At 42.9% G+C, this 59,421-nt stretch overlaps 4 protein-coding genes and 1 non-coding gene across 5 annotated transcripts; 3 read left to right on the top strand and 2 right to left on the bottom strand.

Moving 5' to 3' along the window:
- Nucleotides 1-4,083: 4,083 nt before the first annotated feature.
- On the bottom strand, nucleotides 4,084-6,451 carry LOC117463888 (uncharacterized). Its single transcript, XM_034106384.2, has 3 exons — nucleotides 6,337-6,451; nucleotides 5,987-6,193; nucleotides 4,084-5,792 (listed from the first exon to the last, which is right to left on the bottom strand). The coding sequence occupies exon 3, from the start codon at nucleotides 5,782-5,784 to the stop codon at nucleotides 5,338-5,340; it is 447 nt and encodes a 148-aa protein (XP_033962275.1). The 5' UTR covers nucleotides 5,785-5,792; nucleotides 5,987-6,193; nucleotides 6,337-6,451; the 3' UTR covers nucleotides 4,084-5,337.
- A 20,380-nt stretch (nucleotides 6,452-26,831) lies between these two features.
- trnar-ucu (transfer RNA arginine (anticodon UCU)) lies at nucleotides 26,832-26,919 on the top strand. Its single transcript is given in 2 exon segments — nucleotides 26,832-26,868; nucleotides 26,884-26,919. It is a non-coding gene; the product is annotated as a tRNA-Arg (tRNA).
- A 626-nt stretch (nucleotides 26,920-27,545) lies between these two features.
- Nucleotides 27,546-39,397, top strand: LOC117463702 (oxysterol-binding protein 1-like). Its single transcript, XM_034106087.2, has 17 exons — nucleotides 27,546-27,928; nucleotides 28,811-28,983; nucleotides 29,250-29,458; nucleotides 29,698-29,866; nucleotides 30,197-30,308; nucleotides 30,512-30,695; nucleotides 30,967-31,084; nucleotides 31,816-31,873; nucleotides 32,108-32,272; nucleotides 33,356-33,601; nucleotides 34,597-34,717; nucleotides 34,935-35,038; nucleotides 35,369-35,464; nucleotides 35,544-35,731; nucleotides 36,133-36,368; nucleotides 37,277-37,315; nucleotides 37,428-39,397. The coding sequence occupies exons 2-17, from the start codon at nucleotides 28,844-28,846 to the stop codon at nucleotides 37,568-37,570; spliced, it is 2,328 nt and encodes a 775-aa protein (XP_033961978.1). The 5' UTR covers nucleotides 27,546-27,928; nucleotides 28,811-28,843; the 3' UTR covers nucleotides 37,571-39,397.
- A 1,078-nt stretch (nucleotides 39,398-40,475) lies between these two features.
- Nucleotides 40,476-44,563, top strand: LOC117464103 (N-acyl-aromatic-L-amino acid amidohydrolase (carboxylate-forming) B-like). Its single transcript, XM_034106647.2, has 7 exons — nucleotides 40,476-40,549; nucleotides 40,743-41,005; nucleotides 41,085-41,280; nucleotides 41,385-41,478; nucleotides 41,554-41,661; nucleotides 41,739-41,851; nucleotides 44,276-44,563. The coding sequence occupies exons 2-7, from the start codon at nucleotides 40,743-40,745 to the stop codon at nucleotides 44,519-44,521; spliced, it is 1,020 nt and encodes a 339-aa protein (XP_033962538.1). The 5' UTR covers nucleotides 40,476-40,549; the 3' UTR covers nucleotides 44,522-44,563.
- A 25-nt stretch (nucleotides 44,564-44,588) lies between these two features.
- On the bottom strand, nucleotides 44,589-51,066 carry LOC117464102 (claudin domain-containing protein 1-like). Its single transcript, XM_034106646.2, has 4 exons — nucleotides 50,280-51,066; nucleotides 48,879-48,986; nucleotides 47,256-47,393; nucleotides 44,589-46,728 (listed from the first exon to the last, which is right to left on the bottom strand). Exons 1-4 carry the CDS (start codon nucleotides 50,563-50,565, stop codon nucleotides 46,508-46,510), a joined length of 753 nt encoding a protein of 250 aa, XP_033962537.1. The 5' UTR covers nucleotides 50,566-51,066; the 3' UTR covers nucleotides 44,589-46,507.
- Between the last annotated feature and the right edge of the window lie 8,355 nt (nucleotides 51,067-59,421).

The following is a 59,421-nucleotide window of genomic DNA, read 5'->3' as shown; positions in this document are numbered from 1 at the left end:
AAGCAACCTCTTAATCCAGATATTTTTGCCATGACTCACGCATGCATGCACATGCACGGTGTGGCATGACCACCCAAACAGAAAGATATGAACACAAGATATTCGCAAATGTATTTAGTTTCCTATCCATGTGAACATGATTTAAGTGGGGGAAGATTTGTTTTAAATGTTGAAGGTGGTGAATCTGGTGCACTTTGAGAGCAGCATCTATGGGTGCATCAATCAATCAATCAATCAATCAATCAATCAATCAATCAACCAATCAATCAATCAATCAATCAATCAATCAATCAATCAATCAATCAATGTTTATTTATATAGCCCAATATCACAAATGTTACATTTGTCTCAGTGGTCTTCACAGTGTGTACAGAATATCAGTATGACAATACGACACCCTCTGTCCTTAGACCCTCACATCGTACAAGGAAAAACTTCCAAAGAAAACCCAGTTTAAAGGGAAAAATGGGAGAAACCTCAGGGAGAGCAGCAGAGGAGGGATCCCTCTCCCAGGACGGACAGACGTGCAATAGATGCCTTGTGTAAATTGAAAAGATAATACATTTGCAACATAGGTAGTCCAAATGTTTGGAAATGCATGTGTGTATAATAGGAAGATGAATCCACAAGGATATCCATCCAGGACCGATGATCCAGGACCACAGCCACGACTCAAGATCCAGCGCTCGCGATCCAGGACACAGGACCGCAGGATCATCCATGACTCCGGATCCCAGCGTATATAGACACATCTCTCAACATCCATATGAAACAGAACTGTAAGCAGATTTTATTTTTCTTTATGGATATTTTACAAATCACTCCCCTTTTAAACTGTATTCTTGTTTATTAATAACAACTTTCTTTTACTGTCAAATAGTATTTTGCCATTTTTGAAGTGCCGGAGCGGTGTTCCGGTGCTCTCCTTCAGCACTCCACCCCTGTCAGACGAGACATATACCACGTGATGACACGTTAGGCTCGTGTTGTGTTGAATGACCCTGACCTTGGCCAGGAAAACAGGAAAAACAGGCACTCGCTTGTTTAATTATTTTGCAGTAGATTTCTTTAATTATTATTTTTTGCGTGTGTTTATAAATGACCTCGAGGGCCGTAGCAAATGGTCTCGCGGTCCGTATTCGGCCCGGAGGCCCCCCACTCCTGCTTTATAGGCTACTAAACTAAACATTTTTAAAATCTCCTTCTTTCTGTATTAAATGTGCCCCTCTCATTACATTATTAAGCCCCCCATCACTGGAAGTGAGGTTTAGTATTTAAATTAATGTAAAATACAAACAGGTGTCAGGTTACAGTCAAGGGCGAAATGGACCAATCCGTGGAGCCTTTACGTTACGTCCGCGAAGCCGTTACGTTAAGCCCCCGCTGATTGGTCCAAATTGACCAATCCACGGACTTCCTCACACACTCAGTGCATGCAGCTCTGCTGATTTCTCCTCCCTGGCTGCATGCTGATAACAGACAGTTGGGATCGCGGCGAAATTCTCTCTGCAGACCAGAGGCGGCGCTAGGGGGTGGCTATTTGGGCTGAAGCCCCGGATGTTTTCTGAAAAGCCCCGGATGTTTCACTTAAAAAAATGTCTCGGGAGTAATGTGCAGTACCGGAGTCCACCAGAGAGGCAGCCACTGCGGGACATTAGCCTGCGTACTGCGTAGCCTTCCCTGCCCTGAAGAAGAAGTGATCCTTCCTAGTGCCTGACGAGTTTTAAGCTAATAGCCTATAAAGTTATGGATATTAGAAAGTTATTTTCATCGAAGCAGGCGCCACAAGCTGCAGCAGCAGCAGTATCAGCAGCTGACAACAATGTCATCACCAGCATTGAAGAAATGGATGATGTTTCAGGTTTGTGAATCTAATGATGATATCTGCACTCTGGCTGAAGTGAAAAAGAGTGATGTACTGTAACATTAATCTTATAACTAGTAAACATGGAGTAACCAAGGCAAGGCAAGTTTATTTATATAGCACCTTTCAACACAAGGCAATTCAAGGTGCTTTACAAAAATGAAAGACATTCAGACAAAGGCATTTAAAAACAGTAAAAGATAATAAAAGAAACATTAAAAGAAAAAATACATGAATAAAAAGTTACAGTGCAGTTTAAGATATGAATAGTTCACACAGAAGTTCCACTTTACTGATGAACACAACAGCTCAGTTTAAATTAAAAGCAGCGACAAAAAGATAAACCACACTAAGTCAATCCCCTTATATGTTAGTATGTATACAGAACATGACTACAAATTATTCTAAGATGTAACGTTAACCCTTCATACCTCAGTCTACTTTTAAGACACTAAAATAACGTATTCCAATTTTTATTTTGTTTTCGCGCGTGGAATTATACCGGCTCTCGTTTCAGTACACATAACAACGGAACCATAGCAACGGAACTGACAGGCAACGGAACTGACAGGCAACACTCTGAATCCGATTGGCTGTGACTGCATCCACTCAGAGTGCCCAATTCAGAAACGTGACTCTTACACTCTTTACGTCACAAACAAAGATGGTGGATGAGAATAGATCTATAAAACGATAAGCAATGCGCAGTGGATCGGAAGAGGACGGTGTGTCGGCGTTGTTCGATAGCTGTTGTTCGGAACACACGCCAAACATGCTAAATCACATCAGAAGGCATCACCCAGATTTGCCAATCACCGGAGCCCGGCAAAAGACAACAGCAGTTCAACAGCTGATCCCCGCTGTTTTTAAGAAGCCAAGAGACATGAGAGCCGAGAGACCATAACGGAAGCTTTTGGCATATTTTTTCACCGACTTTGCGCTCTGGAAACACTTTCTTATTATTTATGATGTAATATTTTCAAGACATTCTTTTTAGTTTTACAGCTTGATGAAACCTTTTTGTTTGACATCAGCCATTATAGATACTATGACCATCTGAGTGTGTGTGGTACTGTTTGTGGTTTGTTTTTAACTGTTTAATACAGTTAATTATTCAAAATGTCAGAGTTCCTTATTTTTAAACTGAAACTTGCACTCCTGTTCAAAAGTAAATAACAACAAACCTGGAATTATGCATTTGGGACTTTTTTTGCTTTTTCTTGTTGTACCGAACCGTGACCCCCAAACCGAGGTACGAACCGAACCGTGACTTCTGTGAACCGTTGCACCCCTAGTCCCCGGTGTTCCAGGGAACTCACCAAGTGTCAAAAAACACAACCCTCTCTCTTTTCCTCCATACCCAAATCTCTAAAAAAAAAACAGGGCTGCAACGGATCTGATACAGACTGATCTTGAATTATTTTCTACGTCACAGAAGTGGTGCTCCGCTTATTGGTCAATTCTCCACCTATCAGGGGAATGTGGGGTTGGGCCACGGCCGGCCATTGCGCTGGAGACGCTGTAGTACATATGCCAGGCCTGTAAGCGGCGCTGTAGTCTGCCACAAAAGCAGCGAAGAAGACTTCCCGCGCATGGTTGCCCTTCTGTTTATTCTCCGCTCTGGCTCTTTTTCTCCCTCCCCGAGGCAAGCGTTTGCTCCCGCTGCTGTAATTCAATGCAATCCCTCCCTCGCTGTAATTCTCTCCGGTAGTCCACCAGCAGATGACAAACACCCTCCTCTCCGGCTCTTCCAAGGAACGAGGGGACCGTGCGGCAGAGTTTCAGTTTCAGCCGGTCAACATGTCCGTTAAAGTTTAAATCTTCCGGACAAAATTAGAAAAGTGCCGGTCAAAGGTCTTCTTTGTTATTTATTGAGCTTTAAAACAAATGAATAACGACTCTATATAATAATATAAGAATCAAACACGGAGGACGGAGATCTCTTTTTCTCCTCCTCTTCTCCCCGCTGCAGCCCAGCAGCTGATCTAATGCCCCTTTCACACCAGCGCCTTTTCAGCTCCGGCTTGGAGCTAGAGCCTGAAAAGCGCCGGGTTTTCCAGTTCACACCGGAGCTGCGCCGGCTCTTAGCTCCGGAATCCGCTTCATTTCCAGCTCCAAAAAATTGTCGGTCCAGAGGCAAGAGCTTTGGAGCTAAGAGGTGACGTCGCTTACGTCTCTCTTACGTCGAGGCGTGCAGGAAACTAAACCCACCTCCCATGGGTCGACTGTTATGCCTGCCTACAAGCAGTAGTGCCTATAAACACACTTTATAAAGTCAGGCAACACTAACCAGGCTTCGTGTGATTCTGTTTATTTGTGCCTTACTTTGACCATCCGTTCGCTGTTATCGATCATTGTGGAGAGAGGCAGACGTGTTGTTGTATTATTGCAGCTATCGGATGCAAGTAGTCAGTTTAGCTTCGGTTGCTATGCTAACATCACCCGTTTTATACCAGAGAAACTTTCATAACAGCGTTGTGATACCAAACAGTGTCAATTCAGACTGACACACATTCACTTAGGCTAAGGGGAACTGGGGATATGCATCAGCTGCTTGTGTGAGTCGAACAGTGAATACTTTAGAGCGGCCGCTGCAGTGCGAGCTAACCGGGAGCTAACGGGAGAATAAACTCCCGTGGAAGAGCAGCACTGCAGCGGTCGGTAAATGCTGCAGAAACACATTAATAAACAATGAACCACGGCACTCTGGAGAAAAGTATAAGGTTGGAGAAGTCGTTATTCAATTTATTTTGGCTTCGTGTGATTAAAAGCAACACGATCATCGACCCGACGCAGTTGTTGTTGTGAGCTGCCGTAATGGCTGTCGTTGGGGGGGCAAATCAGCGATGTAAACGGTGACATCATGACGCAGCAGGAGCAGCTCTGGGGCGCCAGTGGGCGGTGTGCACCTGTACATCCAACAGAATACTTATTATTATGAATTACTAAAGATTGAGATGTATTTGTACTTTTCTGTAATTTTACTTCCCTAAAGTTATGGGGGAAACCCAGAAAGTGTTGTTCTGCTTTATTCCATCCGACACACACACTTGCTTACTGTATGTCTCTATGTAATTGTTTGTTTTGGACCCAAGAAAGGAAAGGTGGTGTTCAAGTTAATAAGGATCCTTTAATAACCTTGACTACACTTATTAAGGTGAAGACAGTACAGTGTCTCAGTCATTTTTAAATGTTGTACTTAATGTAACAAACCTTTTAGTGCTCTCCACACCTGGTGCTACAATCTTTTGTGTTGCCCTGAATCGCCCCTGCTTCAGTGTGTTTTTGTGACGGGGTGGAAAGCTGGTCTTCTTCTTGTCGAAATCCCCCAGTGCCTGCCACAGAGTGATTATTTTGGCGCACTCGTCTCCACTTAAGGCCAGTAGGTGTTCTCGGAGACCAAACAAAAACTCCGCCAGCTCCTGGACGGCTCCATACCCCTCGATATTGTAGCTGACATAACCCAGATTGTGTTACAAGCAGGTGAATAAACATAAGAAAGGTAAATTGGTCCTTATATCGGCTGAGGTGGATTGTTGTGAGGACTGGGCGCTGGTGGATGGAGGTGACACTGTCGATGTAGGGACCACAGACAGTGAGGACAGGGTGCTGGTGGAAGACGAAGGAGGGACCACAGACAGTGAGGACAGGGTGCTGGTGGAAGACGAAGGAGGGACCACAGACAGGGAGGACAGGGTGCTGGTGGATGGAGACGGAGATACAGAGAACGATGATTTTGATGAGGTAGCAGGTAACCTTTGAAGGTGGAATGTGGGGACAGTAAAGTCCTGAAACTCCTCAGGTTCAGCATGACCTTCATGAACCTTTATCGCCACCTCGCTGCTCTCTGACTCTTGTATGGCCAGCTTGTAGTCCTGCAGAACTTGACCAGTTTGCTGGTAAAGGTACTCCACTCCCATCAGTTCCTCTTTAAAATCAAATAAAAATACAATTAGATAATACACCATCATATATATAATATCATTTTAAATATAAATGACTTAATCTAATTACTCTTGGTATTTAGATGATATGTTATATGCATATCAAACAGAAAACATAATGCAAGTGATACAATGATAGGCTATTAGTATACTACAAGCAAATAAAATATGTATCTACCAGTGTATTTTCGTGGCCCAACATAAGGGATGATCTTCTTGCCTAGAACCTCCTCTGCCAGAGTATTCACAGCATGGCGAAGAAGACGATTGTAGCAGTGTGGATGCTGCTGCTCATCCCTTGTTGCTGCCACAGCCCGGTCCTCATTCCAGCGTGCCAGTCCATTCAAAAGATAGGCTTGGAAAAAGGTGTCACTTGCCAGAGTACCTGTAAAGTAAATGTTGAAATGTATCATGTTTTTATTTCAGATCATTTCAACATTTGTATAGATAAAAACACAGCTGTTATTTATTCCAATCCAATGGTGATTAATCCAACCATAGGATGAGAAAAGGGAAACACATATTTACCTGGGATGAACCGGTTCAGGTGCAGGTGAAATGAGTCATGACTCCAGTGAAGTATGCGGTATGTTGGCAGGCGGTTCCCTCCCTTCACACTGGAGCCAGTTTGTGCGTAGAGCTGCACACATGGAGGATCCTAGATGCAGGCCACATGCTTCCACTGGGACTTGATGATTTCACTCATCCGGGTCGAGTTGATGAGTGGCACTCCCAGAGAGTCCCGACCAGCATCTCCATCAAAGGCCTGGATGAGCCTATGAATCTGAGCCTGGGTCTCCTTGGTGCCGCGGGTGATTCTCCGGCAATGCAGAGCTATAGCTCACTTCTGCTGACAGAGCGAAGCACATCAGCCTCGGATGGATGTCTCCCTCCAGCTTCTAGCTCTGCACGCTTTGCATCCTTCGCGGCCTTCAGGTCGTCCTGGTCCCACATGAAAATACAGTGGCTGAGGCGACTCATAAAAGTGGCAGACAACTGGTGGGAGTCTGTGCTGCAACCCACAGCAAATCTGCGCATGAAGTGCCAGATGAAAGCGTGGTTCCATCAAGAGAATAAGAAAATAGTCATATTTAAAAAAAAAAGAGAAATATTTCATTTATAATAAATATGTAATAAACAAGCTGTAAAAGATTACATATTGATTCAAAGAAAAACTGATGACTACATACAATACAAATTAAAGATGAATAAAAACAAGTACAAATGCAGATTATGCATTTAAATGTAATCAATCAATCGAAATGTATAAATAGCCTATATTTTGTATGAAAAACTCGACCTTCATACTAACTATTTAATCATTTCCTCTCAATTATAGTGTATTAAAGTCATAAAGTCAATTTAATAATAGATATTGCTAATTCAAGGTGAGACAATGGAAACAGGCCTGCCTACTCAAGTACAAGTATTTCATAATAAAAAAGTGTTAACTGCATTGTAACTTCCCTTCACTGTCCCCCCCGGACTTTCATTGCTTACAAGTGAGGTTTAGTATTGAAATTAATGGTGAAATAAAAACAGGTATCCGGTTACAGTCAAGTGCAAGATTTGTTTTGCTCTTGATTTATTTGTATATCATGCTGTTAAAGCTCGCTTAAAGACTAAATTCACTTTTAAAACACGTCGGTCACTGCCGAAAATAAAGACAATAAAAGAATCTCCGCTCGCTCCCGTCCGAGATTCTCTCTAGCTCGTAGTTATGTTAGTCCTTAATTTAAACTGGGTAATGTCATAAACAGGCATGTCATTTAGCCAGATATGTCAACATTAAATTGACGATACATGTACATAATAATCCGCTCAGGGTGCGAACTGGAGGGGAGCAGGGGGAGCTATAGCTCCCCTAGTGGTGACATGAGCTCCCCTGGGAACATGGTTTGTGAAATTTGGGGGGAGCTCTCTAAAATACTGATATGATGACCAAATAAATTCCATTTTGGGCATGTTTTTTTTTTTCAAAGGTGTAAAATAAGTGAAATAAAATTATATTTAGAGTTTATGATTCATGAAAAAGGTTTCGCCTGCTTGCACGCTGCCCGCAGCTCCACCCACTACCCACTCACTCACAAGCTCGTTTAGTTGGCACTGCATGTTTACCAGGCATTGTTGCTGCTGCTGAAAAAAACAACTTACTTTGGGCAATTTCTTTAAAAAGACGGCCAAACATCGTACGTTGTGAAGGATAAAAATAAGGCAAAAGTAACTGTGAATATAAGATATAGTAAATTCTGTAATGGAAACGCTAAAAACATTGAGCTGTCTGAGTGGAAAAATAACGTGTTAAAGTTTACTGTTGAGATGCCTTAGCAGTTTGGCCGGCTACATCCTGCTATCTTCAAGGACGAGAACACCATGGTACGGTATGTGGGGCCCTGATCTTCACCAGGCGCAACTGTCTTGTGAGAAAACCAGTTAAAACAGGTAATTAGAAAAAAAGGGAGTATGGCCCTGGCCTGACCTTAGCTAAAACTGGGTGTTGCTGGGCAGAAAAGGCAGACTGCAGCACAGAGAGCACCAAAGGTGGGGGCTTCACAGCAAATACTATAAAGAACAAGATATATTCAGAATTCGAGGCTCACTTCAACTGGGATCTTACACTGACGAGCCTGTCACGGTGGGAACTCAAGAAGGAGTCCAAAGCGCTTTGTGGTATAGTACGGATTGATATATCTTTGTTGAACTGTGTAATAAAGTGCTTATTTGAAGAAACAATCCATTGGAGTGCAAAGTCTAGTTTTTGTACAGCTAACAGAGAATAGTGTCGAAGGACACAATTCCTTTCCCCTCAGAACTAAGAAAGGTCATCGGCAGATCCGGACGGCGACCCCGCTCTGGCCATATCCAAACGATCTGCGCGGAGGACGGACCTGGTCCGGTAGACTCCAACAGCTTGGTGACCTCGAGACGTGATGGTCTAGAGCGGGAAGTCCGGACACCGATGACTTTCTGAGAGGACACCAAAAAACATTGAGTTACGGCTTTTACAAGAAACCATCTCACACAATCAAAAACCCGGGTCATTTAGAATCAAGGTAAGCATCTGCCTGTTACAACAAATAGATGTGTTTGAAATACCACTACATTTTAGGATTGTGTGAAAATGGCAGAAATAATTGTCTCAGCTAAAAAGTAAAGATAAAACGTAAATAAAATTGTGTGCACTAAATAGATCAACAAGGGTATAAACAAATCTGTGATGAGAAGCGGGTGAAACCCGTAATTTATGAGGATCCGCCGCGGTCCAAAGGGAAGGTGTCAAACTAGTCAAACTAGTAGCCATAGTACAGTGTAAAACTAGGGGAGACTCTAGTATCTAAAGGGAAGGTGTCAAACTAGTAAAACTAGTAGCCAATAGTACAGTGTAAAACTAGGGGAGACTCTAGTATCTAAGGAAAGGTGTAGAACTGGTCGCCGTATCAGTAGCTAATATATCTGTGTACAATGTTTGCTGTTTGTTGATTGTTCTGTCTGTTGGTTGTCATTGTTGATTCGTAAAGACCTTGTTTTATGTTGGTAAATGTTTTGGTATACCAATAGTTTGTTGTTAGTTGTTGAAAGAAGCCCCCTTTCTCTTGAAAAGGCTGAGAGCTCCAGCCGGAGCCGGGGTGTCAGTATTTGTCTGTGAAAGAATCTCCCCCCACTTTCGGATTCTGTAGAAGAGTACTCTTTGTTTCAATCAGAAAAAGAGCAAGCTATTCATCACAATTGTATTTTTAGGTTATGAATAAAACAAAAAGTAGTAGCCTAAGTGATAAGCAGAAGGGTTTTTGAACGCTTATCAGTCAGAAGGAATCTATTAATGTTTATATAACAGGGGAAGCTCATTTGTGGTCAGCTGCCCTCTGTTCTTCAATATTCTGTGTTGCTCCACGGACATTCAAATAAATAAGAATAAGGACATTAAGAGTAACGACAACATTTGTCCAGTATATTAATAAATACAAGTGAACACATATTAACCTAGTCAGATAAATAGATACGAAGTCATTCTTATTTCAAGGAAGCCCCCCCTCCTCCTGGAATGCCTGTTCCAGCCGGGGTGTCTGTGAGAGTACCCACACCCCCCTCCTTCTTTTTTCTCTCTCTCTTCTTAAATGCATGAAGAAAGAGCATTGAATTTAAAACAAGGAGTGAATAACATTGAAAATGAATAGATCAATGTGGGAGCTCAAGTAGTAGATATTGAAATAAATAAGAAACTATAATTTGCTGTTTTTAGCATAGTTTTTGTAGGATATAGTTACGTCACTTTGTGGTTTTATGAGGGGTTTTGAGAACTGATTGGTACCATTGCATTACATTGTCGTGGTATTTGTCATTAACTAAGGATTGCACTTGATTATATTTCAAGGAAAACAATTATATTACATACAGTAACGTTAAGGGAAAGTAAAAAGTGGTTCACGTTAAAACAGAGCATTGGTGGCATTTTCAGTTCATTGCTTACTTCCACACGCCTTTTCCCCTCCTTGTCTCTTTCATGACTTTAGTGAATGCATTAGAACGTTTGTTATCGTAACTTTCCGTGTTTCTAGAAGTCAAACTCACTGTGTGTTCACATTACGGAGTATATTTCCAGAACGGCCTTTCAAAATAAAAGCCACAGGCCGCTGTTCACCAGAGATGCCTTCACAATAAAACGGTAATTAGCTTAACAATATATTTAACTTTTATTACGTCCTTAAATATCGATTTTAATTGTAACACAACTTAGATAAAAAAAAAAATAATAAAAAAAAAAGGGCCGGTAATTAGCTTAACAATATATTTAACTTTTATTACGTCCTTAAATATTGATTTTAATTGTAACACAACCTAAAAAATAAAAAGGGGGGGGGGGGGGGAGGAATAGAAAAGGCGAGGGCGAATTTGGGGGTGAATTTGCACGAGAAGAAGCGCTAGGCTTCAAAATCCCAGATGTACGTCGCGAGGTTTGGAAAGAATGGGTGGAAGAAGGACAAAAGGAAGTTGAGAAAAAGTATCACGGAAAATGGGAAAAAGGGGTAGCAAAATTGTACCGAAAATTGACAGATAATGGCATACTGACAGCACACAGACAAAGAACTAAGGATAAAAAAGGAGAGTTGTTAGGAGGGAAGGATACAAAGGGAATGTTCAAGAAAGCCACAGAGGGGCTTGAGGAGGAACTTTGCCGCCATAAAAGTATAGACCCGGGAAGATGGTCTTTAAAAAAGAAAGCACACCAAGACAAACAAGAAAAACTAGAGCAGCTAATTAGGACCGCATATGCCATGGTTTCAGCCACTAGCCGCATGGAGGACAAGGTTAAAGCCACTCCAGCCACACAAACTCCCCTAGTAGTAGCGCCAGTAGCAGAACCCATAAAAGTAGCAGAACCCACCCAACCGGAAAAACACACGGCCGCTACCGCCCCAGCTCTTCTGTATCCTGAGCTTCCCAGAGAACAGCATGAAGTTCCACCCCCATACAGCCCCTGTAAACCGTTCACCAAGGCAGTACTGACCCCCATGAGGGCAGGACCGGCAGGATCCCCAGACAGGTACTACCAAATTGAGGGAAAGGTGCAATTGAATCAGACATCCCCACCTTTAACCAGATCAATGGTGCAGGGACCATCCCCAGACAGAAGATTCCAAGACACCAAACACCCTAGACAGGGGCACACCAAGGGGGAGGGGTACTCACCAAATGGTCCAAATGACGTAGGTTCTCTCCAGACACACGGGGCGTTGGCTCAGGCCAATTTAGACGCAGAACTAGCCCAAGGAACCAGAAACAGGGCCACTAGCAGAGTTGGGTGTAACGCGTTACTTTGTAACGCGTTACTGTAATAATATTACTTTGTCGGTAACGGAGTAGTGTAACGCGCTACTTTTATAATCCAGTAATCACACTACAGTTACTAACATTGCCCCGACACGCGTTACTTCGTTACTTTCTAAAATCAGTCATAATCAAACCTCAACAAACACCTGCAAAGAACACATGCTAGGTGAAGCTAACGCACATAGCTGTTGTTTATTTATATCACACACACGTAGTTCTTCTTCTCTGTTTTCCGGTTGTTGCTTGTTTTGAATGACGAATACACACTACCGCTGCCTGCTGGTAAGGAGAGTTATTGCCACTCACGCATGCGCAGTTCGTACGTGCTCGGCTGAAGTCTGGCTCCAGTGCAACACATGGCCAACACGCAGGAGAACACGCTGACGCAACAGCGTGAGCAGAGATAGACTGCGCAAAATATACAGATAGCAGGAGACAGAGGACAGCCACGGTCAGATAGCAGGAGACAGAGGACAGCCACGGTCAGATAGCAGGAGACAGAGGACAGCCATGGTCAGATAGGAAAACATTCAGGAGCTATCTGGATCAGTCTTATGCGTGAACTAAAGAGAACATTTGAAACTTTAGCAGTCTGCGTGATCTGCCTGTAGGGAGGGGCGGGCCGGCCCTGAGAGTAAAGTAACGAGTAAAGTAACGAGTAAAGTAACAAATTACTTTATGTAGATAGTAACGAAGTAGTGTAATATATTACTTTTTTTTTTAAAGTAATATGTAATATGTAATATATTACTTTTTTTTAGTAACGACCCCATCTCTGGCCACTAGCACCCAAAAAACCTCTCAGAGAGGACACTGGGTAGATGGAGCAACAGGCGGACCCAAAGAAATAGACGGGAGGAGAACTCCTGACTCACTGGGTGACCTCATGGGCTCCTGGACCGACGATAAGGGAACTGGGTCAGAGGCACGACCTACAAGGCATAATTCACCAAGCAGAGAAGACATGAGAAGCATAAGATTGGGCTTAAAAATGGGACAACAAATGGAACAATACGAAGCCTACGCCAGAAAACAGGAAGCAGAGAGCAGAAGGAGGGAGCAGGAAGAGGATGAGGACTTCAGGCAGAAAGAGGCTGACAAAATACGTAGAACAGAGGCCGCAGAAGGAAAGAGGGCAAGGGAGGCAGAAGAGCAGGATGAACTACAGTGGGCAGAAGTAACGAATACAGACGATGAAGGGCGACAGGAAGAACCAGCTCCTCCTAGACGCACAGGCAGGACTCCCAAACCAAGACACGGGACAGTAAGAGAGAGGAACGGCCCAGTCAGGCCAATGACAATAGCTCTGACAGGGATCATCGAATCTGGGTATGTTCCAGGAGCAGTAACCAGGGCAAGGGCAAGAGAAAGACAACCTGAATCTAGTAGCCAGATGTTGATGACTGACCTGACGGACACTAGCCCCCCACCTAGCTCACCGACCTCCCCAGAACCCCCCGCTAGACAAATGCCATTGATAACCACCTCTCAGGGGACCAGGGTGTACCAACCTTTCTCCCTATCAGACTTGGGGACCATGTCCGCCCAGATGCCACCCCTGTCCCAGGGAGGGGCACCATGGATAAGGTCATTCACCTCCCTGGGAGCTGGCCAAGCACTATGCCTTGGAGATTTCCGCCGCATCCCAGTGTGAGAAAAAGTTTTTAGAGAGTACTTGTCCATGGACAAGTGAGTTTGGCAATGTACTTGTCCGAATACATTTTTCACTTGTCCAGAATGGACAAAAATCTGGGCCACTGGAATCTTCTTCTTCGCCATCGTATTTTACATTTTCCCATGGTTTTTATGACACCGCCAACGTAAGTGAGCGGTAACATTTTACTGCATCACAAAAAGGGTTGCGTATCGTTTGTATTGTAACGATTCTGGTTCTGCTTTTCGATTCCGGTTATTTTCGGTTCCGGTTCTTTGAGAGGGTCAAAATAAGTCCCGTGACAAACTGGGAGAAAAATATATTTATGAAAACATTAAGTCAAATCTGTATTCCTATTTACAAATCACTTCATACTGTTGCATTTCTTACGGTTATTGAACACAATTATATAAAAATAATCTCTGCATTGTTTAGTTAGTTCTAAGTGGTGCAGTTTGAGAATGTACGATTGGCCCAGTGTCCTCTGATGCTACACTGCAACCTGCCTGTGAGACACAGTCCAACCACACATGTCCAACACATAGGACATATAATAATAATACATTATATTTATAGCCTATAGGCCTAGTGCTTTTCTACAACTCAAAGACGCTTGCACGCATTTATTTACACCTGCTGCAGCTGCCCAGCTGCTCACTGTCTGTAAAAGTAAAGAAATAGTATTTTCATTTCAATAATGTACTTTCTATACCCTGCTTCATAAACAATACTGACATCCCTGTGCTCCTCCGAGTCTGGGGGTCCGGGGATGTGAGGACATAGCTAGGACACAGACAGGGAGGCTGCTTCACTTCATAAAGGAAATGGCGGTCAATATTAACAACACAGGAGCTAAAACGCTTAATAACCTTCATTACGTGTTAGAGAAAGAAAGTTTGACAAAGATGAGGCTAAACGGGAAGCGGATCTGCTGTGTGTGTAGAGAGAGAGAGAGAGAGAGAGAGAGAGAGAGAGAGAGAGAGAGAGAGAGAGAGAGAGAGAGAGAGAGAGAGAGAGAGAGAGAGAGAGAGAGAGAGAGAGAGAGAGAGAGAGAGAGACGCAGCGATCAGCTGATACGGAGCATAGAGAGAGCTGCAGTCCGCGGGGCTCGGCCTCGCCTCCTGTCCTCACAACGCTTATTAATCCCGGTACCGGACAATTGTTATTTGTTCCTCCTCGGAACCGAGTTTTGCTTCCCAACCCGGCCACTGTGCTACACTTCCCGCCCGCTCCGCCCCCGTCTAACTGTACAGAAAGCGGCGAGATGCATTCCCTTAGGAATCGACAAGCAGAACCGAAACTAACATTTCTAAACGAACAATGGCGGACACGTACAATTTGCGAATGAGTTCTGCCTTTTGTAAACTGAATGTATCAATAATTTGTCAATAAATCAGGGCGAAAAACGCCACTTGTCCGCCGGACAAGTCAATTGAAATATCTACTTGTCCGATATTGTAAATAACACGTCCCGGACGGTGGGACGTGTACTTTTTCGCACACTGCATCCTAGGTGATCAGACAAACGCTTTTGATTTAGCTGAAGTGGAAAGAAGGGCTCAGACTGAAACAACACTGAATGAGGTACAGCTGACAACCGCTTTAATTACCCAGCTAGGCGATGCAGTCAGAACCAAGTGGCCAACCGAGCCAAAAACATCACTTTCGCCCTAAAAACAGGGGAAGACTGTTCTGCTTTCCTGAATAGAGTAGAAGGAGAGTACAGAGACATAACAGGGGCGCATCATGCCAGTGATCCGACGCACGCCAACCTGTTCAAGACAGCTGTGTGGGCTGCTTTACCAAAGTCTGTAAAAGACGCGATGGAAGACAACCCAGAGACCCCGTACCACACAATGCCTACCTGGAAAAGACATGTTTTGTTCCACCACAAGAAAACCACAGACAAAGTGCAGAGTTTGGCATCCAAGAAAGAGGAGCTAGAGCTCAAACTACTGCTATCTCAGCTAGCGGTATCCACCAAACAGGAGCAGGAAGGAAAAGAAATCAAAGGAAAAAAACAGATGGCCCAACTTCCGGTTCCTATTCCCACCCCCACTCCAGCCCCTCAGATAATGGCACCAGTACAACCATATGTGGTGGCCCCAGTCCAACAGTATGGACATCCCCAGCAGATGGGAGCCCCCCAGGTGGCTTACACCGTTCCTCATGGCCACTATACCCCGGCACCATACTATCCTGGTGGACCGGCAGTTCAGGGTGGCTGTCACTACTGTGGAAGACTAGGCCATTACATAGCAGCTTGCCGAACTCTGACAGCAGATAAAAACGCAGGGACCGTAAAGGCCTATGCACACCCAAAACCCCAACAAACAGGGGGATTCAGAGGAAGGGGAGGTCCTGTCCAAGGTGGACCACAAGCAAGGGGAGGCTACCAACCCGCACAGGTAGCACAGGGAATATATTATCCAGCAGGATCTCCACAAGCACCCCCACAGGCTTTTCCCCAAACCCAGCCCCCTCCACAACAGTGTCCAGTATTCGGAGACTATGAATACGACCAGGACCAGCACCAAACATAGGGGGTCCTAGGAACCCCTACTATGAGAGGCCTAGCGGAGCCGCTCATACCTGTCACAGTGTTAGACAAACAACTGCCTTTCTTGGTGGATTCAGGGGCCAGGTATTCTACCCTAAAAGACCCTAAGTACCAGTCACAGGCGTCACACAACACAGTGGCAGTAGTAGGGTTTTCAGGACAAATAGAACAACTTCCGCTTACCCATAAACTCCCATCTAGCATCGCTGGTCAGACATTCCAACACCCATAACTCCTCTCACCCCAGTGCCCAGCTAACCTGTTAGGAAGAGACATCCTCATAAAAGCAAATGCCTCCATCTTGTGCTCCCCTGACGGATTGAAAGTCACATTCCCCAATGGTGCATTCTATAACTGTTCTGCAACCATATCATCGCATTCCCAGATGTTGTTAGCACAATCCTGCAGTCCAGCGGCCTTCCAAGAAACAACCATATATTGGGGTCTGCTGACCCGCCCTCTGGAAGAGGCTAAGGCCAGAGATTCGTTATATGGGAAGTTCTCCCTTTGGAAACCTTGGATACAGGCCATACATCCCTACAGCCCCCCAAAAGACCCTCCCCATGTAACCTTCTTCTACTCACGCTCACCATTTGACGAAACGTTTGCTGAAGAATGGGATGACAAAAAGTATGACCAAACTGAGGGGGTACGCACAGGGAGAATTTTCATATCAGAAGTAGGGGTGGCAGCGGAAGTATTCCTCGAGCTTGATCAAGACTACTGGTACAGAATGGGACCAGAGTCGGTTACCCACACAACCCTATTGTTAGGCCCCGCCTCAGAAGCAAGATCATTGGGCCCCTTTGTAAAAAAGGCCCAAACAGCCACAGACTGGATACCTACAGACATCCCACAGGTAGAATACTCACCCTCACTCAAAGCACATGCTATCTCACACTCATCAGAGGAAGGCATTAACTATGAGGAAGTCCCCGTGGTCAGAGACCACCACATGGATAAACAGGACCACCCCGACACACAGAGCATGTTTGATAAACTACCAGGACATCTTTGGTCAAAAGATCCATACGACGTAGGACATTGCATCCTGGCCGAACCAGTACGATTCCAATACACAGCTGACCCGCCAGTTTACGCCCCCCAATACCCTATGGCCCAAGCGGCAAAGGAGGGTATTGATGAAACCATAGACGGACTAATAAGATCAGGGGTATTGGAAGACTCAACAGACTTACAGTGGAACACTCCCATACTCCCAGTAAAGAAGGCAGGGGGTAAGACATACCGAATGGCCCATGACTTAAGACGCATAAACTCTAGAATCACGACACCTCCCATTCCGGTACCAAACCCACATGTGGCAATAGCCCAGATTGGTCCAGGACACCGACATTTCACAGTCATAGATTTAGCTAATGCATTTTTCTGCATTCCCCTGGCAACAGACCTAAGACACATCTTCTCATTCGTTCACAAAGGGCACAGGTTTCAGTACACAAGACTACCACAAGGATTCAACCTGTCCCCAGGAATATTTAACAAAGTGTTAAGGGAACAGCTACAAGACTTAGACCTACCCAAAGACACCATCCTGGTACAGTATGTAGACGACCTACTCTTAGCCAGCCCTGACGCAGACTCCTGCCTAAAAGCCACACAAGCTGTTCTAACACGACTGGCCGAGAGAGGGTTCAAAGCATCCAAAGCAAAGATCCAATGTGCCAGAAAGGAGGTTACCTTTTTAGGGAGAGTGCTGTCTCAAGACGGCACCGCAATGTCCACCACCCACCAGGACTCAATACTGGCCCACCCAAAACCAATACTGGTCAAAGACATGCTCTCTTTTTTGGGCCTGTGTGGGTACTCCAGTATGTATTTAGCGGACTACAAACTACGCACAGCACCACTCAGAGCACTGATAAACGAGAAAGGGCATAGGAACATGACTGCCAAACTAGAATGGGACACAGACTCAGAACACGCTTTCATAACTCTCAAGCAAGATATGTCTACAGTATGCGCACTGGCCTCAGCAGACTATCAAAACCCCTTCTTCTTGGATGTTTCTGAAAAAGAAAACACCGTAAACGGCGTCCTTTTCCAGAAAAAGGGGGATCAGAGTCCAGGCAGAACAATTTTGCTGTATGCTAGCGTAGCACTAGATGCAGCAGAGGCAAAAGAACCCCCATGCATCAGACATGCAGCTGGAGTGGCTAGAGTGCTAAGGAAAATCCAACACATAGTGATGAGACACCCACTCACAGTGCTCACAAGCCATAGCATTGAAGCCCTAGTCAACTCAGCGGCCTTCACCATGACATCAGCAAGACAGACCAGGTTAGAAAAGTCTCTGACACAGCCACACATAACCTACACACATGAAGGCACCAACATGGCAGACTACTTAACAGGAGAAGGAGTCCCACACAGGTGTGAGGAAAAAGTAGTACAGGATGTAAAAATACGCCCAGACATGCAGGAAACGCCAGTAACAGGGGCAAGAGACATGTTCACTGACGGATGTTGTTACAGACACCCGCAGGACGGCCTAAAAGGGGCCTACGCTGTGGTAGGACGAAGTAATGAGACAGGACTTTTTGAAAACATTGACTGCTCCCCCATCAAAGGAAAAGTGTCAGCTCAACTAGCTGAACTAAAGGGCGTAATCGCCGCTTTGAACCAAGGAATAGATCAAGATATCAATGTGTACAAAGACTCAGCATACGTACACGGGGTAGTACACCACGACCTAAAAAGATGGCTCAGGGCAGGATTCGTAACTAGTACAGGAACACCAGTGAAACATTATCACGAAATCAAGGCGTTAGAGGAGGCTATCATGAAACCCAACAGAGTAGCTGTAATCAAATGCAAAGGACACTCCAAAACCACAGGGTACCTGACCGATGGAAACAATGCCGCCGATCTGGCCGCCAAGCAGGCAGCCGGATACGAAGCCACATTCTCACAAATGGTTGTACGGGCTCCCCAAGAAGGAATACTAGAAGCCAGAACAGATGAGGCGTTGGCTAAAGAACAATCTAAAGCTTCCCCGCAAGAACTAACGGCCTGGAGGAACAAAGGGGCAAGAAAGGGAGCAAATGACATTTGGTACTCCCCAGACGGGAGGCCAGTGATCCCACCAGGGTGGGTAAGAGCTATGATGAAGGAAGCACACTCAATGGCACACGTAGGTAAGAACCAAATGGTTAGGGCCCTGACCCATTGGTGGCACCCTTACCTACCAGATTTAATAGCCAATCATCTTGAAGAATGCAGTATTTGTGGACGCTACAATGTGAGGGCAACCATCAAACCACATGAGGGAAAGTTTCCTGCAGTAACAATGGCAGGAGAGGAGATAGTCATAGACTATACAGACATGATAAACAGACATAGGGGAAAGAGGTACATACTCATGGTTGTGGATGCCTACACAGGGTGGCCAGAAGCCATCCCCTGTGCAAAAGAAGACAGCCAGTCTGTAATCAACTTCCTGGTACAAACCTACATTCCAAGACACGGGTTCCCCAAAAAGATTCGCAGTGACAATGGCAGCCACTTCAAAAATCACGATTTAGCGGTGGTGGAAGCCTCTCTTGGGCTAACCCACAGATTTGGAGCAGTGTATCATCCACAATCACAGGGAAAGGTTGAGAGAATGAACTTAAATCTAAAACAGAAACTAGCAAAGGCGATGGAAGAAACAGGAATGACATGGTTGGAGGCACTACCTCTCGCCCTATTGGCTATCAGGAGTTCCATTTGCAGGACCACTGGGTTCACTCCATACGAGATGACTCATGGGCACCAGTTCCTAGGCCCAGGGGCGGGAGCCACGGTTTCAAAGGAACTGTATGACAGAGTGGGGCACCAGGCCTACTATAAACAACTAAAATGCCTCGTTGCAGAGTTCGCGGACGAATCCACAGCAGCCAGAGCCAAAGGACACACAGAGGAAGCTGAGGGCAGCAGAGATGCTGAATACGTCCGCCTGAAGACGATCAAACCCAAGTGGTGTGCTCCAAGGTTCTCTGAACCACTCAAGGTAACCCAGCGAACAGATCATGCAGTCAGAGTAGACGGAAAAGGAGACACGTGGTACCACTGGAGCAGGTGTGTGGAAGCACCAGCACCTACCAGGACCCTCGCTGACACCATCCAGGACCTAGGCCAACTGAACATCAGGCAAACAACCGAAGCCCCCCAACCCCCAAGTGTGGACATCGACTCAACTTCCGAGGAGGAGGAGACAACAGGAGAACCAACGGCAGCCCAGGAGATAACAGCCGGCGAGGAGGCACAACAAGGGACCGCTCCCCCAAAGTAGGCGGTACACCACACGCATCACATACACACACCACACAAGAGACACTCACCTACACTGATGCACCAAAGAACTTTTACAAGAAAAACAAAGATGAAGAAGAACTCAGGACCTAACCAACACCTCTATTGCTTGGCCTTAACACTTTGTTTTTTCATCATTGTTGGAATAATCATTATCATAGTGGGTGAAAGGGGGAGACAAATCATTGACCAAAGTAATAATCCAAATTCCCCACAAAATGAAACTACACAAGATACCTTTTCTCCTCCAAAAAACAGCCTAACTAGACACGTCCGCAATGTGGCCGGCACAGTAGATACGGCAAATTTCACCCAATGTAACCAGAAAGATGCATTAAGACACATCTCGCTGACACTTTGCCTACCCTCGGACTCAAGCACCACTACCCTTATCCCGTACACCAGTTTGTCAAACGAACGCAACCGAAAAGGAGGGTCGTGGGGAAACAAATACCAATGGTACATGACGCTAGACTTTTGGTTCGGAAAACGCGATCCCAATGAAAGATATAGCTATGGTCGAGCGTGGACCGACTTGGTGGGAGAGACAGGGGCGGATTGGAGTTCATCGTCAACAGGAACAGCGAAAAAAGTAAGGCAAAGAGTACATATAGCAAAATCCTCATCTGGCTTCATAGTACAGTTAGACTTAACGGGGGTACCCCAACCCAAGAAAGATGAAACCCCTTGCGCATCCTTTTATCTATGGCCCAAGGCATCGCCAAGCCCCCAATTCTCTATATACGTATGCATGTCCAGTCGCATTAAAAGACCACAATCTGACATAGTATCCGTCCAAAAGGGGGTGGTGATCCACTCCACTAAGGAATGGACAACTGATCAAGAGTTCCAAATAGCAACTGGAATCTCGGGACGCTCAGCAAACAGCAACAACTGGTTACTGATGGCACAACAAGCCGCGCTAGACACAGGCGATGACTGCCTCGTTTGTATGGGAGCCAGACCCCTGCTCCACATAATTCCTGCCCCGGTAGAACCAATGTGTGCCAATGAATTAATGGGGACAGACAACCCTCGACACAATTGCTCTAAATACGACGTTTACTTCCCTTTAACCAACGCGGAATTAAAAAAGCCCTTATTCTTTGCAAAAGTTCCGAGGTTGAATTACACCTGTTTCAACACCACAATCAGAAACACTGGGGGGTTCAACAAAACTCTCTGCGACCACATAGTGACACCTGCTACACCTGGACGTGGTGTAATCCGAGCAGACATATGGTTCCACTGCGGTGGCAACCAACTCCACGATCGCGTCCCATATAATGCCAGTGGTCTATGTGCACTGGTCACTTTGCTTCTACCAGTGAAAACCTACAAATTAAAAGTAGGGGACATAACAAACCTGGCAGAACAATACCCCTATCATACTACGAACAGAGTCAAACGCGAAGCCATGATTGACCCAGATCCAACGTACATAGACGCAATAGGGGTACCACGGGGCGTACCAAGTGACTACAAAATAGCCGATCAAGTAGCGGACGGCTTCACATCCGTCATCTGCCCCTGGTGTGTCATCAATAAAAACGCAGACCGCATCAATTACGTTCATTATAATGTCCAACGCCTAGGAAACCTCACACATGCCGGACTCAAGGCAGTTAGTGAGCAATTGAAAGCCACATCACTCATGGCCTATCAAAACAGAATGGCCCTAGACATGCTCCTAGCAGAAAGAGGCGGAGTATGTGCAATGTTCGGAGAGCAATGCTGCACCTTCATTCCCAACAACACCGCTGCAGATGGCACTCTACAAATAGCACTGGACGGTCTGAAAACTCTCAACTCCCGCATGAAAGATCAATCTGGTATCAACGGTAAATGGGACGAATGGATGTCAGTGTTCGGTAAATACAAAACCCTGGTCACCTCAGTATTGGTATCAATGGCCGTGTTTGCAGCAATTTTGACCTTGTGCGGGTGCTGCTGCATCCCATGTATCCGCTCAATGGTGGACAAAATAATTAGTACCGCCATAGCACCTTCTACTCCCCTGGGCCAACAACTCGCCTTGCTATCCTTAGAAAACAACCCAGACATTGAGGAAGGCGAAGAAGAAGCAGCAGCAATGGACACTTTCCCGACAGCACCACCAGTACCACCGTATGGCAGAATGTGGGAAAGAGAGACAGAAGCCTAAAACAGCTGACATAAATGTACATAAACAATAGCGTTGTTTTGTTGCCCCAATCATTAGAATGGGGCAAAAGGGGGATTGAAGGATATAAAATAAGGCAAAAGTAACTGTGAATATAAGATATAGTAAATTCTGTAATGGAAACGCTAAAAACATTGAGCTGTCTGAGTGGAAAAATAACGTGTTAAAGTTTACTGTTGAGATGCCTTAGCAGTTTGGCCGGCTACATCCTGCTATCTTCAAGGACGAGAACACCATGGTACGGTATGTGGGGCCCTGATCTTCACCAGGCGCAACTGTCTTGTGAGAAAACCAGTTAAAACAGGTAATTAGAAAAAAAGGGAGTATGGCCCTGGCCTGACCTTAGCTAAAACTGGGTGTTGCTGGGCAGAAAAGGCAGACTGCAGCACAGAGAGCACCAAAGGTGGGGGCTTCACAGCAAATACTATAAAGAACAAGATATATTCAGAATTCGAGGCTCACTTCAACTGGGATCTTACACTGACGAGCCTGTCACGGTGGGAACTCAAGAAGGAGTCCAAAGCGCTTTGTGGTATAGTACGGATTGATATATCTTTGTTGAACTGTGTAATAAAGTGCTTATTTGAAGAAACAATCCATTGGAGTGAAAAGTCTAGTTTTTGTACAGCTAACAGAGAATAGTGTCGAAGGACACAATTCCTTTCCCCTCAGAACTAAGAAAGGTCATCGGCAGATCCGGACGGCGACCCCGCTCTGGCCATATCCAAACGATCTGCGCGGAGGACGGACCTGGTCCGGTAGACTCCAACAGCTGTGCCTGCTGCTACAACAGAACCGAGAGAGGAGGGAGCTAAGGTCAGTGCTAGTGCTAACTTGACAGCTAACGTTAACTTGGGGGCTGAAGAGCTATGTGCATCGTTGTGTTGTGTGTGTGTGTGTGTGTGTGTGGCGTCGCGTCTCTCCAGGCAGTGAGAGGGTTGTGTTGTGCTATAGCTGTATTATTAATATTAATATTGTTCATGGTTGGTGCCGCTGGCTGCTCTTATCGCATGTGTTCGGCTCTGTGTAGGCTACAGCCATAATAGGCTATAGCCTATGTGAAACAATGTAGCCTGTTTTTGAGTCATTTTAAGTTGATTTCATTAAACAGTCAAACGTTACATTGGTGGTCCGTGGATTATTTATAATCAAGTTGATCGAAGTTTGCGTAGCCCATACATGCTCGGGAAATCTGTTGACATGAACACATACCCGTGGATAGACTGCAAAGCTGGGAAACTGGGCTGCAAAGTTTGTTCATCCATATCTGATGTATCAGTCTCAGTGGCGGCTGGTGGGAAATATTTTTGGTGGGGCTATTGATAGAGTGAGTAAAAAATTTTTTTTGGGAGAAATGACCCCTTAAATTAGGACTTCTGGTGATGTAATGGCGCGTTTCCAGTGCAGCGCGGAGCTTGCTTTAATGCTGCGTTCAGACCGGACGCGATGCGAATATTCGCTTCACTCTAAACGCATCGCTCTAGTCGCTCGAGTTTCACCGCAGCTGTCAGCTGTGTTTACTCGCATCATTCAAACAAGACGCGCTGGCTCGGGAGCTACAGCTACAACAACAACATGAACATATTTTACCGTGATTAAATTGTAATACACGTTTCTAAATGATGCCGACGTAACAACATACTGATACCGGTTAGTAAAAACCATGAATTAATGCTTTGACAAGTCTGCAGACAGACGGCAGGCGAAAAACCTTTGAGAATGCTTGTTCCCTGAATGGAGCTTGGCTAAGCTAACGCTATATATGCTCCGACCATCCACACTCACAACAACGGCCTACAGACATAAATAAACCAGCGACTGTATTCTCCATGACACAGACAGTCTGTGGTTTGTACTTGTTTAACTTTTGTCTAGTTTCTGAACAGATCGTATCTGTCCCCGGCTGTTTGAAGAGCAAGCATGTGAAACAAAAGATAGCATTTACCTGTTTGCATCCAGCTAGCCATGTGAGAAGCCTTGTTGATACGTTGTATTTTTCACGAGCTTGTTGTGATATATACAAATCGGGTTGTCCGGTCCAAGGTCTTTAAGTATCAATTTATCTCCCAAACTTCTCCTTTCAAAAGGATTGGAGAGTAGCTCTTGGGCGGACCGAGGCTCCGGCGACTCCACCTGCACACCATTCTCATCCAAATACTGCGTCACCTTGGTCACTCACGAGTCTAAAAAACAACTCCTCACGTCAACGCACGTAAGCAACATGGGCGCCGACGTGAGCGCCCACGTGACCAAAATATTTGACGGCGCTGATTGGCTGAAATTATGTTTCGGCGGCACAGTTTACTATTGAGACTTTTGCAACCTGCTGGTTGCTGCTGTTTCGCTCGGGGGCTCTGCCCCGTAATGATAAACTAATGCCATGGGCAAGGCCAGGCAGGAAACAGGTGACTTATCAGTAACTTTAGACATCGTAACACAATTTTAAACGAGATTGTATTGTAGATTACACAGTTTTGTGATACTAATTGTATGATATTTACCTTGTTCATTAAAAATTAAAATATAAAATATATTTTTTTTTTAAATATATTTTTTTGTATTTAATATTTATTTTGTATCTGGCAAGAGGTGGGGCGGCGCCCCTAGCGCCCCTATGGGCCGGCCGCCACTGATCAGTCTTCAAAACGCAAGGTGTGTGTGTGTGTGTGTGAAAAAAGCAGCGCTGTCTGCTTATTTGCAATGTAGGCTAGGCCTAATCAGAATAATTTCCAGTCCAGATTCAATGTTTGCATTAGTAGGCTATATATATTTTTCGTTTTGTTTATTTAATAAGTTAATTTCAGGACAACTTTGGGAATTTTGTTTGTTTGTTATGAGTTTTAAATAGATTTTGAAAGTGGAGATAGAGAGAGAGAAAAGCAGCGCTGTCTGCTTAGTTGCAATACTGTAGTTTATGCAATTTAGGCCTATACATTGTTTATGTAACGTATGTGCCAGTGTGTCCATGGTTTGGAGTCTGTGTGTGTCTGTTGAGCACAGCGCCGTCTGCTTTTTGCAGTACAGTAAGTAAAGTAGGACTACGCATACTGGTAGTTTCTGTGGACCTGTCTGCCCGTTTTGTGAGTGCACTGCGCGCGTGCGCACTTGTTTGGCATTGTTTGGGATGACCTAGGCCCATTCTCAAACCGCCCCCTACACCCTACCCCTCCGTTTGCGCGTTCACGCGGAGGGTCCGCCATATTGAGGGCTGTTCCAAAGCAACGAGTGTGGAAGGGGAGTGGGCTATCAATCCCTCAAATAGCGAGTCTGCAGCGGTGCTGACTTGAGACCGGTCTCTACCTGACCGGAGTCACGCTGTGTGTGTCCGTCAGGAAACACGCTGTGTACAAGTAGTTCCAGCAAACATCCACTGATAATCTGCGATGTTAACAACCTCATGATGACCTCATATGTTTTTAACTGAGGATCATACCTGTGTTTAGTCTAGAAAAAGGTAAATGTGTGCATTTTATTATAAAGTTGTGTATATGTACAGACTGTTGCAAAAACTAAGAAGCTTATAAACATCAGGTTTAAAACTAAAAGAGCTTTGAAACACAATGAAAGATGTTTGGAGTTTTATTTGAGTTATTCATTTAAACTTTTTGTCACAGAGAAGCTGATTTGAAACCGTTGTTACAAACAGTTACGGCACTTCCTGTTTCTGCCGGAGAGAGGGGAGGCCGTCCCAAAGCTTGCTGCTGTGTTTACTCCCTCCACCTGGCAGGAGGGAGCCTCGTTGAGCTGCGAGTGTGGCTTCAGACGGAGTTCACTCCGTCACGGAGGGGGAGGGTCGAGGGAGTGGTTTGGGATTGGGCGTTAATTTAAAAAATCCCCACTACACCACTGCATATATGGAACGGTTACGGAACATGTCCGGTTCGCTAGTCATTAGTAAAATGTCCCTGTGCAACATGTTGTTTAGTTAAAATATATCTATACATCTAATATGACCGTTTATAAGCATTGACAACATAGTTAAAGGATGATGTACTTACTTTCGTGATGTTGGGAAAAAGTGAATCCCTCGCTCGCGGCATTCGCGGAGTATAGCTCGCCTACGGAGACGCTGATTGGTCAATTCTTGGTTTCTGCGGGGCAATTCTTGGTAGAATCTTGGTAGCAGACGTGAACGTGATTGGCTGTCGCTACCAAGAATGAGCTCGACTCACAGGCGACGGGGAGCGGTTTGGATTTCTTTGGTTGGAATTTGACATTATACTGCAGAATCGGTTGTGCACGGTCTTTGAGCGCCGCCTAGTGGTCAACATTTCACACGGCGGAACCTGTTCTGCACGGTCTTCTAGCGTCTCCTAGTAGTCAACATTTCATACTGCAGGTTCATAAAGTTCATTTAATAATAGATATTGCTAATTCAAGGTGAGATGTGGTAAAATGTCATCGGTGTTAATATAAAAATACCAATATACAATATTATCACAAAGATAATTGAAATACTACAATGGATATCATGTGCAACAGGTGGCTCCGTGGCGCAATGGATAGCGCATTGGACTTCTAGGTTGCAATGTAGTAATTCAAAGGTTGTGGGTTCGAGTCCCACCGGAGTCGAATTTTTGTTTGAGCACTTTATTTGTCACATGGTATCGGACTCGCCCTCATTTAATAGCAATCACAAATTCACACTTTTCAGTGTAGTCTGTTACATTTTTGACATTTTTCAGGGTAAGGTAATGTTAGTTAGCCGGCAACCAACCTCCACGTTAACATCAATATACATATACTACTATCTGTTCTAAATAGTTTAGTAAACTTTAATTGTTATTTAATGTCTTTTAAAACTAAACTCTATGATACATCCGTGATAAACGTAGCTAAGCTAGCTGGTTAGTAGTTAATATTCAACTTGTTGTCAATTTCGCACGAAACAATCAAATTGGTTTCCGATTGTATATTTCAAAATTAAACACAATTAAAGGAGTAAAATAATAGTAATCTAAATAACTCATTTATTAATAAATATAGTGATAATCCACAATCAACAAAACACGAAACACCCATGTCATTACGGATTCATATAAATATACAGTACAACGTGTATTTAAATGGCCTTTGATAGAGATTAACACTTAACAGTATGACTTGTTTTTATGTGGCAAATACTGACACACTGTACTATTACTTTGAAGGCAAAAACCCCTTTTTCGTCCCGTCTACCGTCCAGATTGCAGCCAATCGGGACAACATTGTAGCCTAGCTGTTTCTAGACGAGACCAAATTGTGTTGCACCGGGTGTAACCAGCGAGCTAACGTTAGGCTAGTTAGATGTAGCTTGCTAGCTTTAGGTTCTTGTCGGTGTACGTAGCTGTAGAATGAACACAATACACCACATTGTTGAGGGACACTAACGAAACTCGTTGGTGTCACTTTATTTCATCAACACACTGCTGTTGTCGTCGACGTCTTCTGTTTAGTTGTCTTGATAATTTGCTTTCCCGTGACAGTCGGTTAGCTAGTTAGCATTTTCAGCTAGCTAGGTACAGTAGCGTATGGGTGTCAAAGTTAGCTGTGACTTCACTTGGTGTCTGGTTGCCTGATCTCACATTTCGGACACGTCAAGGTAAACACTTAGCAATCGGCGAGTTTAAAAACTAGCTCGTAAGCTAACGATTGTTTTGCCACGTATCATGTGTTTACCGTATATGACATATGTACTGGTCAGATGGTTAACTTCGAGCAAACATGTCGAATTTCTTTACTTTAGCTCCCTTTCTTGAGCTGTTATTACGGTGACTCCCACTAGCCTTTCTGGAGCTAACTAGCTGTAATGTCAAGCTCAACAATATGTCAAAGTTTTATGCAATGTATGCTGTTATCATCTTGTTTTCTTGTGTTATAATTGAACCACCTTCACATATACCTGAAAAGAAAATGTAAGCATCGTTTTTGAAGTCATGGTATCTGTGACAGTTGATAATATTAAGTTTATAGGCATTTTAGAAAACATAATCAAACTGAGTTGTTATAATCACATTCAGTTTTTCTTTTATGTACATAGCTTTGTTTGAAACTTGTTTTAGAAGTTAGTCTTTTGATCCCCACTGTTGAACTTTGACCTGTCACTCCACACTGAAAGATCAATATCAACCACCAGTATTAAATCATATCGTCTAGTACAACGCTATAAGTGGTTTAGTACTGAACTAAGGCTTTGACTAACCCACATTTCATTGATTTTTTCTGCTGATTACTCACCCATATAATGTTTTAGGCCTCCTAATCTATTGCAACTTCACAATGCCCAAGATCAACAGTAAATATGCTCACGAAGGAAGCTTTAGGCCGTGACTAGGTGGCAGTTCAGCCTTTGAGTAAAAATGATTAATAAAATAATCGCTGATTCATTCTTCGGCGACATACTAACTGTTTAATCATTTCAGCCTTACATGGGAGCATAATCCTTGTCAAGTTAATATTTTGAACTTTTATTTTTCTTTAAAAGGTTCCTCAAATCCATCTCTTGATTTTGGGGGCTATGATGTCGGAGCCGAAGACCCCCGTTCCCACTCCTGCTGGCGACACATACAAAGGATGGGTGTTCAAGTGGACAAATTACATCAAGGGTTATCAGCGGAGGTGGTTTGTCCTGAGTAATGGGCTGCTGTCCTACTACAGGTACACTTTCCTGTGAAACAGAAACATAGGAGGAAAGATAAGGCCTTTATCAGGTCACTAAATAAACCTTTGTCTGCTGTAACTACTGTTTAATTACACTCTACTATCTGTACAATCCAAAGGGTACAACCAATCTTACATCCTCCATATATATTCCTCTTATTTTACCAAATGCTTTCAGGTTAAAGCCTAGTTTAATTATTCCAAACATTACATACATCATTTTTTCCACCCCAATATTTAAAATGGACATCTCTGATTATTAGGACCCATGCAGAGATGGGCCACACGTGTCGAGGCACAATCAACCTGGCGACGGCAACCATCACCGTGGATGACGCCTGCAACTTTGTCATCTCCAATGGCGGAGCGCAGACGTATCACCTGAAGGCCAGCTGTGAAGTGGAACGCCAGCGCTGGATCACTGCCCTGGAACTGGCCAAAGCCAAGGCGGCCCGCATGCAGGCTGAGTCAGGTAAAACAAACAAACAAACAAACAAACAAACACACAGGCAGATGGGGGAAAAAAAGATATGAATCAGTGCACTGAAAACCGGATTGTCTGCAACAAGATAGGCAGATAAGGCTCTATGAATTCCCCTTTCAGCTGAAGGTTCCTTCCTACATAACATTTTCATTGTCATAACTACACTGTAGCTATGCACACATGACAATAAAAGCCTTGAAACTTCCTGTTGCTTTGATCTCTAACAGATGACTCGGGGGATGATTTTCCCTCGTCATCCCCGCCCTCCGCACCCGGACAAGGTGGCGGTTCGCAGAATTCCGAAGTGCAGTCTGCTCTCCGAACACTAGGCAGCAAGGTGGAGGATATCAGCACTTGCAACGACCTCATTTCAAAGCATGGCTCTGCCCTCCAGAGGTCAGGCTTTACCAACTTGTTGGTTCTTATTTTTTTTGCTTTACCTTTGCTTCCCTCAGTCCTAGTTTCTCATGTCATCTTAGCTTAGAAATACGGAATCAAAAACGTATTAAACATACACGCACAATACTAATGTTTGGCATGATAACCCCGAGTTTTGTCCTTGTATCCTCATTTTGCTGTTTCGTTGGCATAAACTCACGAAATAAAGGTGTTGAACTATTTGCAAAACAGCAACAAAGCCTAGTTCAAACCATTGAATCTGGAGCTAATTGTGATTTACACTGTGATTCGCTTATATATTGTTGTGCCTTATGATATATATTTCAGGTCTTTATCAGAACTGGACAGTTTGCGTCTTACCGGAGAAGCTGGGGATAAGATCCGTCAGGTGACAGAGAGGGCCACGCTGTTCCGTATCACCTCTAATGCCATGATAAATGTAGGCGTTTCCTCCTTTGTCTGCATGTTTCTTTGCCTTGTCTGTCATACATAATGTGTAAATAAAACGGGGCTATTTAAATCTATACTACATGCAACCTGTACTCTGTGAAGGCCATAATAACTTGTCAAAATTGCTCATAATGATTGTATCTTGGGTCTTAATGGTTCTAGTTTGACCCTGTTTGATGTGTCCCTCCTCAGGCGTGCCGAGACTTCCTTGCGTTGGCTCAGGCTCACAGCAAGCGATTGCAGAAGGCCCTTCAGGCAGAACGGGACCAGCGGGTTAGACTGGAGGAGACTTTAGAGCAGCTGGCCAAGCAGCACAACCACCTGGAGCGAGCCTTCAGAGGGGCTTCACAGTCTAATGCCACTGCAGACAATAAAAGTAATGCGTGACTCTGAACACTACACAAAAAGTGACCTGAAAACTCCTGCTATAACTCCTCTATCTTCATTTGACTGATTTCTTTCTCAAATCTCTAAATGCTTTAAAAGGCATGTTCCTCAAAACACCTTTTGTACATTGAACTGTCAATTGTTATCAGCAATAAGGCTTTGTTTCCACTATATTCATCTGTGAAAAAACTAGGGTTTAGTAAATTATGAATTGTTATCAGTCACTAAGTCATATCACACTGATTCGATTGTTTTCTAAGGTGCTTCTGGGCCGGGAAAAGGTGAGGGGAGCGACGAAGACGACGACAACGAGTTCTTTGATGCCATGGAGGAGGCTCCTGAGTTTATCACTGTCCCTGCAGACCCCCACTTTCACAAGTAAGTGCACACTCCCTCCCCCCCGTTCGTTATTGCGTAACAAAACTGGACAGAGTGAGCAGCTTGCTTTTGCTCCTGTCTTTTAACATTCTCACACTAAAACAAAAATGCCTCTCTCTGTTCGGAACTGTATTCTCGGTAATTGCTTGCTATGAAGAAATAGCAACATGTACAAAGCTGTAATTGACGAGTTGGGTGTGTAACAAATGCCGTTTGTTAGAAACACATCACCTTGTGTGACATGTTTCCCTCACACGCAGTCACACAAGGAAACACATCACCTTGTGTGACATGTTTCCCTCACCCGCAGTCACACAAGGAAACACATCACCTTGTGTGACATGTTTCCCTCACCCGCAGTCACACAAGGAAACACATCACCTTGTGTGACATGTTTCCCTCACCCGCAGTCACACAAGGAAACACATCACCTTGTGTGACATGTTTCCCTCACACGCAGTCACACAAGGAAACAGATCACCTTGTGTGACTCAAAATTCCTCTAATCCTTGTCTTATCTCTTAAGACTTCTGTTTTTTCAACTCAGTTCCTTGTATGTCACTTGGGTTTTTGTTTTGGCACTTCCTTAATTGTGAAACAGTTGATTTATTTGGATCGATTCGTATCAATTGAAGTAATCCCCTCTCTATTTCCTTGTATGTTGAAGTGGCTGAAAGCAGAAACCTCCCAAACACTGACAAATACTCCTCACCTTTTGCATTTCTTTACAGAAGGTCAAGCAGTAATATCAGCGGTTTCAACAGTGAAATGTGTCCTGATGATCAATCGGTAGGTTTCACTCTGACCTCTGGGTTGACTGTTAAAAGAATGGTTCGCTGTTTATAAGGTAAACCATAGTGAACTAGGGGTGGTACATTTCCAAATATGAATGCTTTGATTGTGCTACAGTCATAATACATCAGATCAGATAGATGTTTAATAAAAAAGCTTGTAAATCACTTTTAAAAGCGCTTATTTCCACACACTTTTATGCTTGTTATTGACCTATTTTTTGCATTTTAGCTCAACGAGGAGCCTCTAGCGATGAACCAGGAATCCCCCTCTCAGGGGTTGGTGCCGCTGAAGAAGCGGCGGACACGCATTGCAGACAAACCCAACTATTCTCTCAATCTGTGGAGTATCATGAAGAACTGTATCGGCAAAGAGCTGTCCAAAATCCCAATGCCTGTGAGTGTTTTTAAGAAGTTAATCCAGATCAGATGTCACTTAGAGGAATTATGTTAATTGGCAGGACTCCACCTTTTCTTTTAAATTCTTTGTTGCAAGAATGCAGTCAGTCAAACAAGCTATCAAGTGTGTTTTAACTAAATGATTGACATCTGGCACCAAAACATTAAGGTGATGCCAAAAACACAGATTATCTTCATGTCTTCAGTTCCTGTTGGACAACATTCTGCCAGAGCCATCCAAGTTTAAAATAGCTCTATTGACAGATCAATGGGACCAATGACGATCAAGTCTTTACTTAGCTTTCTCTTGTTGGCCCTTGTTTCGTGATCTGCCATAGCGTGCAAGTTTCTTCATCTTTCAAAAACAACATTTGAGGCGCTTGGTTTGTAAATACACACACAACTTTCACACAATGAAGAGAAACCAAAACAGAATGCAAAGAACACATCCGACATGGGGCGACAAACAATGTAAAATCAAATGAAAAAAACTGTAAAAAGCACATAATCGAGTTATGAATCAAATGTAAGCTGGACAAAAGAACTACAAATAATATAGAACATATTATCATACAGTCCTGGCCTCCCCAAAATCATATAACCATTGTTAACAGCAGTCCTTATTATTATTATTATTATATATCCATAATAACAATGACTGCTGTTCATCTACACAACAGTGGAACATGTTGATTTAATTATTGGCAATAATACAATACTCATAATCTTATTACCCTTTATCAAAATAGTATATTCTTACTAAAAACTATATTATTTAATTTGACAGGAAATAAAAAAAAAGGATCCCTATCAATGTAGCTTGTTTATACTGATGCTTCTATACTGTTATCAGAATAAAAAACATCATATTAGCCTGTATTGATAGGGCTCATATATAATGCACAGTATGTCATATCATATAAGTGAATACCCTGTATTTAAATTTGTGTCAATCTGTGAGTGGGCCTTCTCCTAGGAAGACATTACAAGTAAACATTTACATTTCAAACATCATTTTATGGGCACTTTAAATGATAAGGATTGCACACATGATTCACATCTGAGTAATTCTGCTCTCCAGGTAAACTTCAACGAGCCCATCTCCATGCTGCAGCGGCTGTCGGAGGACCTGGAGTACCACGAGCTGCTGGACAAGGCCTCCAAGTGCCAGAGTTCCCTGGAGCAGATGTGCTACGTGGCCGCCTTCTCCGTGTCCTCCTACTCCACCACCGTCCACCGCACGGGCAAACCCTTCAACCCCCTGCTGGGAGAGACGTACGAGCTGGACCGCCGGAGAGAGAGCGGCTACCGCTCCCTCTGCGAGCAGGTGAGAGACAGACAAGCATGCAGACACGCAGGGAAGTGAGATCCAGCAATGCCACGAAGGAAGACATGAAGGATCCTGTTGGCTCAGCATTTTCAGTGTTTTGCTTCCTTTTTCTGATGTATCTAGGAATGCACAGAGAGGAAGCATTTGTCAACTATTCTAACCAGGAATAAACACAGGTGAAAAAAGTACTTCAACTTAAATAAAAGAAGAGAGTGTAGGAATACTAATACAAGTAAAAGTCCTGCAATCAAAATGTACTTAAATTACCAAAAGTACTCATTATGCAGATTGGTCCATTTCAGAATAATATATATGATATGTTTTGATTAGAATTACTCGTGCATGAGTGTTTTCAAAGCTGGCACATTTGAATTTAAACGGCAGGGTGATTATATTTCACATCATTAATCCAAATCTGCAAAGCAGCTAAAGGTGTTAAATAAATGGAGTGGAGTAAAAGTGTTGGATAATTAGACCGGCTAAAAGGTTTACATTTCTGAAAACCCAAGAAATAAATCCAGTAGAAAAACTAATCCAATAAATGTTGCTTTCAGGCAGGAGATCCGGCTGCTGTGGAGAAGGATTTATTAAGACATGAGATTTTATATTCATAGATAAATAGAAGTTTAATTAAGTCACTAAAGCTTTTAATAAAAATGATCAAGTAGCGTGTTTCATGAAACCCTTTTGTACTATAAGTAGTATAATTATATTTGATATTTACAGAGTACATTTTTACAATGTAACAATAGGGTTTTTCATGGTGATGATAGGTCGGCCAGTTATTCTGTTTTTATATAATCAATCAATCAATCAATGTTTATTTATATAGCCCAATATCACAAATGTTACATATAACACTAATGTGAGTCATAGCTATAAGAGATAATTCAAACCAATAAAGAAAAAACACTTTAACACACTTTAATCTCTCCAGTGCTTAGTTTTTTTTATAAACTAATCTATGCATCACTTCTTAACCTCTCTCTCAGGTCAGTCACCACCCCCCCGCGGCAGCGCACCATGTGATCTCGGATCGCGGATGGACTCTGAGGCAGGAAATCACCGTTGCCAGCAAGTTCAGGGGGAAATACCTCTCCATTATGCCTTTAGGTAAGTTACGGTACGGTTTGTGGACATATTTGTCTGATATTGACAAACCACATATGACTAATAATAGATCCGTGTAGAAAGCATAAAGAATTCCGCAGTCACACCTTTGTTTAAAGACAGCTAGACGTCTAAATATATGTCAATAACAATCAATGGTTTGTTTTGACACTTGAGGAATATTCGGCTCCACCGTCTGCATTCCTTCTCTCCCCCGCAGGCACCATTCACGCCATCTTTGAGAAGGGCAACAATCACTACACATGGAAGAAAGTCACCACCACAGTGCACAACATCATCGTGGGGAAGCTGTGGATCGATCAGGTGAGACATATGTACATTTTACAATTGTATAAACTGTAAAATCACAGTCCACCTATAAACTGTGCCAGAAAGTAGATTTCAAAATATTTTTTTGTGTAGAAATATTGCAATCTCTTATCTTCCTACATACCCCCTGCAATCCCCTCAAGTACAGCTAGGGATCCACCTACCCCCGGTTTGGAACCACTGGTGTTGAAATATAACCCTTTAGAAAGTGTATTTATTGTCATTCTGCCAACCCGAAAGTGGAAACGTGAGACAATAGATGTTTAAAAAGAAAAAAAAGCGTATTTCTTGCTTCAAATCGTTCTTTCCTGTTCTCTCTGCCAGTCAGGAGAGATAGACGTGGTGAACCACACCACAGGAGACCACTGCCACCTGAAGTTTGCTCCCTACAGTTACTTCTCCAGAGATGTGGCCAGAAAGGTGAGAAGAAGATGCATAAAAATAGACCTATGACAGATTCTATTTGATGTTTTTAACACTCTTTTCCTCCTTTCTTCAGGTGACAGGTGTAGTGATGGACAAGGACGGCAAGGCCCACTACGTGCTGTCGGGCACGTGGGACGAGAAGATGGAGTTTTCCCGGGTGATGCAGAGCAGCCTCGGAGGAGAGAACGGCACCGAGGGCAAACAGAAGACGGTCTATCAAACTCTGAAAGCCAGAGAGGTTTGGAGGAGGAACCCTCTACCGTAAGTCCCTCAGGGTTCGGTGTCTGAACCTCTATCCTTCTCATGTCACCGACTGTAAAGCAGTGATACAGCAAAGACGTACCAAAGATCATTCTGGTTGTTAATACTTAGTTGGGTGGGCCTTATGAGCCTGCATGTCACACAGGAAGTGGAGCCAAATCAGAATATCTTGATGAATCCAATGTCGGACCTGTTAAGCATATATTTTGTTTCTTGAGTATTGAGTATGAAATTCATCAATCATAGAGATAATTACAGTCAGGCAGCGATAAAGAACCAGAAAATACAATGTAGTCTTGCAGAGATAAGCAGCAGATATATAATAACTTAACAGAATGTCATGGTCTATTGAGCCTTTTGATTTGAGTACGGCTGTGTATCTCTCCTTTGTCGTACCACAGTGAGGGAGCAGATACCATGTACTACTTTACCTCCTTGGCGCTGACCCTAAATGAATACGAGGAAGGCATATCGCCCACCGACAGCCGGCGCCGGCCCGACCAGCGCCTGATGGAGGAAGGCCGCTGGGACGAAGGCAACTCGGAGAAGCAGCGGCTGGAGGAGAAGCAGCGCATCGTGCGGCGGGAGAGAGAGAGGGAAGCCGCGAGCCAGCGCATCGCCAGCCAGCCAGAGGAAGGTGAGAGTCCAGCGTGTGTTCACTAAAACCAGCAGCAAGCTCTTGACCCTGAAAACGGGTTCAACCCATGAACCAAGTATCTGCCCTGCGAGTCCAAGAACAAAGAGCATAAGACGCGGAGCCAGAGTAGGAAGTCTTCAACGCATTATATATATACAAAACGCAACACTACCCAGGTATATGTGTTACATATTATTAATTATTGACCATACTTTGATTAAAACCTGTGTTCAATTTCAGTGTAACTACTCATTCAAAGCGTTTATGGTGAATAATAATATGCCATCTGTCTGCCTGGTTAATGTTCCGCAACCTGGAGTTGCATAGTTTGTGACATGCATTCGTCCATTAAACATGGCAAGTATTATTCGAGTATTATTTAATGCTGGCTCTCAATCTTGTTATTGTCTAGTCAGACTGGCTTTGGAAGCTAGAGAAACTTCACATTGTTTATTAACTAGGCTGTGCTACAATATTTTGTCAATTAAAACCTGCGTTACTGGCGAGAAAGTGAATTACTAATGCTGTCGCAATTCAGCGGTAAAGCATGAGCAGCACACCACTCCAGTGGTCGGTAGATGCTGAGTCATAGTGCCATAATATTAGCCAGGTCGCTCTGCAGATGAGTATATAGTTAGAAAAGTAGATCTAGCTTCTTAGCAACATGAGCACAGCTCCACCGCGGTCCACCATTGTTGTTCATTTAAGGCTTATTCACGTGATGGCTCCTGGTTGGTGGAAAAGCGAACTGCTTCTCAAGTGTTTCGCAAGTTGAACCAACTGCAAACCAAACTCGCCCTAGACGGAACTCATTTCAGTGGAAAAGTGTTGCCCTCTACCATGCATGGGGAAAAATCATAAAATGAAGTGGTAAAAATTCTCTGTGATCCCCTTTTCTTTTCCAAAAGCTGTCGATGAGGACTCTCTAACTGATCCGTCCTTAAAAAGCAAGTACTCCTTCACTATTCAACCGACAACTCATGCTTTAATTCGGTTCCAATCTCCTGTCTACCTTGTTGTCTTTTTTGGTGACACCATTGTTTTGTCTTCTTTTTCCAGGCGCACCTCATGACAGCCACCTGGCCCTTTGGTTCGACCGCTGTGAAGACCAGATCACGGGGGAGCAGGTCCACATCTATAAGGGAGGCTACTGGGAAGCCAAGGACCGCGGCATCTGGGAGGGCTGCCCGGACATATATTGACCTCATCTTTGACTGGAAAGTGCCCCCGAAGAGACTGACCCTTGGAAGCCGCCTGGTGCACGGCTACCACAAAAGGCCGGCTCTCCCCCCACCTCCCACCCCCCACCCCAACAATTTGGACGGTTGCCTTCCCCCCCCGGTGGCTCTCTGTTCTAAGAGATCTCCAGGTGATCACTGCTGTCTGATCCAGAGAAGAGAGCAGGGTTTCTCCTCTGGCCTCATCCCATTTCGGTTCCTGTACTCCCTTTTGATGCTGTCACACATATGACAGGACTGGAAAGAAATGATTTGTGCTGCTCAGCATAAAGGGGGGGGGGGGGGGGGGCGGCAGTGCTTCCAAATCCTTATTAGATTCTTTTTTTTAGTCTCTCTGCTCAAGTCTCTCTCAGATCAGGAGCAGAAGAGGGTTTTCGTGCTGATCACACCCTGTGAGATAATGTAGTGTTCCCATTCAAAAGCATTGTGTGCTTTGGTAATAACTCTTTAAAAAAAAGGGGGTCAGACCTGGTTAATATATACATTTATATATGATTCAAATAATTTGTCGACTGGTGGCCTTCAACACGTTAGCGAGGATCTCTTGTTTCTCTCTCTGATTTAGTGTCTTAATGTAACTAAGTGAAGGTTCTTGTGCGTGCGTGCGTGTGTGTGTGTGTGTGTGTGTGTGTGTGTGTGTGTGTGTGTGTGTGTGTGTGTGTGTGTGTGTGTGTGTGTGTGTGTGTGTGTGTGTGTGTGTGTGTGTGTGTGTGTGTGTGTGTGTGTGTGTGTGTGACTGCATATCTGCTCTTCCATCACTTTACTATTAACACTGCCACTGCGCAGTATGCTGTTCAAAAGAAGGAATGATTGTCCGAAATACCGGTTGAACCTCCGCACTGTGTGTATTATAGTTAGAAGAGATACTTTCTCATTCACAAAGGCCTCATGAAGATGACGGTGACAACTTTGAAGGCCAAAACACCCTTTCTCTTCGCCTTAGATACGAGCGACCTGCTCTCACGTCACACCTGAGTGATCATGATGCTGACATTTGTTGCTGGTTTCTCATCCAAACATTTATAACGTTGAAGAAGTAGTCGTGAAAAGACTATAGAGCTGCAAAATCGCTTGTTTCAGTGGTGAAAAAATGTCATTAGGGCAGGTTTTTCCCAACGAAATGATCCAAGTGTACGGCAGTAAACATGTTTTTGGGATACGTAGTGTGCTTTTGTGTTAAGAGGAACACAACAAAATGAGAAAAAACCATTATGAGTCAATGCAGTGGTTAAAAGAAACCGCTGAAGAGTTCATACATATGCAAAGTACATTTTGACACCAAAAACATGGGGTATAATGTGAGCGAGCGTGTGTGTGTGGATTTCATAATTTCGTTTGTAAGTGTACTTAAAAATGAAGAATAAAGAAACAAAGAATTTAAAAGCATTGCAAATAACTATGATTTCATAAATGTATAGAAATTCATATAGTATTTTTAACTGTAAGGTAGGTTTTTTTTTCTTGTTTTTATTCAGTTCCTCGTAATATTGTAAGAGGACTGTCTTCGTTTTCAGAAGGAAAAAAAAGGGAGTTTCCATACTTGACTGAGACGGAAGACTTTGCTCAGTATTTTGTGTTAAAGAAAAATAATCTGTAATATCAAATGCTGTGATGTCTAAAAAAAGAAGCTTTTCATTCTGTTCTTTAATACCATTTGTTACATTTACATTAACTAAGTAACACAATTATTGCCAAATCAATTATTTGGGCATTTCTGCGCTCATGTTTAGCAGGTGCTCCAGATGGGATGACATAATGTTGTCAATAAAACAATAAAAACCCAAATGAAAACACGTTGTTTCAGCCTATTTTGTTATGTGTGTCACATGTAAGCAAATACGGTATAACTGACCATTTGATCATGTATTTATAATAGTTGAGTTTAAAATGAAGACGATGGAACCTAAAGAATGCCTTTTTTCATTAATAACTTAGCGAATCATTTCAGTCTGTGGTCCCGCAATTGAATTTGCTTCAGTTGAACTGGTTTGGATGGCAGATGTTCTTCACTATCCATCAGTGCAATTGTTGTTTTTTACACTTGTACGGTAGGTTGTTGGTCAGTTTGGTTTGAATGTACTTAAATGGACAAAACTCACAAAAAAGATAAAGATGAATTTGATTGGTTGTTATATGTATTTTAGAGATATGATGATGATGATCCTGGGAACAAAGCCATAACAACTTCCAATCAAAGTACTAAAAAACAGAGATGATGTATTTAAAAGGCCAAAAAGAGAGTGAATCTATTTCCATTGTGAAGATTGGGTCTTAAAAAAAGCTTAAACCAACTTTTTCTCCTGAAGTCAACCTCCTTGTATATAAAGTTTAAGATGAAATCTGTTAAATCACTAGCTGGTTCTCTTGTTATTATCCCTGCGAAAAGAGCCATTTCTTTCTCTGTCCCACACCACAAGCGCCTCTCCTGCTGTGTCATGCCAGCAGATTTGTTTTTAGCCAATTTTATTTTTGAAAGGCAGACTGGAACCTACCATCCTATACATGAGGCAGAGTTAAATGGGGAGCCGGGGAGGGGTTTCACAGCTGTTGGGACCAAAGGAAGCAACCGTTGCACCGCATCACACTCAGGACACACCCTATAGGACACAGTGTAGTGCAGTGCAGTGCAGTGGTGGTAGAGAGACGGTGAGAGTTTCCATAACAGGCAGCCTGTACAGGGGAGAGAGATGAGAATGCTGAATCAGTGAAACTGCATGAAAGCTTGGGAGAGGTGGGAAGAGGGTAAACAGCAGGGGGAGAGGGGTGGTTTGGGTAAGATGTACAGTACGGTGCAGCGTCATTCATTTCCTCTCTTATTGGTGATTGTGGAGCTGACCTCAAGTTAAGAGATTTTAAAGAGACTATTAATCTCAGTGCTGCTTTTAGAGTACATTTCTAGGGCTGAGAGCAGGAACTGCATCTGTACAGTTTCCAGCAAGCGAGGTAAGGTTCCACAAATCAATATCTCTGCTTTGTGTTAAAGTTGTCTACAATGTACCCAGTGACATTAACGCTGGATGTGCCTCCCGCTGAGTGAAACCAGGTTACATGTATTGGCTTTTCACATGGTGTATAAACGGAGAAATCACAATTTGTGCATGTGCCGCCAGTACTGTATCTCTAATGTGTCACTCAGATGGAGGTGGACGAGCTGGAGTGTTTGCCAAGGTTGCCCCGGGTTGCTGTGTGCGGCGGTACCCATGGCAACGAGCTGTCCGGGGTGTACTTAGTGAGAGAGCTGCTGAAGATGGAGAAGAAAGTGACGAAGGAGGAGGAGGAGGAGGAGGAGGATGAGCGTGTGTCGGTGGTGATGGTGCTGTCCAACCCGAGGGCCATGTTGCAGTGCCGCAGATACGTCGACACCGACCTCAACCGCTGCTTCACCCGCGCCACCCTCAAGTAAAGTGATGGGTGGGGGTGTTGATGCTCCAACAGTTGTGGTGATGAGGCGAGATCTGATTGTTTCTCTGTCTCCCAGCGGTCCAGTGTCAGACGTTGCACCCTACGAGATTACCAGAGCCCTAGAACTGAACCGCATGCTGGGTCCCAAAGGGAGTCCTGCGGCGGTGGATCTTGTTTGCGACCTCCACAACACCACCGCCAACATGGGCCTGTGCCTCATTGCATACTCCGACTGCGACTGGATCTGCCTGCACATATTCAAACACCTGCAGGCAAGCAGCTCCTACACACTCAAATACAAACAACTAAAACTAAAAGATAGAACCAAGAACTGAGATTTGTTTTCGACTGACAAGTGAAATATGTCATCTTTTAGAGGGAGATGCCAGATGTACCAATTAGGTTCATCCATTTCGATGTCTCCAGTAAAGAGTCCTATTCCCTCGATTCAGTGGGAAAACATGGCTTTGGTAAGTGTATCATTTTTCCAATATCAATAGTTTGAATGCTGGATCATTTTCTCATCTTGAATCCATTTTCTGCAGCCATGGAGATCGGCCCCCAGCCCCACGGGGTTGTGAGGTCAAACGTTTATACGGCGATGAGAGTTGGCGTACAGAACATGCTAGATTGGGTCCGCTTCTTCAACTCAGGTGAAGTCTTGAAAACATTGACATTTTTTAAGCCCCTTTTGGTTTTGTTCTAAACTCCCAAATGTGTTTCTTTTCAGGTACTATATTTGAAGGAGGATTTGTGGAGGTGTTTTCCATGGTTAAACACATCGACTACCCAAGAGACAGGGAAACGCGCACCATCACGGCAGCCATTCATCCTCAACTCCAGGTATGGACTTATTTTGAGCTTGAAGCATCAATAAAAGCAGTTGCTCTTTGTCCGATTTAAGTATAGCCTAATCTTGTATAACCAAATCTTGTATAACCAAGTAGACCAGGGAGTGGATACAATAACAAAAGATTACAAAAAAAAAACAATTAGCCTAACACTTAAATACAGGACAGTTAATGTATGACTAGCACAGAAGAAAGGCCTTTTGTCCTGAGCTGGATAATGAATTGTGTTTGTGGGTAAGGTGGCCTTGGCATTTCATTTCATTTCAAACCTTTATTTATACAGATAAATCCCATTGAGATCATTGATCTCTTTTCCAAGGGAGACCTGCTCAAGTAGTTCCCCATGAAACATAAAAACATAAATAGAACAATAAAAGGACATCATCCAGCATCATTTACATAATTATCCACATAAATAGGTACCAATAGCTTCCGATTGACTAGCATCCAACCGAGCTTTAAAAACATTTAGTGGCACCAGATTGTTCAGTTTCCATTTAATTTGCAGACTATTCCAAGACAGAGGAGCTGCGCATCTAAAAGCTGTCTTCCCTAAGACAGTCCTAGCAGTTGGCACATTTAATAAAACCACAGCAGTCGATCTCAGGCAGTAGCCACTTACAATTCTCCGAGAGATCAGGGAGCAGATATAAGATGGAAGTTTCCCTAGCATGGCTTTGTATATAAAAATGTACCAGTGACTGAGCCTCCGTACAGTTGTATGAAATATGAAGCCAAGTACAGGACTATTGTTTCCGACAGGGTGTAGTCCTTCCTGTAAAATGGCTTCATACAAAAGAGCAATCATGAAACCGCATGATGCTCGAAACATACCAGTGCAAATCTACTTACATTAGCAGCTGGCAATTGGATTGTGTTAGTTATTTTTTACAAAAGCTAATATTTACTCAAAGCTGATGATTCCCAGACATCATTGTTAAATAATATTATAGTTGATTATAAAAGCATGACTCAAGCACGTTGCCAGTAAGCATAATAGTTTTTAAGCAGGAACTCAACTGGGGAAGTTTGTAGGATGGCTCATCAAATATTTTTCTTTTCACAGCAACACCTTGTTATAATTTGAATTGTTAAATAGTTTATAGTTATGATTTGCCGACGTAACCTCGAAAGTCTCTTAGCCAGCGCACATCAGGCACAAGTAATATTTACTGAGTTAAAAAAATATGTATTTCAGGAAAAACCTCATCACTGGTTCACAATGATATACACTGTTGCCCATAAAGTAAGAATAGAATACGTTTTTACCTCTTCTCCTGAAATGAATGTGACAAAGTGATTTATTCTTGATATATGGTCTCAAAACTTTATTGATCAATCTCTTCCAAACATATCACAGTGAAAATGAAACAGGAATACAAAGAGGAATGTGTCTGAAAACTAAATGATTCCAACTTTATGGGAAACAGTGCACCCATTAATTAAAATGTAACCCTTTTGTCAAACCTTTAAATGTCAAACTGATGGTACAACGTATTATTGAAAGTGAGGATATTGAATACAACATTACAACAACTGCCAATCATTCCTATATAAAGACGGCTGATCCATGTTTGTATGTGAAAATGTATGTGATTTATCTTCAAATAGAAACAGAAACTGACAGTATGAATAAGATGTGAGGATGGAAAAAGTCGCGTCTGTGAAAGGTCGATCACATTTTCTCTGATCGTCTAAAAAAAACTATAGAAAATAGTATTTGGTGGATTAAGATACAAGTATAATAGTGCCTGATAAAAATGCTTTGTCGTCATCTGTGACTGGCATGAATAAAAGCCTTTCTGTTGTCAGGTGTTTGGCAGATTCCCAGTGAGTCAGTGAGGTGTGTCACTAGTACTACACATAATTTCATTTTTGTAATTAGGTCACACAACCAGGGAGGGCATTACTAACAAACAGAGAACCCTGATTGTGTTTTCAAATCGTTCCGACAATCTGGCGTCATGGAAGGAATGATCTTTGGGTCCAACGTCTTTGGGTATTATAAGCGTCTTTGGGTATTATAAAAGCGCTATATAAATCCAATTTATTATTATTATTATTATGTTGACAGAATATGGAGTCTGTCCAACTTTTTAAGAAAACATTTTTTGTTTTCAATTCACTTCAGAAGATATGTCTGAAAAAATAAAATTAAAAACCTACTTATTGTCTGCTGGCTATATTTAGTCTACAGTTATCCTACAAAATCCTCTTCTTCAAAGTCCTTTTAATCATATATCCTTTCTTTCCTCTGCGTCAAGAACTTCATTATCCAGCTTGCTTGGACCTATAGCTTTAACACATTGTTTACAGCTTTAAATCCTCACAAAGTGGTGCATATTGCCCTGGAAATGTTTCATCTCCCAGGTTTTGCTCATTAGCTATCACCCTAATTTGCTTTTCCTCCCCACAGGACCGAGACTTCTGCCTGCTCCACCCTGGAGACCCACTGTTCCAGACTTTCTCAGGAGAAACTCTGCCGTATAAAGGCAAAGAACCTCTTTACCCTTTCTTCATCAATGAATGTGCTTATTACGAGAAGGGCATCGCTCTCTCCCTGGCGAGAAAAAGGCGCGTGATGATTCCTTCTATCCGGGTGCAAACAGAGCAGGAGCAGGAATCGTATGTACAGGAATTCACTTCAGAGGAAGAGGAATGAGGATGGACTTTTTAAATCAAGCGCCATGATGAGAATGATGTGACATAAACAATCTTTTACAAAATCTTTTATTGAAACGTTGCTTGGAACACGCATGTGAACACTCGTTTACACTCACACATGATATTTAAGTGAACAGTTATTAACCGTTTGAGCTCAAAAACTGGTGAGAGGACAACACATTCACTTTTCACAAAAGCACAGTCATACATGGACAATTACTGATATATTAATGCTGGATTCAGGGATAGAACAATATCTTCAATTAAAAGGCTGAAAATGCAAAATACAATCTGGTTTATCACAATATCCATCATACCACACACAGTGCATCATTTCACAGACTTTTCTGAAAGCGTGAAGCTTGTGGTAACTTATATATCTGCAAACATTTAGCATAGTTTTCCAGGTAATATATTTTTCTAAACTTGTTTTATTTGTAGGACGCTTCAAAAAATAGAAATGCACTACTTACAACTACAGCAACTTTCAGGATATGTTCAAGAATAATTTAAGTGCAAAGGAATACTTTAGATTATCACAATATGGCCTTTAAGTACATTCATAATGCCTAACAGGGGACTAACTGGTTCCCTTAAATCCTGTTGAATTGAAATGGTAGTAACAAATTAGAAATAGAAGGAACAAATAGAATTGAAATAAATAATAACAAATACAGCTGAATTCACAAGGGAAATCAATATATATGAGCATGTAAAAGCAACAAAACAAACAGTTAATAGTTGGAAACCACTACTATGTTCAAAACCATACACCTTTTAGATTTTTTTCTACAAAAAACTACAAAATCAGTCAAAAAATGATTTAAAAAAACACAGCAAAGAAAACAATTCATTGGGGTAACAAATTATAAACACAAACACAGTCTGAATTGCCATTAATAAATAAATGTCACTTAAAAAAAGGGATTTATTTATTTTCGTATATTTCGAAGCATATATACATAATAGTCATAGCCTCTCTTACTGTACTCTTCATAGATGCCAACTATGTTTTGAAGCAGGAAAAGTAAGAAACTGATTGCACAACCGCAGAATAGTCATAATAACATATCGTATGGATGAGTGTCTTGCTGCAGTCCCAGAGGAACCAGTTCAGAGTGGGAGCAGTACACCTGCTGTACAACAAAAGGGAACGTCCAACCACAACCTCCTGACTCTGGGTGTGACCAGAGATGTAAAGACTTGAAAGTCACATCCAGAACAGTGTGTCCCAAATCCCCAACACAAACCTAATATACTATACATGATGTACTATTGTATGTCATATTCTTTATAGTATCAATTACATCTGAGACCATCCTGCTAAAGAGTTGTGTTTTAAAATGCTCAACCCTTGTTTTTGTTGGATTAAATCTCCAAAACTCATTTTAAATAGCTGATGTTGCAATTCCAGTAGGATCTGGTCTAATATACGCTTAATAATGTAATAAATATGTGATGTATTTGGAACAATGGGACACAGCAACATCCCTTTAATCTAACTTGACAGGGCAAGAAACTAGCTGTGAACATTAGCAAATATGTAATGTGCATGCGTCGGTCAAATAATTACAAAGGGTGAGTTGAATCTGTTTCAGTCATACTTTTATCGCTTGATTATTAACATAAATCTGGCTAATTTGAGGATTTGTTTCCTGTTGTGTTCATCTTATTTTTAAGTGATGGAGCTGCGTACTCAATATCAACAATTTATTGGTGGAATTAATTTCCCATTTCCAATTGAAGCAAATATATGTAACTCTTTCTGGTTGACCTTTTTCAAACTAATTCCCATAGAGTGATCAAATCTTTTAATGCAGCAGATAGGGGAATTTCTATAAATGACATGCACTCTAATCCCACAGAGGTCAACATGTACAGATTAACCCACATCCTTTTCCCGTGAGATCGATATAAAATGCATCTTGGTGACAGAGAGGGGTATGAATTTCAACTTTGCAGAGGGACTGAGATGAATGTCAGTCTATGCCACCCGGTAGGCGGTCATGCGGTAGTAATTCTGACTGTGGCTACGTGCCGCCCACAATAGCAACGCAGCGGCCATCATGTGGAGCGGTGAGGAAATGAGAGCCAAGTAGAGGGACCAGCCCAAGGAGCCATCAACCTTATCAGGCAGCATCGAAACCCTGTGGAGCAGGTCCATCCCCGCCAGGTAGCAGCACACCGTGGCTAAAGTGCAGAGCCCTGCAGGGCACAAAATGTGTTGTTTTTAATGTCGTCTTTTTGCAATAAAATTAAAACAGTGAGCTGAAGAACACAACAATTCTCTGTATAGCTGATAATCAAAGCATCTGCCACTATCACAACGTAATCATTCCTATTTAAAGCATCCTGACATTTACAATCATATCCTCATAGTCAAGCTATCATGGCTGTAAACGCTTATTTCCGTTTACTCTATACCTTAAAAAACCTTCAGGAATATAAAATGATTGCTTTTGTTTTGTTTTACTGTATGTTACTGGTTAGTTAGACTCAAACCAAATCAGTTTTGAGCCAATCTTTTTTCGGAAGAGACTAGGATTCGAACTGGGGCCTCTGACTCCTCGAAACCAAAATATTGGACATCAGTTCAATCTCAAATTACAGTCACATAATAGCAACTCTCAAATTACAGATGTAGTTCCGCACACATTAACCAATTGGGTGATTAATACGGTAAAATCTAGCATTTACTAATGAGTGGTTTGGTATCTTTGAATGGGTATTACCAGCCAGCAGGTGAAGTACTCCTATGCCAAGGATGGGGGTGAGGCTTCGGCAGAGGCAGGCACAGAACCCAGTCAGGCCCGCCAACACCACCAGACCCAAGGACACCAGTGGCAGCAGAAACTGGCATCTCCACAAATCTACACATAGACACAAACATATATGAGTCATAATTCACTCAGCTTCTAGAAAAAACAGCCCTGATTGGAGACACTGTATTATTAAACATGCCCAATAGCCACGTTCACACCGCAGGACTTTCCCTGGTACTTTAGTTCCGTTAGTACCAATAATGTCGCGTTCACACCGCCGGGACTACTCAGTGCCGGGAACTCTTTTGGAACTCTTTTGGTACTTTTTAGTCCCTGCTAGCGAGGTGGTACGAACCTGGTGACAAAAGAGTGCCAATTTCTATTCTATTTCTATTGGCTGGGCGAATTGCAAACCACGCCCCGTTAGACTCTGAATTTGTTTTGTTAGGCAGCCATTTTTTTCCTCGCTACAAAACCACATCCACACCTGAGCGAGTAGTTTTTTTGTACTTTAAAGCAGTTATGACCACACGTACTACAACACCGGAGCGGTGGAATGATGAGGAAGTGTCGGCGCTTCTGGCAATTTACTCCAAGGACGGGATGCAGCATCTTCTACAGAAAGCAGTTCCCAACTCCAAATGTTTTGAGCGATGTTCGCTACTTGAGCTGGGAATCGTGCACAGTGCACACGGATGCCGGGTAAAAATACTGACACCTAACTTGCACTAAGGCGTGTCTGCTGCTATATATATTGCCACTGTTATATTGTTTTGAAACTACTTACACTTTATTTTACATTTCACACTGTTATTTAACTTCAATTTACATGCATACGACACACCTGGAACAGCATGATGCCGTTATTGTTATGTCTTGACTGTGCAATAAAACAAACAAACTGGCGAAGCTTTATTTATTGTGTCCCACCCCAAATTTGCAGAATAGAAGAATGTGAGAGCAGACAGGTGGTTGAATTTATCAGAAACACAAGTCTTACACACACAAACACAAGTAATTTATCATGTCATTTGTTTTAGATAAATAAGGGAAAAACACCAAACAAGGGTTGATGTCCTTTTCCAAAATCAGCCTGAGGGGGTGATATATAATAAATACATAAAGATAAAGTCCATTGTTATAATGGGGTATTTTATTTGTAAATTACCCTTATGAACTCCATCATGTCTGAGGTCGGAAAGTAAACAAACGCCTCATACAGCGGATGGGCTTTATACCCCCTCCCCCCGTGTAGTTCTTCTTCTCTCGTTTTTTTGTTGTACTCGCCGTGAAGTGGTTTTGCGGCCTGCCAGTAAACCCAGAGAAGAAGAAGACGAAGTGACGTCAGCGTAATCGTGCCTCAGGGAAAGTACTGCGGTGTGAATGCGATTGGCACTAGCCCCCTGGCGGATTTAGTGCCGTGGTACTTTAGTGCCGGTACTTTAGTGCCGGCACTAAAGTACCGCAAGTCCTGCGGTGTGAAAGCGGGTATTGGGTCCGAATAAACGCACTACTCGAGAATGAATGTGATTCTAGTTTTTACAGCTTCAGGCGACCTATCCATTTAGATGAACATGCTAAGACTGAACTCACAGGTGCGCAGCATGTCCTCTCCACTGTTGTGGTTGCCTGGTTCTTTATACTTGGGAGTGAACTGCTGAGGTAGGCTGAAGCTTCGACACTCCAGCATCATCTTGGCATCTGAAAGAGGTTTTGACGCAAACAGCAAGAATGTAAAGTCATAAAGTCATAAACATTCAGATCTGACAGCATCTGGATGGATTACAACATACACAGAGATTTTTTACCGAAACTCCAAGTATACTCAAATCACATACGAGATGTGGGAGGCCTGTATTGAGAATATCTGTGGTAATTAGATCAATGCAAGACATTATTTCATACAATTTGAGGGTCATACACAGAGTTCACTTTCATTCTTCTACACAACATCTTCGCCTTTATTATTAAATGTTTCAAATATAAGGAACCATTGCCTAATCCATCTTGCTATATGATAAATTATGATCAGTGGCGGTTCTGGTCAAATTTAAGTCAATGACTTAGATTCAATTTTAGTTGAGTTACCATTTTTGTTACTTTTGCCCAGGATACAGAACATTGAAAGGTGTTTGGGGTTATAAATTCCTCATTTATAAAGCCAAAATGTGTTTTTATTGTATTTCTTAATGTTTCTTGGTATTGTATTAGTCACAAACTTGTTTCAGTAACTTAGTTTAAAGTTATTAAATTACATTACTGAAAGAAACCCCATCCCGGTTAACTTTGGCCCAGGTAACAGCCCAGTTTTAGCTGGAACACTTACATAAAATAAATACATTGCATTATCATAGGTGCATCTTTTTGGAGGGAAGCCACAGAGAAGTCCAAGCTGGATGTTACAGGGGCACTGGCCCCTGTTGCCCCCCCCTTAGAACCGCCCATGACTATGATTATTCAGGGATTCTTTCTTTTTCACTGGCTTTCAAAAAGGAATTTAATCCAGTTTGATTTACAGTTTGTGACAGTGGAACCAGGAAGTGTGAAGACTTCTTCCATTCAACATTGTTAGCTAGAAAGCTTCTGAGGTCCCGACTTTAGTAACGTTGTTAAGGGAGCAAGGGAACATTTGAAAATTGGGAAGATTTTGTCAAATAGATGAGGACATATTTCATTAATTGAGCAACTTTAATTAAGTAACTTCTTTATGTTTTGTTCTTCATAAAAAGAGAATCCCTAATAGAAATAAACTCCCCAAAACCTTCAAAGATTTCTCAAAGACAGACAATTTGTATTTTGTCTAAATGTGACACAAGGTGATGGTAGGCTACACAACGTTACTTGTTCCAAATGTGATACAGCTCCGACCTGTTTGGGAATGAGTGGCATACCTGAAACAAGGTGAGGCTTCAAGTCAAAGAGCATCTTTGTTTGTGAAACTTCACAGAGATACTGTCTAGGACGACTCATCTGACTTGAGAGATAAGGACATACCTTGCTCCTTGTTCCAGTGAGCAGAGACGATCACACACCGCCACCAGAGGCCCACAGTCCCGTTGAGGCGGAACAAGGTGTCGCTGTAGGTTTTCTCGTCAAACTCCCCATCCATGAACTCCTCATACAGGGAGCGTAGATCGGACACGTTAGCCTCTCCGCGCACCGTGGGGCTGCTGTACTGGTACCAGTGCTTTGTCCCGATGGCCACTGACAGATACACGGTGGCCAGTATGCTCAGCACACAGGCGATGACCAGAGCCGTTGCGTAGCGGTTGTCAACCATTGTTCACCGAGGCGCAGACACGTCAAAAGGGGGATTAAGTTCCCGTGGTCAAGCCGTCGCGCATCAATGTAGCCAATGCAAACACTCTGATCCAAATCACTGTGGCATTGCAAAACACAGGCCACTGTATGTTAACGACAGCCCTTTATTTTATCGAGTGATACTCATATCCAATGCTTTCCTATAAATAATGGTCAGCGTCAGTAGCCTTGAATGTGCCATATGTTCCCTTGTCCCACTTCCACAGATGGTGGGTGGCCCGACGCTGCGACAGATATCAGCAGCTAGCCCGCAATAACAACCCCTTAGTCCTCATCAAAGAAAGTCAAAAAGGGCCTGTATTATAAGATTTCCTATGCAGGATCAGTCAAAATATTCAAATTACATGGGTCAAATTACAGGGTGATGCCGGGTTCACCTAGGATGATATGAGTTGTAAACACTAATCCATGCGTTTTCCTCTTCCGGTTCGGCTGATCAGCAGATATAAAAATAACCATCTCTCTCTCAGGACGCTGCTGTGCATCGACGATACAGAGAGAGCAGTGAAACACAAGACCGTTTGATCAGTAATAACTAAGAAGAGCAACACTATTAGAATATAATATTGACTGAATGCTCAAAATGAATAGCCTAGTTGATGTCGACCTCAGTTGTTATAAAATCTGCTCACCACAGGGCAGCAAGAAGAGATTATTTTTCGGTCGACTAATGGAATGATATATCAAATAAAAAATAAAATATTCTGTCACACAATCTGTGACATGACACCTTTGCCACGTGGGATATGAGTTTCTATTTTTCCCATGTTTTTTTCTTCTAAAGGCTGTATTGTCAGTGAAAGGAACAGTTGCATTGGACAGTTAACACAGACTTTGAGATGTAGTACTCACAGAGGTAGGAAGTAACTACGTATATTTACTCAAGCACTGTACTTATGTACAATTTTGAGATACTTGTATTTTACTTGACTATTTCCATTGTATGCTACTTTGTGCTTTTACTCCACTTCAGTGGTGAATAGTATACTATTTATCCACTACATTTATTTAATACCTAGTTACTTTGCAGATTTGGATTAATGATCTGAAATATAATCAACACTTAAATCAGACTTTAGTTACACCTGGAGTAAATTCACAAGCTACCCTGCAGTATACAAACTCATTAAAACGGCATCTTTACCAGCTTTGATAACACTTAATGCATCAATAATTATAATCAAAACATATCATATACATGAAAGGGGCCGATCTGCACAATGAGTACTTTTACTTTTGTTACTTTAAGTATATTTTGATGCTAATACTTTTGTTCTTGTACTTGAGTAACAATTTATTTGAATGCAGTAGGACTGATATGTATTGCCCCTATGATAAAAGAAGTGGCTAGTTCGGTTGCATTCTTTGTGAATTTAATAACGGAACATGTTGTCCTTCCTAATAAGATTTCGGTAAACATTAGTATTACTGTGGCCTCAAGTCTTACAACAAAGATTATTACAACATACAAACTATAAATATAAAACTGTTATTTTATGATTAACTTTCATAAAAAAGACTGAGATTGTCTGATACACTTTCCAAAATTGCAAAACATCACACAAGAGACCGTTTTGTTTCTTTAAATATTTTGTATTCTGATCATTGTAAAGTTTGTGACAGCAATTGTACAAAGACATCTCAAAGAATACATCCACGCATGATAACATAAAAACACTCTCTATAAATAAAAACAAATGACAGTTGTAGTGGAAATTTGTATTGATATCCTTATATGCTTAAACCAAATGCTTCTCATAAATGTCATGTGCTGTTTTCTTCTTCTTCTTCTTCTCTACTTTGGGTTTATTCTCAAGCCCTTCAAGGCCACAGCTGGGAGACTCACACAGTCACACCGCCACTCACTGCTCTGAGAACCGTTATGCTATCTACCCCTCAAGGCCAGGTGTCTAATAACAATATGTGACTGTGTGAACACAGATTTCTCCCGTTCCCACTCATTTCCTATATAACCTTTGCTTTTTCATTGTACTACGCACACTCTGGCAGACTATCCTATACTCTGTCAGACCTGTGTCTATATTATTATTGTATCATGTATTTGAAGCTTCAAATAAATAACCCAAAAGACAGCTCTGCTCGATTCACCATGTATTTGTTTTGATCACTTTGACTTGTACTCTCCAGCCGTGTTGGGTCCTAGATTTCCATAACACAGTGCATTATTTTTACATATATTTCTGGTATAACATGATAAGCTAGAAACGGTTGTGTGGTAATCGGAAGAACAGCAGTTAATTCCTCTGCTCCTACGACCCACATGTCCTTTGGCAAGATACTGAACACCAAGGCACAGCCATCTGGTGTGTGTGTGTGTGTGTGTGTGTGTGTGTGTGTGTGTGTGTGTGTGTGTGTGTGTGTGTGTGTGTGTGTGTGTGTGGGGGGGGGGGGGGGGGGGGGGGGGGAATGAGCATGACAGTCATTCATATGAGTGTGGGACTTTGTGTAGCAGCCATCAGTGTATGGTCGTGTTTGTGAATGGATACATTTTGGCATATATTGTATCAAAAGTGCCATATAGTGGCCATAGTGTTACGATGTATCACTTTATGGATGTTTTAATGGACTAGGTGCTTAAAGTTTAATCCTTAATACGACAAAAATAAATATTCCACTGTCCAAAGTTAATTCTAAAAGCAAGTTCATCAGAAGCTGTGGAAGACTTCCACTCAAAAAATCTGGGATTTTTAACAACAAAAAGAAATCCTTTTTCATACCAGCATTGGCAGTCATGTTGTGATTACTGTGTAAAAACATCCCTAATGCTATTGCTGGTTTAACAGTAGCCATGAAAGCAGTAATAGGCAGGGTGCGGTGACAAGACTGATCTTGTGTCTTACTCCACTGGAAGCTGTGCAGTGACGCGTCCTAAAACCCGGAAGTAAGCTGTGCTCGGTTACCCTCGACAAAAAAGCAATGGTATTTCTCCATAGGATTTTGGAAAATAGCTCGAAATAAGGTCAGTGGAAAACGAACCTGTTAGATAAATGCACGTTGTGTTCAGTCGGATAATATTTAAATGTCTACCCTACTTTTATAATTTTGTGAAGTAGGGTAGATTTTGAGTATTTACTTTAATTCTCTTTTAAATTGACAAACATCATATGTGTAATTCGTTGCACAATTCAAACGGGATCAAAAGATAATCTTTCTCTCTCCATTGACTTCAATACATACTTTTTCCGAAATAAGGTCCCATGGAGGTCCCCCGGAAGGGGAGGGACTTCACCACTTTATTGGGAAGAGATGTGCCCTTTCTCATTTCATCAAATCCCCCTCCTTGACTCCCCGGTCCTCCGGTAGTGACCCGGAAATGAATTTCAGCGCGCCATGTTGAAGGACATCTCATTTCTCTAAATGCACTTCGAGGACCGAGGATCGAGCATCGAGGAGGCTCTCTGGAGGAGCTATAACCGAGGATACACTGATGGGTCCTCCACGGTCCTCCACGGCTCCTCCGCGGATGCATTTCCGGGAACAGAGATGTTTCAAAAGCCTCATCCCAATACTCCTCCTCGACTCTTCTCATCCCCTCCTCCGGGACTTGACCCGGAAATCGATCAAGACACACAATTTTGAAGGACGTCCCAATAGCTGAAATGCACACGGAGGAGTCGAGGAGGGGTGAGGGAGGAGGGGTGCGGGAGGAGACGAAAGGGAGGACACACACGAGCAGACTACGCGGAAGTGTTTTCACTACTCGCATATAAAAGCCCGCCCCCACCTTCACAGCTGGTCGATTTCGACAGAGGAAAACCGACAACTGGAAGATGAGTGGAAAAGCGTCACATGTATAAGTGCTCACAGCTCCGTGCGAATTATTATGTGCAATTCATTTCTAAAAGGCTTTCACATTACTATAATTATATTTTTATTTAAATGTAGAAAACTGCAGGTCCGCTGCAACTCTTGACTACTTTTAAATCCAGACTAAAGACTTTTCTTTTTGCCGCTGCTTTTAATTGAACTATTCACTTCTTAAACTGCACTGTAACTTTTACCCATGTATTTTTTCTTTTAATGTTTATTTTATTATCTTTTCTTTTTAATGACTGATTTTAAATGCCATTTTCTTAATGTCTTTCGTTTTTTGTAAAGCACTTTGAATTGCCTTGTGTTGAAAGGTGCTATATAAATAAACTTGCCTTGCCTAGGCTACATTTTACACCAAAACGGAACACAAAAGCAGGACCAACCATCATTGAATTCCTTGACTAACAAGAGAAAGATTCATTCATTTAAATAAATATTTAACCAGAAATGGGCCGGTTCTAAGGGGTTATTCAGTTAAGCCCGATGAGAGGGGATACAGCTGTGCACATGTCATCATTAACAGACGTCGTCTAAGGCTGCGGCCCCACGAGGACGAAAACGGCTAAACGCATAGGATTAACGCAAACGCAATCGCAAACGGCTTCCGTCCACATGCAATAATTATCCGGATAGTGTCTGCCCACACGAGACCGCTCCGTTTAGCTCCAACCGCTGGAGAAGCTGCAGTACATATGCAGGAGCCTCTACGTGGCGCTGTAACTTCCTCCACAAAAGCAGCGAAGAAGCATGGTTGTCATGGTTGCCCTTCTGTTTATTCTCCGCGGTGGGGGCCGAGGGAACCGGGCAGAGTTTTTCGCCAGTCAACGTGTATTAAAGTTTAAATCTTCCGGACAAAATTATAAAAGTGCCGGTCAAAGGTCTTCTTTGTTATTTATTGAGCTTTAAAACAAATGAATAACGACTCTATATAATATAATGATAAAATACACGGAGCCTCTCTTTTTCCTCCCTCTCTTCGGACAGCGTCAGTGTCTGTCTCATGCAGCAGCTCATCCAGTAATCAGTGACCCGGCCGACAGTAAAAATAAACATCTTTATAACTAGTTTAGGGAGTTTGAGAGGTAATTAAAATAGCTAAGGGTGATGATCTGACTTGAAGTGTGTGTTTTGCTGCAGAGGGAGGAGCTGCAGGTGAGCAGAGCTGCGTGTCTCCGTCCTGTCAGATTAGACTTCACTCGCGAGAGAAAGATAAATAATCTGAATTCAGGGTGCAGTTTACTTTGACGTGGGGGTGAGCAGCAGAGGTGGGGAGAGGCGGGGCTATTGCCTCATCATTATTGCTGTAGATGTAGCACAAACAACTGTAGCATGGTCAATAGCGTCCGGAGCACGATAGCAACTCTGCGATCCGCCATTGTTGTTGTTGTTGGTGGCGAAACACTTCAGCACTGGCGCGGGGTAAGCGGAGGTGAGCAGAAGAGGTGGGGAGAGGCGGGGCTATTGCGCAATCACTATCAGTGATCTGAAAATGTCCGTATAGGGCGCACACACGGAGCTGTTTGACCCCCCAGAGAGTGGCGTATGCATTTCTATCCACCTTGGGACCCGTTGTCGTTTCCTCAGTCGTTTAGTGCCGTATTCGGTCGTCCTCGTGTGGCCGAACGGTCTATATGACACTAAACAGTAACGCAAACGACCGAATTCGTCCTCGTGGGGCCGCAGCCTAATTAATACCTGAGGACTCCTCTGTCCTCGCGTCACCTCCTCGTGTCCCTCGCTCGCATCTTACGGAGGCGGAGCTAAGACGCAAGGAAGGGACGCGAGTGAGGGAAAGGAGGAGACGAGGAGGGGTATTGGGATGAGGTTAGAGTCGTGACCATAGGTCGTGACGCACAGCCGGACTTATCTCAGCCAATGACAGCTCTGCATGCATCCCCTGGATATTATTTTTATTAACTGCTCTCATCGCGACGCAATGTTTACAGAGAGAACAGCTCTGAGGTCGTGCAGAAAGCAGAGCAGTGTGTACAATATCACTCAGTATAACAGGCCTACTGTCTTTATTTGCTGTAGTTTAGTAGATATCTACAAACAAAGAGTCGATATTTTTAAAAACCATTTAGTGCTTCACATAATAAAATACACACCGGCTGTAGCCTGATTATATGCTTTAGGAGCTGTAGGTGCGTGTGGTACAGTGTGTGTGTGTGTGTGTGTGTGTGTGTGCGTGTGTGTGTGTGTGTGTGTGTGTGTGTGTGCGTGTGTGTGTGTTGTACAGTGCGTAGATGCAGCGGACAGACAGGTCTCAGTTGGTTTGGTGTCCTCTGCTTACTTTTAATACTTGTAAATAAAACTTTTGGCCCGTAATTTATTTTCCTCATTGTGGGGGGTATATCCAGTCTCTGATTGTGTTACGTTATTATGAGAGTGCTCCGTTTGATTCTGAAATTGTATATATTTTAGGTCTGTCAGTCGATTAAAATATTTAATTGCGATTAATCGCATGATTGTCCATAGTTAATCGCGATTAATCGCAAATTAATCGCACATTTTTTATCTGTTCTAAATGTACCTTAGAGGAATATTTTTCAAGTTTTGAATACTCTTATCAACATATGAGTGGACAAATATGCTTTATGCTAATGTTTATTATCATTTGAACAATGACAAATATTCTCATGAATATTAAACACAACAACCTCTGAACATTACAAATATTCGCCTCAATTCAACCTGGAACCTCTCTCATACAATACAAAGTGTGTGTGTGTGTGTGTGTGTGTGTGTGTGTGTGTGTGTGTGTGTGTGTGTGTGTGTGTGTGTGTGTGTGTGTGTGTGTGTGTGTGTGTGTGTGTGTGTGTGTGTGTGTGTGTGTGTGTGTGTGTGTGTGTGTGTGTGATGGATCGTTGGAGCTATGTGCAACATTGTTTGTCCCGGACTCCGGTGTAAAGGGAAAAATAAAAAATATGTTTCTGTTTGCGCGCAATGCAGTGTGTCTGGCTGCGTGCCTGTGTGTTGTAGCCTTTATATATACAGTCTATGGTTGTAGCCGAAGGGCACTAGGACCGCTCAGTTGACAGGGCAGGCACAATGCTCGCACGTGTGTGTTGAAAAGAAAGACCAGTTCTGCCTCTCCCACTGGTGTAAAGTTGCTGGGTGAACTTTGTAATACTAGGTCTCACTGACAGCCTCTTGTTATTAGCCAGCTAATAAATACAACCACATACACAAAGAAAAGCTGCAATTTCAACATGTCCAAGCATCCTGTATCATAGCCATGCTAATCATGTTTATAATAAACCAAACCGTTTGTAAATCAGTCAAGATTTCAGCGAGTTAAGAGTATTTTTGTGCAGATCACTCACCTTACAACAGCTACCATAACGCGAATCAGAGTAACTGTTGACTGTAGCAAGATGGCGGCCGGTCAGCTACGCTGGAAAATCTCCCATGAGCCATCTAGTGTTTATATATATCTATGGTCGCGGTAAAGCAGGATATTGAATAGTTGGTTTTTGTCTTTCCAAAGGATTTGTTGACTGAAAGTAAACGATCCTGTAATCAAAGCCATATCGAAGAGTCCTGAGATTGTATTACTGGTGTTTTATCGTCTATAAATAGCCTGTGTGTATTCTCAAATGTCGTTTTTAGGACAAACAAAAGACGTTTTAAATATCTTATCAACTGGTGTAAGTGCAGAATATTGAATATAACCTTGACTATTACTGTGTACTTCATTTATCTGACAGCATTATTTAATGATACTATTTTATATATACATTTATTCATATACACACACTTATATGTACTCACACATGTATTTATTCATAAATATACACAGATGTATTCATTCATTTATACACACACAGCATTATTTAATGATACTGTTTTATATATATATGGATATACTTTATATATATATATAAACACACACTTATATGTACTCACACATGTATTTATTCATGTATACACACAGATGTACAGATTCAGATTTCGCGGGTGTGCCGCAGATTCAGATTTCGCAGGTGTGCTGCGTGAGGCAGTGATGTAACCATAGGGATGTAACGCCAGGTTGATGGCTGTGACGTAACCCCGCGTCGATGCTTGCGTAATGCGGAAGTGGGATCTAAACTGGGTTGGAATAACGATAGACGCAACCGGGAGCTAACGGGAGAATAAACTCCTGTGAAAGAGCAGCCAGCACTGCAGCGGTCGGTAAATGCTGCAGAAACACATTAATAAACAATGAACCACGGCCCTCTGGAGAAAAGCATAAGGTTGGAGAAGTCGTTATTCAATTTATTCTGGCTTCGTGTGATTAAAAGCAACACGATCATCGACCCGACGCAGTTGTTGTTGTTGTTGTGAGCTTCCGTTGGGGGGCAAATCAGCGATGTAAACGGTGACGTCATGACGCAGCAAGGGCAGCTCTGGGGCGCCAGTGGGCGGTGTGCACAGAGCGGGAGCTGAAAAGGGAAACCGGAGCTGAACCAGAAAAGCTCCCGCTCGGAGCTAGAAACTGAAAAGCGCTGGTGTGAAAGCCGCATGTGAGATTTTCTCCGGTGGGCCACGGCGCGGCATCATTGTTTGTGTGGCATGTCAGCCTGTTCAGTCGTGTGGGAAAATGAGCGCTGCCGGTGGAGGAGGTGATAATGAAAGAGGAGAAGAGAGAGAGGATGTGGTTATGGGCCCTGGCCCTTCTAAAAAGAAAAGACTTGTGTCTTACAACAAACAGTGGAAGAAAAACACAGTTGGGTTAAGCCCGTGAGTGGAGATCTGTCTCGGGTCTTCTGCGTGTGTGAGAGAGTCAGTCAGCTGATTGATGGGAAAATGGTTGGTTGAAGGATAACATTAAGTCTAATAATGATGTACCGTGCATGGTCGCATCATGTATACTTTGCATTACTTAATACCATTTTTCAAATATTTATTTAACATTTTGGACAAAATAGCCAATTGTACATCGAGGTGCCCAGATGTCCCTAGTGCCCATCTATCCGATTTGAACATGCTGATGTAC

Source organism: Pseudochaenichthys georgianus, chromosome 18, assembly GCF_902827115.2.
Source record: "Pseudochaenichthys georgianus chromosome 18, fPseGeo1.2, whole genome shotgun sequence".
Lineage (NCBI taxonomy): Eukaryota > Metazoa > Chordata > Actinopteri > Perciformes > Channichthyidae > Pseudochaenichthys > Pseudochaenichthys georgianus.
This window is presented reverse-complemented; position numbering and strand designations above follow the sequence as displayed.

Bases quoted from the DNA above. Each gene is read 5' to 3' on its own strand.
- LOC117464102 (XM_034106646.2), bottom strand. From the start codon at position 50,565: ATGGTTGACAACCGCTACGCAACGGCTCTGGTCATCGCCTGTGTGCTG. The intron at 48,987-50,279 runs GTATGTCCTTAT...AACCTCTTTCAG, and splicing joins TCACTGGAACAAGGAGCAAG to ATGCCAAGATGATGCTGGAG. The intron at 46,729-47,255 runs GTAATACCCATT...TGTGCCCTGCAG, and splicing joins AGTACTTCACCTGCTGGCTG to GGCTCTGCACTTTAGCCACG.
- LOC117464103 (XM_034106647.2), top strand. From the start codon at position 40,743: ATGGAGGTGGACGAGCTGGAGTGTTTGCCAAGGTTGCCCCGGGTTGCT. The intron at 41,662-41,738 runs GTGAAGTCTTGA...GTTTCTTTTCAG, and splicing joins GGTCCGCTTCTTCAACTCAG to GTACTATATTTGAAGGAGGA. The intron at 41,852-44,275 runs GTATGGACTTAT...TCCTCCCCACAG, and splicing joins CCATTCATCCTCAACTCCAG to GACCGAGACTTCTGCCTGCT.
- LOC117463888 (XM_034106384.2), bottom strand. From the start codon at position 5,784: ATGGGAGTGGAGTACCTTTACCAGCAAACTGGTCAAGTTCTGCAGGAC.
- LOC117463702 (XM_034106087.2), top strand. From the start codon at position 28,844: ATGATGTCGGAGCCGAAGACCCCCGTTCCCACTCCTGCTGGCGACACA. The intron at 30,309-30,511 runs GTAGGCGTTTCC...GTCCCTCCTCAG, and splicing joins CCTCTAATGCCATGATAAAT to GCGTGCCGAGACTTCCTTGC. The intron at 37,316-37,427 runs GCAAGTACTCCT...TTCTTTTTCCAG, and splicing joins AACTGATCCGTCCTTAAAAA to GCGCACCTCATGACAGCCAC.